We start from the raw sequence: 72089 nt of genomic DNA on the forward strand, positions 1-72089 counted from the left end.
GATATAGGAGGGACAAGAATGTGGGAAGGTAGCGCGGCTCTGGATTTGCACATCTCAGCATCCGGGTATTCCCCAGGTGGGACTGAGGAAACCCAGAGAAAGCCCTGCCGGAGAAGGGTTCGTAGTTACGCTCGATCTAGCCGAATGCCTCTTGGCAAGCAGGCTTGCTACCCGTACACCACTGGCTGCGTCACTATTGTCTGGTCCTGCACAAGATACAATGCCGTCATTCTCCTGTTGCGACCAAGAGAGCTACCATCCTCGGCAGTTTGTAAAAAAAAAAAAAAAAAAAAAAAAAAAAAAAAAAAAAAAAAGTCATATTTCACACATGACTGGTGAAAGGACTTCAAGGACCAGAAGAAAATCAAAGAGGTATATTTGAGCGGACAGTTTTTATTCAAAAATTTGAAGGAAAAAAAACATACACATACACACAATGTAATTTATACATGGTGTCAAATTATCGTACAATTAGTATTTATAACATGTTAAACAAACCTTTAAAAGCTATAGTTATGCTTTGAAGGCCATTACGCTTATTCGGATAACCAATGAAAACATTTGTTTCTTTCATTGATAACCATTTACATTTTCGTTTTAGTGATAACTATATACATTTTGCTTATTACTCAGATGTCCTAAAACTATAATGTTTTACGATAATTGTATAGGAAATAACTTTACTACAAATAACAGTGTGATATTTTGTATGTCATTTTACAATATTTGAAAAGATTATACGGATGGTCTCATTTTTATTTTTTAAATTCTCAAATGCGAGAAAGGTTTCCTGATAAGTATTGAAACAACGTGAAAACAATTCGTGCAAACAAGGAATAAAAAGAGTCTTATTTGAAAAATAATCTTATATTACACTCATAGAAACTACCTGTATAGATACATGAAACGTTCCACAATTATGCAAGAGGGCACAGAACTCTGCTATGGCATACCAAGAAAATATTAAATACTTTTCATTTCTTATTAAATACTGATACGATTTAGACAAGAATGATACATCACAAAACTGAAAAAAAAAAAAAAAAAAAAACGCATTGAAGGCATTAATACTAGGCCAACGATTTCCGAAATCTGGCTTTCAAAAAAATCCGTACTTAGATGAAACAAGCAGTCTGGGTTTCGAGATTCTGATTTTTGTTTTAAGCCGCGTGGTGCTCTTGAGCTCACTGTCACAGCCAGGAAGGGAGGGGGGGAGAGAAGCCATGTTTTAGAGGGATATTATGGCGCGGGCCATCTAGCCAATGGCATCATTGCATGCACCTTCGGCTTCTGATACGCAAGGCCATTCACATGAAACAAGTTACCTAACAATGTATTTCGGGCCGCCCGACTCATCCGTATCCGTGTATCCCATCGGTGATATATCCAACATACGGAAAGTAGAAGCAGATGCGATCCAAATACAAAATTTCCGCGTTTTGCTTAAATCAGCGACAGAGCTTTTGACAGTGTCGGGCAGCCACTTGTTTCATGCGGGTTGCCTTGAGTAGCAGAAGACGGAAGGCGACAACAATGATGTAATTGGCCAGGTGACGCGCCCCAATATTTCCTGTTCAGTAAAATGGCTTGTCCCTATCCGACTGCGGCGGTTTAAGCTAAAGAGCAACAAGCCCACAACACGCGGATTCAAGTTGGACCAAAACTTTGAGCAGTATTTACGAACTGAAAGCTTTTTTTTTTAAATATAATTTCTTATGTCTATTTATTCAATTGGTCGCGTGGGGAATTGCCATACTTTACAAAAGCTGGTTTTCCATTGCCTTAACACACACAGACCAAAAAAACTGGAGGTTGGTTAAACACATTAACTCAACGTGTTGACTCTTGACCTTGGGAGAAAAAAAAACTGGATTATTTTCTAAACATCCGTTTTTCTTTTCAAAATTAAGATTTTTCCGACATTCGAAATTTTCTATTTTATTTTCCGAAATCTAGAAAGTAAAATTTCCGAAATTTCCCATCCCTAATTAATACTGTAGTACAGGCTTGGATCAAAATATGTCTCCTGTATGCTTGATACGAAAGTGTCCCAAAATTCACGCAAAAAGTACTTGTTACATTTTGACTTGAACTGAAAATGAGCCTTATCGCCGATTACACTTTGAGGGCTTCGTTAATCAACAAAATCGTTGCATTCGTAGTTCAGAAAATCGAATTAACGCCTTGGAATGCCAACAAGCGTAGAACTACAAGGAAAATGAACGCTATATGAACGAAAGTCAGCCAGATTCATTTAAAAAGGTCATGGAAAATTTCAACAGTGTGAGTATGTGGAAGCTATTTACCCGATGTGTTGTTCCATGCATAACCGTATACTGTATAGTTTATGAATGAATAAATAAATAAATACAATCAAGTTTTAAGTATAAATATGTATTTTATGTCAAAATTAATTATTGCGTGAAGTTTGGGACACTCATTATTAGCGTCCTTTCTAAAAGAATTCAGTGGTCTTCTCTGCTCACAATTTTTTCTCTCTTGGAATACCGTTAAAACCAGATTCTGAAAAACAGACAGCAGCTGTATAGCTCCAAAACCAAACGTGTCTCATCGAAGTGAAAAGCCTTAGTCATGATTTCACAACGAAAACAAAAGCTTTTTTTTTTTTTTTTAACATACAGAAAGAGTCATTGTGCAACGTCATTAATTTTGGTGATAAGCCTAAAGTTCAGTTCAGCGCTTGTTATACAAGGACTGTAAATATTTACATTACTAGCAACACTTGTACCTGAGTGAAAGTTCACAAAATTCGTAGAACATCCTGCAACCTGTTTCCCAGATCAACGCAATGCCTCAAGAATGGTCCATTCCTCCTTCTCGATTAGTCTCCTCTTGTGTCTCTTGGAAATTAGATGACGTACGCCTTCGTTCCCTTCCTCCATTTCTATCTCTTCCCCAGAGGAACCAGTTCTGAATCTTTTCTTTTATTTCCTGGTCTGTTGCTTTCCTGGCTACTCCATTAAGACGCACAGCCCCTGAAATGAAAATAATTTGTGAAGTCAACAGAACAATACTAGATATACTACAAATAGAACCAATAGATTACATCAATTCTTTATTATCCGTACTTTAGTAACGGTTCGAAAACACTTGAAATATGAACACGCAAACTTACTACAATGTTCTATGTAACAGACTGGCGTGACTGAAAATAAAACCATTGTCTTAATGATAGTTGATTTTAAAAAATTACGATTCTACACAATGAAATAAAATCTGAGCACTCACCACACAGAAATAGTAATTTTAACAGCCTCACATCATAATATTTGGTTGTAATTAAGTAAAGAAGAGAGGTCAAAAACAAAAATGGGTAAAAATCATGAAGGAAATTTCAAACACTTTAAGTCAGAACATTGTATAAGCTATGCACGAATACAAGAGAAGTCACAGTCTACGTAAACAACTGCAAGAATCACTGCTATGCTTTCTTCTCAGATATTGGCAAACTGAAAAAAATTCGTGTCCAAAAAAAAAAAAAAAAAGTTAACTAGTTAATTTTTATTCCTAAACTCTGTATCAAGTTTTAATTCTTTACAACATAAAAATTGATGATAGGTCATCGAGTTTTCTTCTTTCTTTCAAGTAGTGGGTTTTAAGAGGGCTCTCGACGCCGAAATTAAATTGCACGCATGATTTTACAAATGATAGCGTAGTTAAAACTTCTCTGAATATTTTCCGTTGTTTGAAAGTTAGGAAATAAACTTTTTAACGCGAAAAAACAACTCATTCCTCGCTTTCTACATAACCAAAATATTCAGAGGAGTTGTAACTACGCTATCATTTGGAAAATCACATTGTTAAAAGAACAACAACTTGCAATTTTTCTCTTCTTTATAAGTTTATGAAATATTTAGGGAAACGTTTAAAATTTGCGGCAATTTAATTTCGGCGTCCAGAATGCTATTAACCTTTTTTTTTTTTAATTTGTTAAGTCGTATATATCATCTGCACGCTTCTACTTGAAAACACATTTCCTTTTACACCAGGTTTGCTTACACACAATCTTCTGTACAGTAAATATCGCATAGGGCTACGTGAATATTCCCAAACCGAATCTTCCATCTCCAAATACAATACAACTGTCAGTTCTCATTTCACAACATTGCTCTCTTCCGCATTGAAGAAAATTATTGAAAATGTACAGAACTCCCAGCAGTGAAGGCCAGTCTCGCTACTCTTGTTAACACGGGACAAGGAAGGGTGTAAGATAAAAATGACGGGCAGTTTAGTTGCAGGTCTGTTTCTGCCTACTGCACTGTTACCTTACATGAGTAGGTCTTATTACGACTTCTTCCCAATATCTAACACGCCCTTTTCTTCCCCTGTGTTCATCCACAGTTGCCTAAAATCCAAAAATAAATTTTGACTCTGGATTCTGTGAGCCCCCCTCCCAAGGAAAAACTAGAAATATCTTCCTACATAAACAATTTACGATATTCCGGAATGAATAAAGTATCTAAAATTGGCAAGATGTTCATTAAAGTAAACAGCTTGAATGATATTTAATTTGTCTCCTTAATTCAATTTTTAAATATTGATGTACGGAAACAAAATTAGCGTAAAAATGCAAATATACTATTATTTAGAACACAAGCTTACCAGCGTCGTTGCATTATCACGTACTTGAAGCCATTCTTCCAAGTTTAACACGTCAACTACTGATGTACATGGAATTGCGCGGTTTTCCGGTAAGTTCACTTTTGCAGGCGATGTAGAATTTGCCGGTTTTAATTGGTCCTTCAGTAAACAAACATCATTGCTTAAATCTATTAGCATATTTTTCATTTCTGCAAGGTGTCTTGCAACTACTGCAAAACCTAGAATGAAAACAAAATGGGAGAAAATCAATACTCAAATTTTTGTAATAATTACTCTCAAATATTATGTTCTTGTGTTTAAACATGACGTGTATGAAATTTTGGATGAAAGAAAATACTTGTTAGAAAAGATAGGCGGTGGGAAGGGACAGTAGGCCGAAGCGCCAGAATACCATAAACACACCATTTGCTGTTTAAATTGGGAATAAGTGACCTAAGTATATCTAGAGTTGTTGTATTTTAAAATAAAAAGAAAAAGAGATAGTAAATAAATAAAATAAACCTTGAGTACAAAAGAAATAAGTAATTTTTAATTTACTCTCACTCACATCTTGGTAAATACTTGATTTTTACTGAAACCCTTGACATTAAGTTACGTCCAAAATCATGTGAATATGTTGGCCCTACGTCCAACCCCAGAAAATATTTTCTTAAACAAAGGTACTGAGAAGTTAATAACATATATTTTAACATTGTAAATATTTAATGTAAAATAACATATAGTACAGTATTCATATATGTTAAAATTGTACTACGTTACTTTGTACTACACGACTATTCTCTAAAAGTCGAAAGTAGAAGAAAAAAAAATTACTACGGGAAGTTTTATTTCTCCAGATATTTAAGTGATTTTTATTATCCTCCAGTGTTTATATACTTATCAAGTGTGTCTCGTTGTTTTAATTACACTATTACATTCTTGTAATACCTACCAACTAGGTGAGCCTATATTCAGATCAAGCTGAAAAAACACGAAAATGCCTACCTAATGTAGATACGTGTTAATTTGCCTGAACTGGCATGCACCACAACTACTTTTAACAATTAAAACTTTAGAAGGGATTTTTCGAACAGAGCTATGTCTTTCATCAGGCATGAAGCAAAAGAAACTCAGGGAAAAGTAAATTAAGATTAAAGGAAACGGACTATTTACATGGAGTCACCAGCGTGTCATTGTGCCAGCCAGTATAGTTGAGTTTGTACCCAGACTTCCAGAAGAGCAAATGCATCCTTATTCTGCACATTCTTTAATATTAGACAACAAACCATAGTGGGCGGTTTCAGGGTTTCAGAATTACAAAATATCTTCTAAAGCCTTTGTAATTCTTAAACCTCATATCATTCACTCATGGTTGGTTGTCTGATGTTAGATCATGTGCAGAATAAGATGGATATGCTCTTTTGGAGGCGTGGGTACATAATTGCAATTTCATTGCCATGAATAATGGGAATGTTTTGTAATTCAGCTTCTGTTCAGGCAAAATAAAATGGTGGAGAAACGTGAGAACAAATCTGTCACTTCATTAAAGTTCTGAGGGTGGTTGGAATCCAAAGTTATTCATTCGGTCCTGTGTTGCATAGCTGCGATGGTTAAAACAAACGTATAACTCGAAATTTTAATATTATGTAAACAACACGAAAAAAATAAAATTTTGGCAAAAATGCAACATTAAAATCAATCAAAGTAACTTACTGCACGAGCATTCTGAAACTGTGGACGACTGTGGATAGGTCGAGTTCGAAATTATTCTTGATGTTCCGCCTTCTAACAGCTGATTGTCAGGTGATGTATTTCCATCTGAACTTGGTCGACCTTCTGTAACTTCTGCTGAGAAAAAAAAATAAATAATTAAAAAAAATAAACTCAAATGAAAACTTTCGCAGATTATTCAAAATATTAAGATCATATTCACCGTCATACATTAAAAAATACGCTTTTTGGAACAGGGCCGCAAAGAAGAGGTAGATTTTTTTAACATTTCAAACGAACTCTACTTTCAAAGCAGTTTGTTGAATCATGTCGATTTTCACATTCAACTCAGATATCGCAAATATCTAATTTTTTGTACGAACTCTGGTCCCAATCAGTTCCTACAAGTACACGTGGCAGCCATTTTTTTTAAAGAATTTTTCTAAGTTCACACTCAACCAACATATTGTACTGCAACTATCAATTTTGGACCAAAATTTGGTTCCGAACGTTCGTAATTGCGGCACTCATGTTTTTTTAGACAATTAAATGCCAACTATTTTGACTTTTTTTGATGGATCATTGTGATTATCTGGTCAACTCACATATTACAAACACCCCAGCCAAATTTGGTTCTGTTTGGGTAATAATCGTGGAAATTAGTATTTTTTTTGTTTGTTTGTTTGAATGCCCGCCATTTTAAAATTTGCCATCCGATCATTCTGGCTAATGAACTTATCCGGATTAAAAGTGTTGGACACAAAGTATGAGTATACTAATTATATTATCTAAAATATTTTTACAAACCGACTTTGAGCCAAGTTTGGTTTTAACCCCTTTCAAAAATTGTGGCAGCTATGTCGTTCACAAGCCAAAGTTTTTGTGTCCGGATGTGATCAAAGAAACTGTCTAGAAATTTTCCGGAATTTCAGACATGAAAGTATCTGCAATAGTATATTCCTGAAGAAATCTGCCTATTGGCATACAATGAATAATGTTTACAATTTCAGCAGCTTTAAATTTCAGTTCCACTCTGCTTTCTATAGTGTATCTACGTTAACGCAGCTTGAAATGACACGAAGATTCGTTTTCGTCAATGTATGCATATAGGGAAACAAACTCAATTTAACAATAATACAGGGTGTCTACTAAAATTCCAAAATGAAATTCCGTGACTTTTTCGTGACCTTTTCTTTACCAAATCACACAATTTCCTAACATTCTCAAAGAGCAAATTTGGTACAAATTAGGCTGAATTTTCATCCATTCGATAGAAATGTACTTTATAGCAATTTGGTAGCGTCTAAAGCCGACCATAGACATTTTTGGTGATGAATTTTGACGTTTTATAAAACAAATTTTCCAATCTGTACTTACATTTGCAGTTTAAAAAAATCGTGACCCAAAAACTAAAGTTCGTGATTTTCGTGACGGATAGACACCCTGTAATAAAGTGGTGACTCTGCACGGAACGACTCTGAGTGAACTTGTATACCACTTTGGAATATTATTCACTAAAAGCAAACATATATGACGAAAGCAATTTTATTTATTCCCAAAAATACCTTACTTGACAAGATGCAATTTGTAACAAGACCTTCCTCAGACGCACTGACTTGTCACGTAAGGGTGTGCGTTTTTTAAATAGCATTGCTTTGGGTTTTTTTTTGTGCCAATACTCTGTTATGGTGCAGATATTTATTTTAAAGAGTGAAAACTATGTGACAGGACCGGGGATAAACCCTGGTACATTTTAGATACCCTTACAATGCACTTCCAACTGCACAAATCAGTCACGCTGCACAGGTAAAAAAGGAAAGACTTATCGTCAAAATTGATATTTGATCACAAACGGCAGGAAACTGCACCCTGTCTGCAATCGTCAAAATGAATATTTGATCACAACCGGCAGGAAACTGCACCCTGTCTGCGAACCGTGCTCAAATCTAACTAGTATGAAAGGTTATTTTAACATTAGACCTCGCGATAAATCTGTAAAAATGTTATTCGGATTCATTTTTCGACTCCTTCACCCTCCCCCCACCCCCTCTTTGATTTAGCCTCCCTCCCGTCCACACAGATAGCCTGGAATCTCCAAAGTGTGTGTGCACATTTCTAAGGTTGTTCTAATAGAAGACAGTGCATTAAATTTGTGTTTAATAAAAAATTATTGTTTCTCATACATTTTTGTCTTTCAGACCAGGGTTTCACCCTGCTGTCCGATTTACTTCCCCAACGAGCCTGACTGTACTTGAACAATAAACCAATCTGTAAAAATTTCATTCGAATCAGTTTATGCATTCGGCAGAACACACAAACAACACAACGGCCGGCACTAATTAAGAGAATATAAAGAATACACACCTGCTCACATGAAGCTGGTTCTGATGGTAATGAACGAGGCGGTGAAGGTAAACTTAGTGATGAATTCCTGTAATTCGTACGACATTGCCCTCTGCCCTCTTACATAAAATTCATCCCCACTATCATCATCATCATCACTAATTAATCTACTAGGACGCTTTTTCTTCCTCTGAGGTCGCCCTGTAATTTCGTTATCAGTTTCTAGATTCGATTCATCCTGGGCTTGTACCAGCTTTCTTCTTGCCTTGAGTAGGTCATCTGAAAAATAAATCTGAGTCACTTTATGTAAAAACACCCAAAACGGTATGAAGACGGTAATGAAATTCAGAGGTGTGAAAAACGTTTGAAATACTTTGGATATTCGACGTCTTTAAAAGGTTAGATTAAGTTTGATAACAAGCTGGAGCTTCTCTGTATAACAATAAAGCAATTTTACTTGTGAATCAAAAATAAAGTAAACATTCGGCACAAATTGACACCTTGAAATGGTTTTGTTGAATGTTTGAAATCAGCCAGTAGTCCGCACACCCTCTGTGGAGCACTGGCTTTTGGTTATATTTGCTGCTTTTCCCATATGTTGGTGTCCATGACGAGTACATTAACAGTTGTCATGGGCGTAAGCTCTGAAAAACTCTCATTTGCGCTCAAGTTTACACATGACCTGCGAGCACTACAGTGCGCTTAAAGCTTAAACATGGCCGAAATGTGGCATCGGTCAATCGCTTCATTTTTACAAATGTTGTAGACAATGACGAGTACATTAAAATTCACTGGCGCAAGCTCTGAAAACTCATATGAGCGCGCTACATCGCGCTCGAGTTTACATGTGGCTGAGGTGTAAATCACTTGATTTTCACATATGTTGTAGCGATCGACACCTGGAAGCTCTGAAAACGCATATGCGCGCGCTACAGCACGCCCGTGTTCATGTAAACTTCAGTTGTAATAAGATTGTTTTCACATATGTTGTAGAGCTTGTCGAGTTTAAAAATCATTTAACAAGAAAGCCAACCTGGCCGGCGAAGGCCTATAAAAAACAAAGCGATTTGACCTAAACCATATTTCGGCCATATGTAAACTTGAGGCGCTGGAACGCGCGCATATGAATTTTCCAGAGCTTGCGCCCATGACAACTTTTGATGTAGTCGTCATGGGCTGCAACGTATGTGAAAATCAGACAATTTAAGCGGAAGCCACTGCTACATAAGGGGTGTGCCCTTTTGTGGAAGCACCAGAAAACCCAAAACACATTAGTTGTATACGAGACTAGTGCAGCCATCTAACATTGCGGCTGTTCCTTCACACACATCTTGCTTTCTTTGCTTTGTACTTTTCCTTTCTATCGACTTTCTAGTGTCCCGTTTTAAAACACGTCCACGACTTTCTTTTTGAAAATTTTCAATGATCTTTCACAATCATCGTGTATAGGGGAAGGTTCGCCGAAGGATGGTATTTCACAGACAAGTCAATACGGCGAGTGATACCATCCTTAGGCGAAACTCCCCTCCACACACACACACATACACGGTGATTGTGAATTTAAGGCTTTGTTCATGAGGAAGAACATTGACACTTTTCAAACAGAGTTTACGGCTACAGAAAGTCGTGGACGTTTTGAAACGGGAGACCAGAAACTTCGATAGAAAGGAAAAGTAAAAAAACAAAGAAAGCAACAATTCATATATATAACATAAAGAAGAAACACCACTAACGTAAGTTTCCAAGACATACAAGGAGACAACTCGATGCAACGAATTTGAACGCAAAACGATTAATTGAAACGGGTATAATTCCCTATTACACTTGACTGGAAACTAATTAAAATCGAAAAGTAGCCTATTTAATGTGACTTATAGGAATATGCTTTTACTCTAAGTATTAGCTGAGTCAATATACATTCACTTTTCCATCCACTTTCTCATTTGCGGGCACAAAAGAGGGGCATAGGGCCGACTCGACACAAGATCAGCTACGAAGATTATCGCGTTAATATTATCTCATTAAACAAACTAACAATTTTTTTTCAATAACATCTACATTTTGTTATTCCATATCGCTGACAAACAAACCTGTGTGATAAAAAAACCTCTTTATGGTGTGTAGAGGCCAATCTTCCGTAGGCGTACTATTCTCTGCTAAGAGTTTATTATATTTAAACATTAACGTGCGAGGTGGCCAATACGTCTCTCTTTTCCTGGGAGTCAGCCAAGACTCATGTACGATCCCAACACCTCCGCCACTGTCTTCTTTAAACTCAACAACATGATATGACAATTCCATTTTCCTCTTTAAAGGTGTTGATCTGGAACCTACTTAATACACTGAAACAATCAAATACGTTAATGATTGTCATTATCATTCCAGTAAATCTGAAATCACCTTCGATCAATTTATCATCAGTTCGAAGGGAAAGAGTTCAAACCGGGATCTAGCTTCAGAACCTAACCAAACTGAAAAAAATACATCTATCCCAGTGATGGCCAAACTAGTGCTATTAAACCTATCATAATATGGCACGAGCCGCATCATATATCTAATCGCCAGGTGCTACAACTTCAATTGCTCAAACGGACTGATCTAATAATGACATATTTAGACAATCACTTCAAGGTTGTGATAACTAGACCCCGGATTTGCACCAAAAATTAGAAATGTATACACTGAAAAGTACAAAAATACGTCTTTACATGCTCATATATATATATATATATATATATATATATATATATATATATATATATATATATATATATATATATATATATATATATATATTTTAATTTTAAATTCGAAACTTCGATACTTCGATATTTAATGAAAAACAGACGATAATTAAAATATCAGTGTATATAATAGTCAGCGTTCCCAGTATTTGATTTGTCGACCGCGAATGCCCCGACTTTTCCAGGTCACTATTTGCACAATTCCAGGACTTTAAAAAAAAAAAGTTCTACTTTTCCGAGCAGAAGTTGATTATACAAGTACAGTTGTATCTGCACATGTGTACTCGTCGTTAAAATGCCGTTACATCTAATTTAAAGTGGAAATATGAAACCTGTGGCTCGTCGCAAGACGAATAATTAAAAAAAAAAAATACCTGCTGTAGCAAAATAACGCTATACAAACGGTTTGAGTAATATAAATCCGTACTTCAAATTGCGCGAATTTCCCATATCAGTGGGAACGCTGATTGAACTTTTTATGGAGGACGAAACAGGGGGCGGGGATATTTTCCTGCATACCTGAACTTTATTTACACATTTAAACAAGATAGAGGCTATAATAGGGTCTAAATATGTGAGTCCATTAGTGTTATGGGTGGTTAGGAAGAAATATAATGAAAAATCATACCACCTGATTTAATTAATTTAACAAACACGAGATATGCCTTAATGCCATTTTACACTAGATACATTACCACATTAACTACAAAAAGGGGCCGACCAGTGCTATTTGTCAGGTACCATCTCACCATTTGCCTGCTAGGACAGAGAAACTCTGGAAAACCCGGTTAGGATCCCCGGCCGTAGGAATCGAACTCATGATCTCCCGAATAGGAATTCAACAGAGCTAACTAGCATGGTCTTTATTTCTGTTTTCATGAACTTAAGGTGTACGCAAAAACGGGGATTTTTCTAATATATATATATATATATATATATATATATATATATATATATATATATATATATATATTCCCCAGCAACCCTACAGTACTTTTCTTATTACTCATTAAGCTTACAGTCGTGGAGCAAATTGTGAGTTTCAGGTTACTAGTATTCTATAGGAGATATATTCAATTTGAGGACACTGAATCCCATTTCTAATGTTTTCTTTTTCGGGAAGAAGTGAGATTTTCTAAGAATGCCCAAACCCTCTTCAAAACCTGAACAAAGGTAAAATTAAATAAAGAAAAAAAAAGCATTTCTTGCACAGAAATAGGCTCAAACGTTTTTGATACAAACCAACCAAGCTTTCTCAAATGTTTAAGATGGATTAACCAAACAAATTTTTAAACCTTTTTATTTAGTGAGCTGTTGTGTAAAAGTTCATTTCTAATTCATACGTATCTCACAGTTATGTTTGTGGAGAATTTAGATAAGAAAATAATTCTATATTTTGCAGCATGTCCATTTAATTAAAAATTGTTCTTGCAAAACAATTATTTTTTAAATTCATTTATAACTGTGTGAAATACGAACATTATTATTCTCTAATGTGGAGATTGCTAATCTTACATACTTCCTATCATCCATCCCATTTCTGGCGTACTCACGTATCTCAATTTTCTAACACGCGAACCTCGTCCTTATCGACGCACATGTTCAGCTCATTTGGTATGTGGATTGTTGACAAATATCAAAGTGAACTGTAGTACTGGTGCTGTAGTGAATTTAATACATCATGTATCTCACGTGATAATACAGCACATGGTGGCGAGCGGGAGATGTTTCTGAAATTCCCTGACCAATTTAAGGTTTTGTAACCTGGAATACCCCTGTCAAAACTCCCCCCCCCTGTGTGTGACATTAAATATGGTATTTCATTTAGCGCAAGGCCCAAAACGTTACTATAACCATTCCTCATATTATCATTATACAATTTTTATGCAATATAACCTAACTTTATCTAACATGAAGTCTGTATCGAGGACCAGATAACGTAACTGCCGAATTTACGGCAATTGTGTACATTGCAATCTTCATTAGTTCTATCGTACGACACGCTTAGTAGCTACTCAATGCTGCCAATGTACTTGAAAATGGGCCGTTAACAATCAGCGGTAATTGTTACGATTAGTAACTTACACAGTGTTGCTTATGCTGCTATTATCTCTCTCTCTCTTTTGATTACTAATTATGTCTAGAATAAAAAAAATCAATAAATGCACTTGGAGTAAAAATCACCCCCGTGTTAAGAGCGCGCATTGCATGCCCAATCACTCCCTACAAGAAACTTTGTTTTTTGTCTCACAGGGTTGGTATATTATTAGAATGTAGCCGATCGGGTAATATTTGACGTGAGCCGCTTCGGAGTTCGTGCAAAAGTTGGGGGCCAAATTTAGCAAAAATAGAAAGATTTACAGGAGAAATGTGTTAATAGCACTGAATCGTAATTCAACTGTCAGTGAATTGTGAGAAAAATTTAAACGAATTTAGCGAGAAATGAGAGAAACAAATGAAAGTGAATCGCGATATAGCCGTGAATAAGTACCTAAATGGCCTAATCTTGCATATCGTACGATATTTCAATATTAAATTTCGTGCTTACGTATGTGGGAAGAGAGACTGAGCAGTTGTACAAATCATGAAGGTAAGTAGGAAATAGTAAAAGAACCAAAACCTAACCTAACCTATCCTAACATAACTTTGAAAGGAAATGACAAAATATGTAAAGAAAATAACACAATTGTCGTCGTAAAAACTGGCCCACAACTTGTGCACAATGGCTGCCACTTCTCTCATACAGTGTTACTTATGGTACAAATCAATGTTATTTTGGTTACTAATAATGTTAAGATCAGAAAACCCGAAGAACAAACCTCAATAAAGGCACCTGTGGGGGGAGGGGGGTTAAGAGCATGCCATATACGCGGTACCGATACCGGTACTTCCAACAGTGCTATTTGGTTATTACTTATGTCCATAATTCTACAAAGATCCATAATTTCACTGTGGAAGGAAAGGAATGTGTTAAAAGCGCACAAACACGTCCGTCACCTTGCCGCGTCTCCGCCCTCTAAGGACCTACCCTTATAAGACACTTAATCATCTTCTCTCGTTCACAGAGTTGGCTGTGGTAATCAAATAAAGGTAGATCATTTTAACTGGCAACTCCAATCGCTGAAAAGCCTCACGCCAACTAGCGTTGTACAAGGGTAAGAAGAGGCTAATGTAAACTAACAACAAATTGGTAGTTACTGATGCTTGCACGGTTGTGGACATAATTAATAACGAAATAGCGCTATTTGGGAGTAGCGGGACTGTGTATAGCGCGCTCGTAACACGGGGGTACCTCCCCCCAGCCTTTTTAAGGTTTGTTCTTTGGGTTTTCTGTTCTGCACATTTATTAGCAACCAAAATAACACTGATTTGTATCATAAGCTACATATATGAGAGAAATGGCTAATGTAAAATATTACCAGAATTGCTCCTTCCGTCATACAGCATTGCTATGGTACAAATCATCGTTGTTATGTTGATAGTAATGTCCACAATGCTAAAAAGGGTGATGAAGAGGGTGTGTGTTTGGGTACAAGGGCACATAAACGTTTCTGGCAATGTGACCTTGCACTCAAAACTCCACACAGTATCTCCTTTTTTAACTGTGGACGTTGCTAGCAACGAAATAACGATAATTTGCACAATAGCCAACGCTGTCTTTTGCGGGCAAGGACACATTGCCGAAATTAGGTGTGCCCTTGTACTCACATATACACACACTGCATACCACCCTTTTTAGCACTATGCACATCACTAGCAATGAAATAACGATGATTTGCACCATAGCAGACGATGTGCGACAGGAGCTAATCTGACCTATTATCGCATTTTTTTAAGATACCGTACTCAAAAAACCAAACCTGTTCCGAAATTACTTGGTACAATCGCGTTAATGGCGTATATCGTGTGCAGCTCACGGTAAAGTTTTACTGACACCATGTGTGTTTATTTTACCACTTCTGAAACAAACTCACATAAATTTAACGAACCCATGAGGAAGGAGGACCAGCTAACTCAACGCTTCCCACATTGCTCTACCCGTTTTTAAATTTACGTACACCTATTATGGGCAATCATATATCAATAGAATTACCTGCCGCTTTGTTTATAATCCTAGCGAGCACAACACGGGATTTTATGTACGCCGAAAGTTTTAATTGCGTATTGAACTATAACCACTTATTATATATAAGTTAGGCATGCTACTGAACATATCTACAATGACATGAAATAATTACAAAATTGCATGAAAACTTACCGACATCCAGCAAACGGAATCCTGCTGGGCGCAATGTTCGTACATACAATACACTATGGCGGACTTCTGGCGGTTCGCCTGATGCACTCTGGGTAGGAATCACTCCTGCCTCCTACCGTCCACAGTATGAACTAGACGTGAAAATCTGGTAATTTCAACATGAAAAATATCATATCTAAATTACGTAATTGTGTTTTCTTCTGTTTTATATTTGTTTTACTTTCCATTAATACATATTTATATATATATATATATATATATATATATATATATATATATATATATATATATATATATATATATATATATATATATATAAAAATACACCTAAAAATCAACAATGGCCCACTGTTGCAAAAAGGTTGGTTGAATTCAACTATTATTTCAACGTAAAATCATGTTGGACCAACACTGGGACTTGGTTGATTGCAAATAACGGCGTAAACAACACTGGACCAACGTTGCTTTTGTCACCAAAAATCAACGCAACCATATTTTAACGTTGGCCCAGCCATTTTGGTTACTTGGGATATTGTATTAAGCGAATGAAAAACAAAATAAATTACTTATCAGCAGTTAGTTGGAAACAAAAGAATAAACATTATCGCAAGACAGAAAAGCTGTTTAGGTGTCGCTACATCATTCAGGAAGTTGCTGGACTGTTCCCGTTCATATTTTTCTTCTCCCTGACTGAGAATACACTAGTGAATGTACTTATAACAGATGTATTTGTCTACACGTCTTTTCAGATTAGAAGCAAGACGCAGTAGCGAATGGCACGCGTGCGTCCCAATATTTAGCTTAGCGTTGTCGGACTGCGGACTTCCGTTTCCTTTTCCACTCTTTCTTCATCTAGGAATACGACAAATTAACTAAAGGGATTACTCACACCATGAAAAGTGTTTCAATAAAATTTAGAGTATACACTTTCCATGCTGGAAATATAAATATGAACTAATTATCTTTTAGTTTTATACCATTAGAATTATTAAAAGTTCGTCGTCTATTTCATCTTGCTATAACCATCGTCTCTGATAGTTCGTATTTTGTCGCTGTATTAGCCTGAATGTTAAATTTATTATAACAGGTTACAGATTTTGTTATTCTCTATTTCGTGAAATCTCTTGTAAATTTTCTATGTTGTGCAAAGGATCATCCGTAATCTTCCTTGGTTATTTTTCTCGTTGGTTTAAAGAGGTCTTCCTCCCTGAAAATTTCCTTGCTTCAGTACAGATGAATTACAGAAACGAAATGAATTCTAAAGCCTCTGATTCTATAGTTTTGGAAATTGTTTAGCTTCCTTCCTTTGATGCGAATTTCTGTCTAATCTTTTCTTTAAAAATGTGTGTTTGAACTAAAATCTTGGAACCACATTTAAAAACACAATAATTAAAAAAAAATCTATAGCTCATAAAAGCACAATACGAATTTTATTTACCAAGAAAGAATTCAAAGAAAAGTTAGACGAGTAAAAATAAAAAAGTATTGTTTCCGCCTAATTGTATCAGTTCTCGCGTCTTGAAGCAGTGAAGTTAGTTTTGGGTACAATAATTTATGGTATCATTTAGATGCCTGCACGTTTGTTCAGCAACTAAATTCATATATCGAGTAGAAGGGAAGGGAGAAAGGGGGAAATAGATGATGAAATAGTGAAACGCGAAGTAAAAATCACATTGTTTATACAGATAAAGAAATATTTGTTTTTCGAAAAAAAGAGAACCTATGAAAATATTTGTTTAAAAATACGCAGTTACATGTGCATCCAGCAAAGAAAGCCCAAATAATGTTAGTAAGTTTTGTTTACTATCCTCTGACAAATTATTTGTTCGATTTCATATAGAAGGGAAATTAAAAAAGGCTTGAATCAGAATCTACCAGCAGTTGTGCGAGACAACATATTCTAAAATTTTTCACAATTGTTTTATATGGAAACATTTGAAAGTGTATCATGACAACTAGTTGACACAGAAACATATGGTTTGCACATATGTGTCCATAATCCATTTTTGTATTTGTTGAAAGTAGCAGTTAATATAGTAATAGAATATTTCCAAATAGCGCATCTAGTACTGACAACTTTCGCAGTGGTGCGAAGAGTTCGTCTGCCACAAATTGACTCCTGCGATTGAAGCCTACTCAAAACATGTATCTTATCATTTGAAAAACACAATAATGTTTTGCGATAGTGTTTTTAACTAACTTCAGTGGTCTTTTCAGTATTCTTTTGTTTCAACTAAGTGAAATGTATGTATCCTCGTCGCCATAAGTGCCTTTACATCGCAGTGACGGGTATGTGACCGCGCAGTACTCGAAGGAAGGGATGGTTGTATAAGAATTTTTGATTAATTTTGAAGAGTTTTTATTTTGACTAGGGAATTAACATAGGTATAGGGAGTAAAGACACAGATTTGAAGCATCAGTGCACGAAAAGATTCGTATTCTCAGTTTTTCTATTTATTGTTTTATATGTTAAGTTAAACACCACAATATGTATCACTGATATCGCAGATCGTATTATTTTGTAAAATTGTGTCTGTAACCTATTGTCAAAACATTCATCTCAAGACATGATGTAGAGAAAAGAGAAAGAGATAAGACATCTGTAATATATGTATAATTACTCAATAAGTAATTATAAGTAAATTAGACTCAATAAGTAATTATAGAAATTAGTTAAAGGACACGTAAGAGAGCGAAAAGGAGGTCTAGAAGTCTGAACTTTTTAGAAACGTCCTAGATAGGTGAAAATATAGTTAAAAATTGCAAAAGGTATCATGTAATTCATCTTTCTTTTTTTATATCCTAGTATACTTTTTTCTTTCACATCCAAACATCTCTATTCAGAATTACGAGATGTTTGTGAAGAGAGGTGAAGAGAGAAACATTTCCATCTCAAGAATTATATCAGAAAAATATCTTTTGATTTAGGCTAGATTCGAACTCGTAACCCTTGAATCCATAAGTCTGCGCTCTACCAGTTGAGCTAACAATTGCTGTTGCAGAAGCCTGATTTCTACAACTACCGGTTGCTGAATGGTGTGTATTAACGAAATTGGCCGAAATAATTGCTTCATATAGCTATTGCAATAATAATAATAATAATAATAATAATAATAATAATAATAATAATAATAATAATAATAATAATAATAATAATAATAATAATAAAGAAGATGAACATAATTTAAAAAGTTGCATTGTTAAAAGTTTGGTGTGCGAAGTTAGTCCTAATATGAGATTTTATTAATTATATATAATAAATGTAAGCGTGGTTTATTCGTGCGTGCTACTCAAACTGCGCAACTCATAAGGGTTGTACGCGTATGGTACAGTAGCCTTGCGTCCTCCAACCGTGAAGAAAGATTCGGTTTTGAACCTATGCGTGTCCTAAGAGGAAGGAGAAGATTCAAAGAAAGAGAAGTGGTTTAGAAATTATACAAAAATAGAATATCTCACGAGGTGAGGTGATATAGAGTTCAGCGTGTCTTTCAGCTGTGACTCTATACAAGATATGCATCTACGACGTAACGTGGAACCCGAACCACACGACTCCCGCCGGGAATCGAAACCCATATCACCTCTAGCTCTATCATGGGAAACACAGGGACATGTAAAAATAATCGAAAATAAACGATATTAATGTTAAATCCATAGTTTTCGAGGTCCTAAAAATTCCTAATTGAAAGATATGGGTGTCTATTCAATAGTTTTCGGGGTCGCTGAAGTGAATAATGACACTCCCGATACCATAAAAGCCCAAGTTTTTATTCTTCGTTAGCGGCAAGTTAATTCATTTGCTCCTGCTGGAAATGGATTCGTACTATTTCATTCCGATTCAAATATGTATTCTACTGGGAAAACTAATCTCAAATATATCTTTGAAATATAAACCTATTCTTCCCGTGCAACGCCGGGTATTTCAATTAGTAAATAAATAATTTAAGAAACAATGAATATATTTAATGGAAACAGACAAATGTATTTTTGAATGTTGTATAAGAATTGCTAATTCATACTTTATCTAGTAGAAAATGGTGCATCCATTATATATTCTGAAGCAATAGGGAGAACTATTGGAGGTGTATTTTATTTATCTACTGTCGAATTTAGTGTGGAATAATTTCAAATAATTTATTTCGAAACTATCGAGACGAGACTGAGACCGCTATTTGTCGGTTGAAAGGAGACTAATACTGTAAATAGTCTCGTATTGTCTCGTTTTGATACCAGTCCTACTTCGGCCTACCAGTCCTAGTCGTTTTGATACCAGTTTGTTCTCTAGTAACTGGTTGCGTAGTACACTTACAGTATATAAGACGTCGTATATTTAAATGTTTGAGAACTTACCCCACCTCCACTTGACGGATCGTTCTAACTAAAACTACCAGACCATTTATGTAATTTTGCGTTTAAGTACAGGTCCTATCCTTATGTCAATTATTTTCTTGCAACAGAGAATGAAAAATGTAAGTTATAATGTTGATCGTGCATAATCCTGTATAGATAAAAGGCGCTTTATAGAGTGTCGGACTCCGTGGTGTAAATACAGTAGTTATTGGCTTGGTAAGTTCATCACTGAACGCGTGTTGTTTTCTTACTCGGTGCTGTTTATTCTCTTTGGAACCTGATGTGAAATTACTGCTTTCTCCTTACTTTCAGCTGTTTTTGCTATTTCTAATTTAGATGTCTATTATATTAGTGGAATTTTATTCCATCATGGAAATATATTTTATTTCTTTTTAAATGTAAATAAAAAGAAAAGTCTATTTGGACAAGTTTCCCCACAACTCTAGAGGTATTGTCTTGGGTGCGCTTTTCTTTTCTTTTCGTTTAGGGCCGCGGTGGCTCAGTGGCAGAGCTTTCACCTCTAGTGCTTGGGGCCTCGTGTTCGATCCCAGCCCCCGCCAATTGAACTTTGTGGCGGACGAACACCGTGTGCGTCGGTTTCCTCGGGGTTCTCCTATTTCCTCCCACTCTCTTCATTTCATTCATTACTCATCATCACCGTCTCCTTTAGCCTAACCGGAACAACCGTGGGACGTAAAACAAAGATTTCATTTCATTTCTTCAACACAAATGCAATTAAAACCTGACTCTAAGAGCGCAACAATGTTATCTTGTTCGAAAGGTCAGTGATTTTGTGTCGAAGGTAATGTTACGCGAAGAGACAGGCTGCGCGTGGACTTACCCCAATGTTACGTTTGGCAACATTGCTCTTGGTCAAGTGGCCTATTGCTTATGCCTTTAGGTATTTGCCCTAAAGCCATACAGCGAGCTGTGTGCGTTCTGTTACTCCCTCCCTGCCCCTCGCGGTGTTTGCGAAAATATTATTTGCTTTTCATGCATTGGGATAAGGGGTAAGACATACCTTGAGACCGGAAGGGAGTAACATATAAAATGATCGAAAACGACAACCGATGTTAATTTAGAGTTCATAGTTTCGAGGTCGCTGAGATGATTAGGCGTAAAGCTATCAGCTATTTTCTGTTAGTGGTTTCTTCATATACGTCTACCAAGTTAACGAACCTTGACTTATCCGCGTACAGTAGTTGGTTAGTGTGTCCTCGATGGCTATTTTTACTTTTTCCATGATCATCCCATACCATACAGTATTTTTTGTTTTGAAAAAGCTTGATTTTATCAATTCGTTAAACAACAATGTTTCTTTTTTTCTAACCATGTTTCTTAGTATTATCCTCTTCATTCTAACTAATTTATCTATTTTCAATAATTCAGAACTTGGACTAAAAAATGTTACAATGATCAAGATTTGTATAAGAAGAGGAGCCTTCATTTCTAATCATTGTCATAAACGGAAGGGAAAACTTATAAAAAATTGAAATAACTTAGTAGACGTAGAAAATCGATAGAAATAATGAACATCAACTATTAGTTGACTGTTAGAAGTATAGTAGATATAGTTCTCAACCCAAGTAGAAGATGCACTCTTTGCTTCATGAAAATAATAAACATTTTTGAAAAATAATTACAGAAAAGTAATTTGAAGACATTTACTGAGCGAACGAAGGTTACTGGTTAGTGTTGACCCTTCGTAATTGAGAGTCTCCCGGTTCAAATTTCGATACGAGGCATCCTGACTAATGATTTTGCAGTACCACTGGGCGAATACCAGGGTACCTTTAATACATAAGCTTTGGCAAATTTTCTTGAAATCTTCGTTCTTATGTTGTTAATGTTTCAGTGTGAAATGGCATTTTGCTGCATGGAAAATATTTTTAGTAAACAAAATATAGTAGATGAATGGTTAGTGCAAGGAACTGCTACTTGTATGGCTTAGGTTCAAATCCCGACTGTTCTTATTGATTTTTTCTTTTAGCTACGCTCATATGTTGCACTCCAGAAGTTCAATTTTGAATTAAATGTAGTCGCAGCTAGTTTAAACTGAAATTATTTTCAAAACTATTTGCTATTACATGTTTTTGTTTTACTTGCGATGTTTCAACTTTGATATTAGATCTTAGAACCCTAATGTAACTCATTTCCCTACGTCATATCATGATGAATGCTTTCACAACAACGATAGTCGGGCGGTAATACAGAATTTCATTGTTACTGCAGGGCCGGATCTGGAAGCGCCAGGATGCGCCAGGTGAACAGGGAGCCAAATTAGAAAAATGAATTTTGTTTTAAATGTAAATATTTATTTAAAAAAATGTTATGATGAAAAATTTTCCTCATATAGCTTCAAATAAATATTGTACAGACTGAGATACAGACAAAATACATCAAAAGGACAATAAAGTCGAATCTTTGCGTGGTTGTCTGTAAAACACCCTTTACAAATGAAATGGACTCGTACATCAATTGATGCCAATACCACACGCACAAGTGATGCTAGTTTGAGGAAAATTTCCACGGCACAGGATAGACTTTTTTAAAGAGGGAAAAGGGATATTTTATGAATATGAGATAAAATAAAGGTAAATTTAGCTTTCCAATAGATGTTGTATTAAGCACTATGACCGTAGAGCTAAAGACAGTGGTATAGTTTCCACAATCTCACCATATGCACAAAATACAAATATAACAGACTCTTCATTCCTTCCTCAACAATCCTTCCGACACCTTGCAAGAGAATTTCATTGCCAAATATGTCTTTAAAATCCGAATGGATCAACAAACGAAAGGAATTCAACCGCAAGTATTGTTTATGGATTGTGTGGCATTATCACAGTAGAAAGAAATGTCTCCAAGGGTGCTCCTCCATCTTGTCTTAAACAGTGTCTTCGCATAGTACTTTGGTTCAATGACCTCAGTTAAGAGTTGAGAAAGATCACCGTGAATGAAATTTACATTATCAAAGTTGAAGCAAGCATGGGCGCCCAAAAGGGGACGAGGGGGCCGGGCCCCACCTGGCTTACGACAAGTATACTATATACCGTATGTATAATTTCTTAAGATTTTCTTAATACAAATAAAAATACCAAACGTAATATACCAACCAGGAAGATGACCCCTCTAAAAAAATTCTTCGGGCCCCCATGGAAGCAAGTAGGCTTTTCTTGTCCATTCGCCCAGGGAGTGGAGCGAATACTAAGAAAACACGGGCGGTACAAATGGATTTTTTAAAAATCATTTCTGAGGGAAATTTTAACTTAAGTTCCTAATGGCTCAAATCGCTGTCCACTGCTTAATGCTCACTTTGTTTAATATCTATTAGTTCATTTGTCGTTCGTCAAGATTTTCATTTCTATCCTAAGTCATTTCGTTTTTGTTTTATTTTTTAAATTTATAATGATGTGTGCTTTCACTTTTTAATAGTACTTTGTTTTTCATATAATAATAATGAGCAACGATATAAAACCAAGTGAGCATTTTATCGGAAAAGAAAGCTACAAAACATGAAAGAAGATAAGAGGCAACTGAAGGCTCTAAAAGGTTTCTTTCGCGTTCTGGACAAAATCATACAAATGTTGAGGTGGGGAGTTGTCAATACCAGTCACTGTTAACGAAGCATTTGCAGGTCGACATTCTTTTGAAACTGTAAGGTTATTTTACCTGACTGCAGTAATTTAATTGTTGAATTAAAATGGGACGATACGGTCATTTCTGTTACGGGTCTGAATTAAATTTCATGTATTTCAAAATATGTTTAAATACAATTAGTTTTCACGCGGCATATAGGTATATAACTTGAAAGGATATAATCGAAAGCGATGAAAGGTCATTTGGATGACAAGTAGTTTTTTTTTTCAGTACTCTCACTTTCAATCACAGCAGCATATACAGATGCTTGTTTTATTATAACAGTATAACAATAATTATTAATCCATTCTCTGTTATTAAATTTAGATGGAGCGATATTTTAAATTAGTAATAATTCTAATGCAAAGTAGAGTTTTGATTATTAGTTACTTGTGTTCAGGGATGCACCGACATAGGTGGTAGGGATGCGCACTAGACGAATCAAGACAGGATTTTCCAGACAAAATTCGAGTCGAGACACGGTTCTTCCAATAGAGAAATATACATGTTTCGAGTCGAGACATCACTTTTACAACACATTTTCGAGACGAGACAGCTACACATCTTGTCTCGTGGGCATCCCTAATAGGTGCGGTGTTCCCTTCAGAAAAAATCTTCCGGTATAACGAGATACTTTGTATCGGCTCATATCGGCCCATAATTACATATATCTCGGGCAGAAAGTGCTTTTACATAAGCACTATACCAGTTATAATGTTAATTAAAAATAATAAAAGAAGAATGTTTTAATATATAAGAAATATACATTATTGTCAAGTTGGTTGCTATGTCGTTGTTGATAGATACTCAGTTAACATGTTGAATTGCAAGTCGGTTGTTGTGAATATACATTAAAAGGGATTCAAAGAATAAATTATTTAACATTCATCATAGACTTGTAATTTCAGTAGAAAAGGTGAGCGTATTAGTGAATATAACTTCAGAAGATATTTTAAGGTGAAAACGATTATTGCCACTGAACCAATATATAACTGAACCAGGGTTAACGACTACCTTTGGTGAGTCGTTGTAAAATTTTTGGTTTACCTCACCCGGGATTCTGGTAAATTCATATCCTGAAGTATAAGTAAGGGTGAATTTACCTTAGTAAAAAGGTTCATGACTACGAACTCAACTATCCTTAGAAGTGGTAGAGTAATTACAAGAAAAATCATGATTGGTGAGACAGTAGAGAATGAAACTGTTGATGATGCTAACAACGGGCAGAATATAGCTCCTATTGCACCAGGAATGTTGACATTAGAAGACCGAATTCTAATCGCATTACAGCGACAGGAACAAAATTTAACTCAGATGTCCAAAGAATTAAAACAATTGGTACAGCAAAAATCCGAAGAGTTGAATGGACGATTAGAAACACAGTATGAAGAATTGGGTAGACAGTTAGAACAAATAGATAAAAAGTCCGAAGAAGCGAAACAATCTGTAATACAAGCTGTGACAGACATCACGTTACAATTCGACGAGAAGTTAAAAAGATTATCTGACGATTGCAAGGATAATTACAATCATGTAATTCAAGAAGTTAATATTATAAAAAAGGATTTTGAAGTAGTAGAATCTTCTGTTCGTCAGCAAAAGATTCAGGTGACAGATAATTCTAACCAGATACGTGCAAATGCACAATTGATATCTACCTTACAGGAAGAAATTAGGACGTTACAGATTAAAGACAATGCATATGACAACAACATGGTTAATGATCGTTTGGGGTTCCCTCATTCACAAGAGATGACTTCGCAATCACCCGAAGCAGATCGACAAGGACCTTGCGCTATCTCTTTTTCAAGTAATTCATCCGATGAGGATATTATTTTGGAAAAAATTCAACCAAGGAATACAGATGGGCGGAAAAGAGATGGTGGAACCACACATAACGCAGTAGGTAGAAATTTTCACTCAACACGAACACGAAACGGTGAAAGAAATGTAAAGTTAAGTGTAAAAATGAGTGAAATACGTGCTATGAGTAAGTTTAGTGGTAGATGTAATGAAAATGCTACTTCTTTCCTAGAAAAATTTCAGGACGAATGCAGTATAATGTGTATAGATAAATCTCAATATATGAAACTAATCCCTCATTTATTACTTCCACCGTGTTCTTTATGGTTTAAGGCTGTACGTGAACACGTCAACACATATGAGGAATTCAAGGCAGCGCTGATTGCAAATTATGAGAATGACTTTCTACTTGCAAACAGAGACGCTACGATTAGAAATCAACCTTTTAATCCTCGCTTGCACAAATCTGTTGTTGATTTTGTTGTGAATACGTATAATGAATTAAAAACCGTAAATCCACTACAATCTGAATCTAGAGTGATCGCATCTATTCGAAATTTACTACCGTTTAAATTACAACAAATCCTGTTTTCTACGCAATGCATGAGTTTTAATCATCTATTGATGCTTGTTCAATGTTATGAAACTCAATACCAGGCACAGAGTCATCAAGCGGGAATAGGCAAAATTAAAAACAATTCAGATAACTTTAGATCAGTACCAGTCCGGAATCTAAATATCCGTAATGTAGACGATACGGAACATAACCTAAATCGAGTAAATTTAAACAATCAGAACAATCAGAGTAGGCAAAGATATGCTGGGAACACACCTAACCTAACTAGTCGTGACCATAATTATGTCAGACCATTTAACCAAAGTAGATTCAAAAACAGACGAAATACATGGCGAAATTCTAGAAATACTGTAAACTACATTGATAGACGCAACCGTAGTTCAAGAGATGGCACTTCGTACCAAAATCAAAATAATGACACAATTCCTGTACAGAATAATAATGCGGGACATAATCTTGATTGTGCGGTACAATGTACTTTATTAGAACCATATACAAGTACGAATCTAAACTGATTGCAGTTGATGTGCTAGGGGTTAGACCTGTGTCAGCTATCGATTCTTATGAATATTTATGTGTGAAAATAAATTTAATTTCTTCTTTTCGTTCACTTGAACATAGATTATTATATCTACCATACGGGAAGATGTTAATGTTGTTATTGATTAAAAACAAAGGTTATTTATATTATATTGATTTATGTTAAAACTTTATTGTCAAAGATTATATTCAGTAGAAGGTTCATTCTGTTAAGCTAATTATCCGACGACTGTACTCATGTGTAACCTTATATGATATTTGGATAAGATTCTTTTGTATCATGACGCCTTGTTGATATGATGTATACTTTAAAATACCATCTTACGTAATTGCTATATAATGCGCCCTGGAAGGAGCAAACATCTTTTTCCCATGACCGTTTTTAATGATGAATGAAATCGTTGATCATTATAATTTGTGTTTTAAAATGTAATTATCTCTTACACTTTTGATTTCGCATCCTTCGTTGATCGTATTAGTAAGCGACGACATTTTTAATGATAAAAATAATAATAATGGAATAAAAGTTTTATTGTAAATGTATTTATATGTAGGAAACTTAATGAAGTTATATATGAAGGGCGATCAAAATGTAAAGAATAGCACTATTCTTATGTCATTATTATAAACGGACCAGTGGTTCTTAAATATAAAAGTCAAGCTCCATTGTAACTTTTATATGTAGTCCCTTTATCGGGCGACATTTTATATAACGAGATACTTTGTATCGGCTCATATCGGCCCATAATTACATATATCTCGGGCAGAAAGTGCTTTTACATAAGCACTATACCAGTTATAATGTTAATTAAAAATAATAAAAGAAGAATGTTTTAATATATAAGAAATATACATTATTGTCAAGTTGGTTGCTATGTCGTTGTTGATAGATACTCAGTTAACATGTTGAATTGCAAGTCGGTTGTTGTGAATATACATTAAAAGGGATTCAAAGAATAAATTATTTAACATTCATCATAGACTTGTAATTTCAGTAGAAAAGGTGAGCGTATTAGTGAATATAACTTCAGAAGATATTTTAAGGTGAAAACGATTATTGCCACTGAACCAATATATAACTGAACCAGGGTTAACGACTACCTTTGGTGAGTCGTTGTACCGGGGGGTACACTTAGTATTCAGAGGGCCAGTGCTGCTACTCTTTTATTTATTATTATATTACAGACGTATTATTTTGATCTCCTCCCGGGGAAAGTGGCCCCCTAAAAATATGTGTGGACGAAACACTGCACAGGTAGTCTGAGAGTCTGGATCCTTCAATTAGCACAATTTCAGGGGCAGATACACAAAATTATTTGCATTTGTATGCTATTCCGAAAAATCTTCGAACCCGAAATAAAAATCTTGGGTGCATCTTTGCTTGTGTTTACATTGTGTTACTGCCTGATTTCGTACGTTTATGTTGGAAAGAAACATGAAAGATTTGAATTGTTCTATAGGCCTAAAGGGCCCTGAAAAGAATTTTTGCGAAGGAACCTGATTTTAAAGTGCTGCCACTGGTTCGAGGACAAATTAAATATCAATTAAGACACACACTTTGTATTGAACTAGTTTAACTAAAATTAATAAAGAATTATTTGAAATCAAGTATATCTCAAGAACGATTAAATGGACTAGCTTTGATGGCCATTGAAAATTACATTCTGAATGAATGTGATATTGATGCAATAATAAGAGATTTTGCCAAATTGAAACCCATAAAAGTGTCTTTATAACATGAACTTTTTAGTAACAAAGAAAACGAGAAATTAAGCTAACTACCATATTTATATCACTGGAAACACTATTTAAATATGCTTTTAATGAAGTGTAAGAGCATATCTCTTTGTCAAAATCAAACCTGTGATAATGTTAAACTTAAAACTCATTAGCTTTATTCTATTTCGAATTTTATGTGTCAACTGTATTTGTCAAAATACATCTTAGGTATACATTTTAGTTGTTTCCTGTGCTTATTTAAAAAAAAAGAATATATAAATTATTAAAACTGGAACTTTGGTCATGATTCATCCACAGTTAATTAGGTTTAATTTCGCCATTTTTTAATACTCACAGGAAGACTGAATTATTATATCTTGAAGAAATTTGTAACTGTAACAATTATCTGAAGAATTTTTGTCCATTACAGCATTCTATTCTTTTATTATCATTTAGGCGGGGGCGACTAAATATTGTTTATTTACACTTACAAAATGTCTACAACCGATTCTGTTACTGTTTTATATATATATATATATATATATATATATATATATATATATATATATATATATATAGAGAGAGAGAGAGAGAGAGAGAGAGAGAAAGTTTTGATTCAGAAAAAAGTACAGTTGAACGTACGATGCAACATGTACTCCTGGAGGGATTTCAAACGAATTTAGTATACGTATACATTACCATCTGAACAATTTAACCCTAAAAATGCTTTCGATCTCTGAAATAAATTCCTGCCTACGCTCCTGTAAAGCAGTAAGAATTTTAGGGACTGATCATGGGGTAATGCCTCCCTGGAGCAACGACAGTTCCCCAGAAATCATACCTCTGATAGGTCCGGATGTGACACCAGTATTTGTGTATTACCACTCCTCACTCTAAGTGTATTGAAACTTAAGTCAAAGGAACTGTTCTGAAATCTTCACCGGTTCTCTCCTCTGAAACCGCATTCGAATGGGGCCAACCTTGGTCATATACCACATCTGGAATATTACCGTTTATGTCAGAGATCCCGAAAAATATATATTCGACAAAAATAAAGGATGTTTTCGATTTTATTTTATTTTATTTATTTATTTATTTATTTGCCTGTCACCCTCCCACTCTGACCTCCATGCCAACCAAGGCTTAACTTGAACTTAAGCAACATCGACAGCGTCACTATTCATTTGCGATCACGAAAACTAATACCATAACGATTTCGATATAAATATTGTTCATATTGAGTACTTTTACATGCCACTTGCCTCCTTATTACGGATGGCTTCAGTGTCTCGCCCCCACAATTATGGAGCAATTTCAACAAACTTACGTATAGCTATAAACCACCATCTGTAAAATAAATGTGCGGGTGACCTTTTTCGGGGAGGAATTCATTAGCTACTTTTCCAATATCAATGTGGTGGCTTTTTTCTCTTTCCATGCTAAAGATTACCGAAGAGCTCAACTGCATTTGCACCACTGTCCTATGAATATAGATTTTAATGGCATTTACTTTACTAAGTGCTTGCTTAGGTGTTACAGGAAAAGTGAGATTCTGTTATAAATGAGTAGGGGTCTAAACAAATACGGAAAACTATTAGCAATGACACTACTCGAAATGAGTTTTCGCAATATAATGGAACAGTATTTTATTCGAATGTGAAGGAAATCATTGCATAAATTGGCCCTTCCCCTCCTTAGAAGTCTAAGCTAAAATACGTATCTAATAATTTTGAATTAGAAAAATATGCATCGAGTTTCATATCCTTAACTTTAAGGTCTCCTGAGTTAAGTAAATGAATAACCTTCCTGCTAACGAAAGAGTAAAGCTTTGGGCTTTAATGGTATCTGGAGTGTATTATTAATTTCAGCAACCCCGAAAACTATTGAATAGACACTCATATCTTTCAATTAAGAATTGTTAAATTTTCACCCCTCCCATTAAACCTCCATGCCAATAATGCTAAACTTTGATGTGAAAGATATAGAAGGTTTCATAATTCATGTACTCAAAAGCTATGGATTTAACATTAATATCGTTTTTTTCGATTATTTTTGCATGTCCCTGTGTCTCCAGGGGCGGCCATTAAGGGAGTAAGAGGGGGCGATTGCCCCTCTAGAGGAAATTATACTTTGCAAGATCGAAAACCCAAAAATTGTTTGAATATTTACCCCAAAATTTGGAACTATATTTGAAATGTCGCTTATACTTGCCCACTTTGAAAACCACAATATGGGCGCCCTTGTGTGTCTCTCATGATAGAGCTAGAGATGATACGGGTTTCGATTCCCGGCAGGAGTCGTGTGGTTCGGGTTCCACGTTAAGTCGTAGATGCACATCTTGTATAGAGTCACAGCTGAAAGACACGCTGAACTCTATATCACCTCACCTCGTGAGATATTCTATTTTTGCATAATTTCTAAACCACTTCTCTTTCTTTGAATCTTCTCCTTCCTCTTAGGACACGCATAGGTTCAAAACCGAATCTTTCTTCACGGTTGGAGGACGCAAGGCTACTGTACCATACGCGTACAACCCTTATGAGTTGCGCAGTTTGAGTAGCACGCACGAATAAACCACGCTTACATTTATTATATATAATTAATAAAATCTCATATTAGGACTAACTTCGCACACCAAACTTTTAACAATGCGACTTTTTAAATCCTGTTCATCATCTTCTTTATTATTATTATTATTATTATTATTATTATTATTATTATTATTATTATTATTATTATTATTATTATTATTATTATTATTATTATTATTATTATTATTATTATTATTATTATTATTATTGCAATAGCTATATGAAGCAATTATCTCGGCCAATTTCGTTAATACACACCATTCAGCAACCGGTAGTTGTAGAAATCAGGCTTGTGCAACAGCAATTGTTAGCTCAATTGGTAGAGCGCAGACTTATGGATTCAAGGGTTACGAGTTCGAATCTAGCCTAAGTCAAAAGATTTTTTTCTGATATAATTCTTGAGATGGAAATGTTTCTCTCTTCACCTCTCTTCACAAACATCTCGTATTTCTGAATAGAGATGTTTGGATGTGAAATAAAAAGTATACTAGGATATAAGAAAAGAAAGATAAATTACATGATACCTTTTGCAATTTTTAACTATATTTTCACCTATCTAGGACGTTTCTAAAATGTTCAGACTTCTAGACCTCCTTTTCGCTCTCTTACGTGTCCTTTAACTAATTTCTATAATTACTTATTGAGTCTAATTTACTTATAATTACTTATTGAGTAATTATACATATATTACAGATGTCTTATCTCTTTCTCTTTTCTCTACATCATGTCTTGAGATGAATGTTTTGACAATAGGTTACAGACACGATTTTACAAAATAATACGATCTGCGATATCAGTGATACATATTGTGGTGTTTAACTTAACATATAAAACAATAAATAGAAAAACTGAGAATACGAATCTTTTCGTGCACTGATGCTTCAAATCTGTGTCTTTACTCCCTATACCTATGTTAATTCCCTAGTCAAAATAAAAACTCTTCAAAATTAATCAAAAATTCTTATACAACCATCCCTTCCTTGGAGTACTGCGCGGTCACATACCCGTCACTGCGATGTAAAGGCACTTATGGCGACGAGGAGACATACAGGGTGTTAAGAAGCGATAAGACAACAAGACAACTCTGCTAGTTCCTTGTTATAAGTAATAAAAGTGTTAACTGAAAATGAGTAAATATGTATTCGTTTAGAAGTTTGAGCTTGAAGAGTTATTAGAAATTCCAGCAAGGTTAAGTCTTTTCTCCGTATAAAGGAGCTCAAGTTTTGTAATTATTGGAATACGGCGTGAGTAGAAACTACGGGATGCCTTTATTTAATTAACCTGCCATAGTGTTCGCTTGAAGCGTCTTCAAAAATTTCGTTGATAAAGTGCGCAGTCTTAAACTGCTACAAGAAGCATTATTCGACTTTCCTTAAAACTTATTTCTATCATTTTGTGAAACTGGTGTGGTTAAATACAAGAACGTAAGTTCTCATCATTTGGTAAAATCAGATAAATAAATCAGTGCTTCTTGACACAAATCCGTCTAGTATTTAAATGAGCCTGTTAATATTCATCATAGATACTAGTAAACGGTGTAAGTTGTTTTCCTAGCTTAACGTGTAAATTGCTCACATCGCTTACAGAACAACTTAAGTTGCCGAAACCGTCTAGTAAAAATCTTAAAGATGCAATTAACGGAATTAGTTTTTCCATTTATCATTTTAATAAAAACTTGTATCGAACTTTGTATCGAAACTTTCATCATTTAAACGTTTTTAAATGTGGAACTTTTGAAATGTTAACTTTAGAAACCTTTATTAATTGTAGTACACTCAGGGTGTTTTAGGTAGCTTGTAATTCCAAGCAGTCTCAAAAGTGGCTCTGTGTAAATGTGTATACTGTTGTTTTGCATATCATATTTGATGTATTTTATTAATAAAGAAAAATTAATAATTCCGAAAGTAATCATTAAAATATTAGATACTAATAAAATGGATTGCATCAGCAACGTTGCAAATATTTTCGTCAGCTTACATGATATACCAGGTAAACAAAAGAAAGTTCTTGCCGTTTTTGACGTCCCTTTAATCATGCGCTCACAGAGAAGAAACGAAATGTGCACGTGCCTGCCAAGCGATCGGGAGTTAGTCTGACAGTCGACTATTGAATACAAGCACGTTGGATATTCCACATTGTCTGCAACTAACAAGGAACAATGAGTGACAACCTGTTTGTCCTTGGTCGTTAAGCACCTGAACACACCCATCTTTGATCACTGGTGACGAAAAGTGGTCCTTTATAGAACTTCCAATCGTACTACACATTGGCTTTCGCCAAGTGACCCTGTTCAACACCTCAAGACCACCTCTACACCCACGAAAGGTTATGTTCTCTGTATGGTGGAATTGTCGGCTAGTGGTGCATTACGAGTTCCTTCCCCCTGGTGGTCAGACCACTGCTGACCTCTACTTTCAGAAGTTGCAAAGGGTGCACCATACATTGCGGCAGAAATAGCCGGCATTGGAAAATCGCAAGGGTGTTCTGGTCCTACACGACAATGCCAAGCCACACGTGGCAAAGAGGACCCGGGAGATCGTTCAGCAACTTGGCTGGGAAACTGTACCATGCACTATATTCACCGGACCTTGCGCTAACATTACCACTTGTTTCATTCCCTCGAGAATTACCTCCGTGAGAGATCCCTCACAAATGAGGGAGATCTGTGGAACGTACTTCTTTGCATCCACATTGTCGAGTTTTATCACCACAGCTGCAGAAACGTTGGCAAAAGGTGTTGGATACTGATGGAGATTATTTCGAAATCTAAAGGTATGTACCGTCTACTATATTGTTCTTTATCAGTGCTCTAGAACGGCAAGAACATTTTTGGTTACCTTGTATATTTGAATACTTGAATAATTTCGTAGAATAAAATGTTTCAAGTATACATACTTGCTGTGTTTGTAGAATCCGTACTTCTATAGGGAGTGCTCTCAAACTGATCATAATGAACAAATAGCCACATAAACAAAATTGATTGACAATTCTGTCAATTTAATAGTAACTAAAACAATCATCTGACGTTGTTCTCTGCAGAAATCTTACTTTTACGGAGTAAATGTAAGTTACTCCGAGTAATCGGTGAGTGGTCACTTTGGGAAACTGGGAAGAAATGGCTTAATTTCTTATCTTTCTTCTGAGTATCTGAAAGACTTCAAGTTTGGCACAGTCTATTTCAGTCTTCCTCATTAATTTTCAATTCGTCTGAGAGAATGGATTCTCATTATTGGTAGTATATTTGTTTACTTTTTTACTAGTATTGGATTCTCGTCTAGTCATTTTAGAGCTGTAATCTTTTCTTCAATAAAAAGTAAATGAATATATTCTAACTAATGACAGGGTCGTCATTTTGGCATACATATGGAATTATCAGTGTTTTTCATAAATATCACTAACTACAAGAAAATAAATTGAATAGATTAATTCACATTTGTGCTAGGGGTGGGTAGAAATAGTTTTCGATTTGTTATACATATTTTGTAGTTAAGGATAACTAGCCTGTGGTGAATTTGTTGTACTTAAAATGGAATAAACAAGGAACAAATTAAATATAAAAGTTATATACAAGGATATGTCGTAATTGATGTAAATTGAATTTATTATGTATGAAAGTAACGTAGCATTTTGAATATAAGAGAACAAGTTCATTTTATAAATGACACCTGCATAGTATAATAATAATAATAATAATAATAATAATAATAATAATAATAATAATAATAATAATAATAATAATAATAATAATAATAATAATAATAATAATAAAATCAAAATACCAAGCCACCTCCAATGCAATAAGACAATTCCATGGAATACACTACAACAGGGTTTCTATAGACCTGGGAAATCAGAGAACAATAAAAAGTAGTCAGTGAAATTTCCCAAATATATAGCATTTTAAGAGTTATAAAAACGAAAATAGACAATAGCAGGCTGCTAGTAACTAGAAAATGCATATTTAAAATAATTTTTCAGTTACTAGCTAAATTGAGATGGGCTGGCCGCTAGCTCGGTAGAGGGCCTGACTGCCAATTCAGCGATTCTAATTTAACCTCACATGTGTGTAGGAGTTTTTCATCTATGCCATATATCCCACAAAAAGGGTAACGGGGACACGCCTCAGGCCAAACTAATAATAATAAAATCCTAAGGCGATACCATCGCTAGGGAGGTCCAGGCCCATGTAGGGCTGTTGTGCTGAGAGAGATTTTTAGATAAATTGAGTTTTATTTATGTCTTACTTTTTAACTAAACATTAGATAATATTAAAAATCACTTGAAAGATAGAACATAAAGGAGAGGTATGGTCAGCTATAAAGAAGGAAGAAACCGACAAAAAGTCAGAGAAATTAAAACAATTACCTGTGGAAACCCTGTACAACTGCTGTTACCCATTCCTACTACTATCTACTAAATAATGCACATAATCCAACTTCCATTTATACTATTATTTCATTCAATTGTATTTGAACCTTCCATAGCTCTTTCAATATTTTGTTATGACATATCTTGCATACGACTTTACGCGAAATCCCTGTTCCCAGTTGATTTCATTTCAATTACGAAATGTACTCATCACACACTACTTCTGCTTAACTAAAACGAGTATATAACATATCCCAAACCATTTCTACCAACTTAAAACGATTTGGTATTCAACACAAGAAAAAACTGAATAAATAACATAATCCATTTTCTGTAGCGGAAATCATCTTTGGGCAGGTTTAGAGCGTCATGTCATAACTAGCACATTACTTATTGTAGTAGTGTTTATTCTCCGACTCAAGGAAGGCTTCTCGTTGTAAAATGGGTTTAGAACATCTGGAAAGTAGATTTAGTATATCTCAATGAAGATATGACCCAAGTTGTACGTGCTAATGGCCATAAATCAATAATGACACGATAAAAAAAAATATTTTCGTCAATTCAAACAGTACAGTGGCCAGATAAATAAATAAAATCTTTGTAGTAAGAAAGTAGTCTTTGAGTAACATCATTAGCATAGGACATACTACTAATGGTATTGATAATCATTATCATCATTATCATTGTGTGGATTGAAAACGTGTGTTTTTTGTGCTCCGAAGCGTATTTCAAGAAAGTGGGGAAAAAGTGTGTTTTCCGGGTCGTGAAAGGTACCGATCAATTCGGGAAAATCTCACGAATAAGACAAAGAAAACCGCACCAAAATCGAACAAACGGTTGCGAAGAAAATAAAAAAAAAATACCTAAAAATTCTCCCGTTTATTAACATTGTGGCTGAGAATGGAGGAAGAACAATTCTAAAAAGTAATAAATGCAAGATCAGCATCCGGTGTGAGTGAATGAACAAGAAAATCGAGTGATACAAGAAGCAAAGAAAACTGTAAGTACAGTATTTTCTGCTTGGGAAATAATATTACCTTTAAACTTTTCTTTTCACTATCCTGGACTTAACTTTTCTCTCGAGCATGAAGTGGTATAATATGGGCTTCTAAGCTAATTTTGGGACACTATGGCACCCGGACCGAAAGGACCAGGGACCTGAACCCCTCATTCCCTCCCATGTCCTCCCTCTCCCCCTCCCCTTTCTGAACTATATTCGACCGAAAATGGGATAGGTCTTGACTTTTGACCCCATTTTCGGAAGAATATCGGGGAACCCCCCTCCCCAGGAACCTTACCCCTCTCGGATCCCACCGATCGGGAAGGGTGTCCAAAAGTGTCCCTACAGGGTTTTGTGCAAATCGGCCCATAAACTAAAAACTTTTGCCTATCGGAATAAACTCTAAGTGTAATAGCATTTATAATTTTAGTGATTTAAACTTAAACATAAACGCGTAATACGGAAAAAAATGGCGATGTATCGTTCCCCTCCAGGGACGCCAGCTAGAGACCAGTCACCAATAAATCCTACAGTACGTCAATCTAGGGCGGAAGAAACAGAACAAAGAAAAATAGCGAGAGAAGAATCCTCAACATTCGAACAATCAACTAAGAAAAACACCTTGGAAGATACAGGATTCGACACAATGGGGCAATTAGAGCAAGAAATGAATTACATAGAAAATCTCTTAGATTGGAAAAAGATAGGAAGATCCCACCTTGAGAAACTAAAAAAGAGGGCCATAGTATGGGTTAAGGACAGGGCACAGCTTTTAGGGCAACTAGGCCAAATGGAGAAAATTAACAGTACACTTCAGGAGAAATATGACAACCTCCAGAAAGAAAAACTAATAACAGAAATGGAAATGATGTCAGGCCAGAAAGGCAGCCGCATTGAAGAGAAAAAACAAATGGAAGAGTTACGGCAAATAAACGTGAAATTAGAAAAGGAAATAGAGGAGCTAAAACAGGAAAAAGCAGAAATTAAGAATGACAGAGACAGGCAGTATAAAAGACTGGAAACAGAAATTCAAGAACTCACAGAAAACAGAAATGAACTAAGAAAGCAACTACAAGAAAAAACAAGGAAGTTAAATAAATTAGAAGATGAACATAAATACCTAACAAAAAAGCTTGAAGAAAAAAAGAAGAACTAATAAATACACAACAAGCTTTCGGACGAGCAGAGATATCATGGGAACAACAAAGAAACATATATAGGGATAAAATCGAAGAATTAACAGAAAAGCAGAAGACCGACACAGACATAGTTATACATGAAATACAAACGCTAACCCAAAAGATTGAAGAAAGGCATGAAAGAACAGAAAAAACGGAAACCGATGACAAAGAACAACTACGGACAGACGTAATTAAAAAAAGAAAACCTACTGAAAAAGAACTGAAGATACAGGAAATGCAAGCAAAAACAAAACCGGCATTGATAATAAAACCGAATCAAGGAGAGACATCAAAGCAGACAGCGGAAAGATTAACAGGGGCTATTGATCCACGAAAAGAGAAATTAAAGATAACTTGTTTAAGAACTACCAGAGATATGGTAGTACTTGAAACCGCAACGAAAGAAGACATTAGGAAAATAATGGCTAAAGAAGAAATAAGGAAAAACTTCAAGTGCGAAGAAACTAAGAAGAAAAACCCGCTGATGATCATATATGGGGTACCGTCTGAATTAAAGGATGAAGAACTACTCCAAGCTTTTATCGAACAGAATTTCGATGAAAACGAGATGGAAGAGGCCAAAAAGAGTAAAGCAAGGTTTCGAGCAGGAAAGAAACAAGAAAAACGATGCCACTTGGTGATAGAAGTTGAACCGAAGATAAGGAAACTGTTAGTGGAAAAAGAAAAAGTCTACATCGATTATGAGGCACATAGAATAAAAGATTTCCTGGTCGTTCCTCAATGTTTTATTTGCCAAGAATTCGGTCACGTTACGAAATATTGCGACAATAAGGAAAAAGTGAGATGCAGATATTGTGGCTCATTGCAACATAAAAGCGATGAATGTGAAGACAAAGGAAAAAAGATATGTATACCATGTAAACTAAGACACAAAGTATGTCAAAACCCACAAACGGAAGAATGTGTCTCATACAAAGTAGCCAGAGAAAGGATAATTTCTAAAATAAACTATGGAGAGTAAAAAGAAAGAATTAGTAAATACAAAGAGAAAAAGCCCAAGTAAGAAACGTAGGGACAAACAAAGATTGGAAAATTTTCTAGAAAGAAAAAGACAACTACTTAAAGAAAAGAGAGATAAAGAAACACAAACATGTGATACAAAAGAAAATGAAAAATCGAAAATAAAAACTGAATAAAACGAAATGGGGAAGTTAACAAAAAACGACAAGGAAAAAGGAGAACTAGAAACACTTCTAGAAAATAGAAAAAAGAATAGGAAAAAGAAATTTAACGAAGAGAATTATAAATGTATGCAACAAACTCCTAACATTAATGAATCATTTGTCCACGGTGAAGAAAAATATCTTTTCCCAATTCAAGAAGAACACATACAACAAATCCAAGATCCGGAAGTTTCAAGTACAGAAAATACTCCAGTAAAACCAACAAATGAAGAAATTTTAATAAATAATGTACAATTATACGAAAATATAAACCATATGTATAGGCTAGCAAAATTGGAAGAAAAACAAATCCTAATGACTGCACTAAGACAGATAGTAAGAGATATTCATATAAATGGAAGAACTATAACATTTCCAACCTTGGAGGAAGCCGATAGAATTGAACTGCGAATTTATGATCTCCCAGCAAACGGATGGGAATTACTTGATCTAGTGGATGAGGTTTTTGAGAGACGAGGGATATACTGGACGCTAGAAAATGTTTACAAACAACTGGTGCGTGCGCATGGTAGAGTATACTTCGACCCAACGAAATCAGGAACGGATGCCTACATATATACGAGATATGGATAAAAATCAGAAGTATTTGAAAATTATGCAGAATAACGCACAAGGAAGTAAAATAGCCACAATGGAACTTAGAAGACTAATAGAAATCCAAAAGATTGATATCGTAACAATACAAGAACCATATTTACTAAAAGGGAAATTAACAACCTTTCCAGCAAACTCAAAAATAATGTACGGAGGACAGGAATCTAAAACAGCTATAGTTTTCATGAATAGAGAAATTGAAGTACTTAAACTAACCCAATATAGTAACAATTGGATAACAACAGCTGAAGTTAAGTGTGGAAACATGAAATTCTGGCTAATAAATGCGTATTTCCAATACAGCTTAGAAACACGTGACTTCATAGACAAAATTCAAGAGATAATATGGCAGAGGAATAATAAGGAAATATTAATCCTTGCCGATACAAATGCAAAATCAATCTTATGGGGTGCCCCGGAAACAGATGATAGAGGAGAAATAGTTGAAGATTTAGGTGCATTTCGCCAGCCCCCCCACCTTGGAATTTCGAAACGAAACCTATGGCAATCGTTTGTGCTACGTTTGTGCCGGAAGGTACCGCAAAAATTTTCGTTTGTACCACTTCCGGTACGAAGTTATAAGGGTTTTAAAGTGGGGGGGGGCTGGGGAAACGGCAGCCCCCCCACCTAGGAATTTCAAAACAAAACCTATGCCAATCGTTTGTGCTACGTTTGTGCCGGAATGTACCGCAAAAATTTTCGTTTGTACCACTTCCGGTAAGAAGTTATAAGGGTTTTAAAGTGGGGGGGCTGGGGAAACGGCAGCCCCCCCACCTAGGAATTTCAAAACAAAACCTATGGCAATCGTTTGTGCTACGTTTGTGCCGGAATGTACCGCAAAAATTTTCGTTTGTACCACTTCCGGTACGAAGTTATAAGGGTTTTAAAGTGGGGGGCTGGAGAAACGGCAGCCTCCAAACTTGGAATTTCGAAACAAAACCTATGGCAATCGTTTGTGCTACGTTTGTGCCGGAATGTACCGCAAAAATTTTCGTTTGTACCACTTCCGGTACGAAGTTATAAGGGTTTCAAAGTGGGGGGACTGGAGAAACGGAAGCCTCCAACCTTGGAATTTCGAAACAAAAGGTATGCCAATCGTTTGTGCTACGTTTGTGCCGGAATGTACCGCAAAAATTTTCGTTTGTACCACTTCCGGTACGAAGTTAAAAGGATTTTAAAGTGGGGGGCTGGAGAAACGGCAGCCTCAAAACTTGGAATTTCGAAACAAAACCTATGCCAATCGTTTGTGCTACGTTTGTGCCGGAATATACCGTAAACATTTTCGTTTGTACCACTTCCGGTACGAAGTTATAAGGGTTTTAAAGTGGGGGGGGACTGGAGAAACGGCAGCCTCAAAACTTGGAATTTCGAAACAAAAATTATGGCATTCGTTTGTGCTACGTTTGTGCCGAAATGTACCGCAAAAATTTTCGTTTGTACCACTTCTGGTACGAAGTTATAATCGTTTTGAAGTGGAGGGGCTGCAGAAACGGAAGCCTGCAACCTTGGAATTTCGAAACAAAAACTATGCTAATCGTTTGTGCTACGTTTGTGCCGGAATGTACCGCAAAAATTTTCGGTTGTACCACTTCCGGTACGAAGTTATAATAGTTTTAAAGTGGGGGGTGGGGAAACGGCAGCCTCCAACCTAGGAATTTCAAAACAAAATCTATGCCAATCGTTTGTGCTACGTTTGTGCCAAAATGTACCGCAAAAATTTTCGTTTGTACCACTTCCGGTACGAAGTTATAATCGTTTTGAAGTGGAGGGGCTGCAAAAACGGCAGCCTCCAAACTTGGAATTTCGAAACAAAACCTATGCCAATCGTTTGTGCTGGAATGTACCGCAAAAATTTTCGTTTGTAGCACTTCCGGTACGAAGTTATAAGGGTTTTAAAGTGGGGGACTGGAGAAACGGCAACCCCCTACCTTGGAATTTCGAAACAAAACCTATGCCAATCGTTTGTGCTAAGTTTGGGCCGGAATGTACCGCAAAAATTTTCGTTTGTACCACTTCCGGTACGAAGTTATAATAGTTTTAAAGTGGGGGGTAAACTTCAGAAACATCAAATTCAATACAAATAGAGATAGAAACATTGAGTTAACGGAAATCGTTAGTGCACTTATAAGCACTAAGCACTAATGTTAGTGCTATCATATTTTGGGATTTATTCAAGATTTTTGGTGGGGGGGCCAACTTCAGAAATATCAAATTGTATACAAATAAAGGTAGAAACATAGTGTTAACAGCAATCATTAGTGCATCATTAGTGCACTTAAACGCACTAAGCACTAACGTTAGCGCTACTATATTTTGAGATTTATTCAAGAAATTTGGTGGGGTGGTCAACTTCAGAAATATCAAATTCTATACAAATAGGGATAGAAACATGGGGTTAATGGCAAACGTTAGTGCATCGTTAGTGCACTTAAACGTACTAAGCACTATCGTTGGTGCTACCATATTTTGGAATTCATTCAAGATTTTCGGTGGGATGGGCAACTTCAGTAATTTTAAATTCTATACAAATAGAGATAGGAACATAGAGTTAACGGCAATCGTTAGTGCATCGTTAGTGCACTTAAAATACTAAACACTAACGTTAGTGCTACAATATTTTGGGATTTATTCAAGATTTTAGATGGGGGCCAACTTCAGAAATATCAAATTCTATACAAATAGAGGTAGAAACATGCAGTTAAAGACAATCGTTATTGCATCGTTAGTGCACTTAAATGCACTAAGCATTAAGGTTAGCATTACCATATTTTGGGATTTATTCAAGATTTCTGGTGGGACCAAGTTAAGAAATATCAAATTTCATACAAACATTTAGTGCTTTCTAGAAGCACTAACGATACACTAATGAATGGCATTAATTTTTTGTTAGTGCTTGAAGTTGACGCAAGTTCACCGTGCCCTCCAAAGATATTGTACCTGTAGCACCTACACTAATGAAGTACTAACGTTAGGGGTTGATGCACTAAGAACCACTAACAATTGCACTAGAAGATATCATTAGTGCTTTTGAATATGGCGTAAATTTGATGCAATTAAAAATTTCCAATAAATGTCTTATAGGAGTTTAGTGACATGTAATTGTCCATAACTACACTAATATTTAAGGACAAACGAAACTGTTAGTGTTTTCTAGAAGCACTAACGATGCACTAACGATTGCACTAGAATAGATCATTAGTACTCTTGAATTTGACGGAAATATGACGCAATGAAAATTTCCCATAAATTTATTATGTGTTTCGTTATATGTAATTGGCCATAAGTAAACTAATATTGAAGTTCTAACTAAATTGTTAGTGTTTTCCAGAAGCACTACCAATGCACTAACGAATGGCACTAAGTTTTAGTTAGTGCTTGAAGTGGGGGCGCTAAGTTCACTCTGGCCTAAAAGGTATTTTAATTGTAGCACATTTACTAATGAAGCACTAACCTTAGGTGTAGATGCGCTAAGAAGCATTAACAATGCACTAACGATCGCTCTAGAAGAGATCATTAGTGATTTTGAATTTGGCGGAAATTTGATTCAATGAAAAATTTGCCTAAATTTCTTGTGAGTCTCGTGATATGTAATTGGCCATAACTACACTAATAAAGAAGCACTAACGAAATTGTTAGTGCTTTATAGAAGCACTAACGAATTGGACTATTTTTTCCGTTAGTGCTTAAAGTGTCGGTGCGAAATTCACGCTGACTTCTTCATAGGTTTTTTTTACTTGTAACACCTACACTAATGAAGCACTAACCGTTAGGTGTTTGTGCTCTAAGAAGCAATTACGATGCACTAACAATTGCACTAACAGAGGTAATTAGTGCTTTTGAATGAGATGGGAATTTGATACAATGAATAATTCCCCATGTGTTTCTTATGGGAGTTTTGAGACTTATAATTGGCCATTTCTACACTAATGGTGAAACACTAACGAAACTACTTGTATCTTCTAGAAGTACTAACAATGCACTAACGTATAAAACTAATTTTTTCGTTAGTGCTTGTAGTGGGGGCTAAGTTGACGATAAATTCGAAAGTTTTCTTTCCTTGTAATATTAGTGCTTCCTAGTGCACCAACACGTAAGTTTCGTGCTTCATTAGTGTAGGTGCTACAAGTAAGAAACCTTTGCGGGCCAGCGTGAACTTGGTTCCCACTTCAAGCAGTAACGAAAAATAAGTCCATTCGTTAATGTATCGTTAGCGCTTCTGCAAAACACTCATAGTTCCGTTAATGCTTAACTATTGATGTAGATATGGCCAATTATATGCCACAAAAATCCCATAAGAGATTCATGTGGAATTTTTCATTGCGTCAAATTTCCGCCAAAATCAAAAGCACTAATGACCTCTTCTACTGAAATCGTTAGTGTTTCTTAGTGCATTAACACCTAACGTTAGTTCTTCATTAATGTAGGTCCTACAAGTAAAAAAACCTTTGGAAGCTTTCATGAACTTGGCGCCCCACTTTACCAATAACGAAAAAATTAGAGCTGATTTCGTTAGTGCTTCACTATTAGTGTAGTTATGGCCAGTTACATCTCAGGAAACTCACATAAGAAATTTAAGGGGAGTTTTTCACTGTGTCAAATTTCTGCCAAATTAAAAAGCACTAATGATCATTTCCAGTACAATCCTTAGTGCATCGTTAGTGCTTCTTCGTGCACCAACCCCTAACGCTAGTGCTTAATTAGTGTAGGTGCTACAAGTAAAATATCTTTGGTGGCCAGCGTGAATTTGCGCCCTCTTCAAGCACTAACAAAGTAATTAGTGCATTCGTTACTGATTCCTGAAAATACTGACACTTTGTATGGAATTTGATATTTCTGAAGTTGCCCCCCACCAAAAATTTTGAATAAATTTCAAAATGTGGTAACACTAACGTTAGTGCTTAGTGCATTTAAGTGCACTAATCACGCTCTAACGATTGCCGTTAACTCCATGTTTCTACCTCTATTTGTATAAAATTTGATATTTTTGAAGTTGGCTCCCCACCAAAGATCTTGAATAAATCCCAAAATATGATAGCACTAATGTTAGTGCTTATTGCGTTTAAGTGCACTAACAATGCACTAACGATTACCGTCAACTCCATGTTTCTACCTCTATTTGTATAGAATTTGATATTTCTGAAGTTGCCCCCCCCCCACCGAAAATCTTGAATAATCCCAAAATATGGTAGCACTTACGGTCGTGCTTAGTGTCTTTAAGTGCACTAACGATGCACTAACGATGTGCTAAGTTTAGTGAAAATCTGTCTGCATAAAGATGGGTGGGGGGCTAACTTCATATGAAGTAGGTCCCAAACCAAAATCTTCAATATCTCCTAAACTCTGATAGCACTAAGGTTAGTTCTAAATGCACTAACGTGCACTAACGATGCATTAACGATGTGCAACGTTTGGTGTGATTTGGGAGAGGTGGGGGGCCAACTTCAGGCACGTAATTTTTTTTTGCGGTACATTCCGGTAAAAACGTACCACAAACGATTGACATAGTCTTATCTCGAAATTCCAAGATGGGGGGTTCTGGAAACGGCAGCCCCTAGTTAAAACTGTCATACTTCTGTACTGGAAGTGATACATACAAAAATGTTTGCGATACATTCCGACACAAATGTTATTAAACGATTTGCATAGGTCTCGTTTCGAAATTCCGAGGGGGCATCAAAACGCCAGCCCCGTAGCTTGAAACTCTCGTATCTTTGTACCGGAAGTGGTACAGAAAAGAGTTTAGCGAAACGTTCCTGTTCAAAAGTAGTGCAAAGAGTGGGCATAGGTTTCATTTCGAAATTACTGGGTGCGGGGCTGCCGTTACCACAGCCCCTCTTGAAAACTCATATAACTTCGTACCGGAAGTGGAACAAACGAAAATTTTTGCGGTACATTCCGGCACAAACGTAGCACACACGATTGGCATAGGTTTTGTTTCGAAATTCCAAGGTTGGAGGCTGCCCTTTCTCCAGCCCCCCTCCACTTTAAAACCCTTATAACTACGTACCGGAAGTGGTACAAACGAAAATGTTTGCGGTACATTCCGACACAAACGTAGCACACACGATTGGCATAGGTTTTGTTTCGGAATTCCAAGGTTGGAGGCTGCCGTTTCTCCAGTCCCCCTCCACTTTAAAACCCTTATAACTACGTACCGGAAGTGGTACAAACGAAAATGTTTGCGGTACATTCCGACACAAACGTAGCACACACGATTGGCATAGGTTTTGTTTCGGAATTCCAAGGTTGGAGGCTGCCGTTTCTCCAGCCCCCCCACTTTGAAACCCTTATAACTTCGTACCGGAAGTGGTACAACCGAAACTTTTTGCGGTACATTCCGGCACAAACGTAGCACAAACGATTGGCATAGTTTTTGTTTCGAAATTCCAAGTTTGGAGGCTGACGTTTCTCCAGCCCCCCATTTTAAAACCTTATAACTTAATACCGGAAGTGGTACAAACGAAAATTTTTGCGGTACATTCCGGCACAAACGTAGCACAAACGATTGGCATAGGTTTCGTTTCGAAATTCCAAGGTGGGGGGGCTGCCGTTTCCCCAGCCCCCTACTTTAAATCTATTATAACTTCGTACCGGAAGTGGTACAAACGAAAATTTTTGCGGTACATTCCGGCACAAACGTAGCACAAACGATTGGCATAGGTTTTGTTTCGAAATTCCAAGTTTGGAGGCTGCCGTTTCTCCACCCCCCCACTTTAAAGCCCTTATAACTTCGTACCGGAAGTGGTACAAACGAAAATTTTTGCGGTACATTCCGGCACAAGCGTAGCACAAACAATTGGCATAGGTTTTGCTTCGAAATTCCAAGGTAGGAGTTTCCGTTTCTCCAGCCCCCCCACTTTTAAACCCTTATAACTTCCTACCGGAAGTGGTACAAACGAAAATTTTTGCGGTACATTCCGGCACAAACGTAGCACAAACGATTGGCATAGGTTTCGTTTCGAAATTCCAAGGTGGGGGGGCTGCCGTTTCCCCAGCCCCCTACTTTAAATCTATTATAACTTCGTACCGGAAGTGGTACAAACGAAAATTTTTGCGGTACATTCCGGCACAAACGTAGCACAAACGATTGGCATAGTTTTTGTTTCGAAATTCCAAGGTTGGAGGCTTCCGTTTCTCCAGCCCCCCCACTTTTAAACCCTTATAACTTCGTACCGGAAGTGGTACAAACGAAATTTTTTGCGGTACATTCCGGCACAAACGTAGCACAAACGATTGCCATAGGTTTTGTTTCGAAATTCCAAGTTTGGAGGCTGCCGTTTCTCCAGCCCCCCCACTTTAAAACCCTTACAACTTCGTACCGGAAGTGGTACAAACGAAAATTTTTGCGGTACCTTCCGGCACAAACGTAGCACAAACGATTGGCATAGGTTTTGTTTTGAAATCCCTAGGTGGGGGGGCTGCCGTTTCCCCAGCCCCCCCACTTTAAAACCCTTATAACTTCGTACCGGAAGTGGTACAAACGAAAATTTTTGCGGTACATTCCGGCACAAACGTAGCACAAACGATTGGCATAGGTTTCGTTTCGAAATTCCAAGGTTGGGGGGCTGCCGTTTCCCCAGCCCCCCCACTTTGAAACCCTTATAACTTCGTACCGGAAGTGGTACAAACGAAAATTTTTGCGGTACATTCCGGCACAAACGTAGCACAAACGATTGGCATAGGTTTTTTTTCGAAACTCCAAGGTGGGGGGGCTGGCGAAATGCACCTTGAAGATTTTGTAATGCAAAACGGACTTGTAATCTCAAACATAGGAAACAGACCAACTTTTGTAGGGAATAGAGGCAGCTCTCATATTGATATGACATGCGGAACATTTGAAATAACAAGTAGGATTGAAAATTGGCAGATTGGAGATAAACTCACTCTCAGCGACCACGAAATAATACTATTTGATATGAAAATTGAGAAAAATGGAAAAGAGCAAAAAAAATTTAATATAGCTAAGACTAATTGGATTACTTTCAAGAACAAATTAAATCTACCCCAAATAAATGAAGATGAAAACTTGACCGAAATAATCAACGAAATTGAACAAGCAACAAAAAAAGCTTTCAAAGAGGCTACTCCGGAAAGTCAAGAAAGAAGAGTATATGAAGACTTTTGGACACCTAAACTGCAAAGATTAAAAAGACTTGCAACGTCAGCCCGGAAAAGTTATCAAGCAACTTATAACCCAATACTAAAGGAAAGAAGATTAGAAAAATATAGAAATGCAAAGAATAAATATAAGGAAGCGATATTAGAGGCTAAGAAAAGAAGTTGGGATCTTTACCTCAAGAAAAATATTGAAATAGATCCATGGGGTGTTCCATACAAACTCATAACACAAAAAATAAACCCATTAGTATTAAATACAGTCAAGAAATTAGATGGATCATACACCTCAAACAGAGAAGAAACTCTAAAAGTTTTAGCGAACAAATTTTTTCCCAGAGATGAAAACAATAACGACACAGAAAGAAACACAGTACTAAGAAACAAAATGGGTGAACAACATACAGGAACTGTACCAGAATCGGACAAAGTCACTAACGAGGAAATAGAAAAGATCTTTAGAAAACTTAAAAACAAGAAATCTCCGGGTATAGATGGCATCAAAAACGAAATATACAAGAAGACTAAAGATTTATGGGTCCCCTACCTAACGAAGCTTTTCAATTTACTAATAAAGAAACAAGAAATTCCAGAGCCGTGGAAAGCATCAAAATTAATTATTCTCTCAAAAGGACCAGAAAGGGATCCATCAGAAGTAAACTCATATAGACCTATATGCTTATTAAAAAATATATCAAAAATTTTTGAGAGAGTAATATTAAACAGAATTCAAAAATACAGAAACGTAACTGAAGACAGACTACAATTTGGATTCAGAGTAGGAAAATCAACAGAAGACGCCATAAATACTCTTCTAGATGACATCAAAGAAAAGATATACGAAAAGAAATATGTATTAGCGCTCTTCATTGACATCGAAGGAGCATTTGATAATTTATGGTTTCCATCCTTAATTGAAAATGTAAAAAAACTGGAAATGCCAGCATACTTACTGAATTTGATAAGAAACTATCTAGAAAACAGAAAAATAATAATACCCAATGAAGAGGGCGACATAATAATTAAAACAGAGAAAGGATGCCCGCAAGGATCAATATTAGGACCCCTACTATGGGACATAGAATTACAACCTTGCTTGGAAAAAATAAACAAAAAGCAAGAAGTCGATAAAATAGTGGCATTCGCCGATGACGTCGTAATAACAACATCAGGAAACAGCCGAAGGGAATTAGAAGAAAAAGTTAAAAAGATAACAGAAACACTTGAAGAATGGAGTATGGAGAGTAAATTAAGGATATCATCAAAGAAAACCAAATATCTAATTTTCGGCACAAAACTACAAAGAAACCCGACTATAAAATTAAATGGAGTAGGAGTAGAACGAGCGCAAAGCATAAAATACCTTGGCATAATTCTAGACGATAGACTAAAATTTGATGAACATTTGAAATATATAGTAAAAAGGGGAAACAGTGTAGCGAATAAATTGACTACTATTGCAAGAAACAGATACAGGCTACCATTAAAAATACTAAGACTATACCAAGAAACTATTTTGTCAGCTACCATGGCGTACGCATCCAGCGTTTGGATTGATAGACTATTAAGAAATAAGACTTACAGAAATCAGATCAATAGACCACAAAGAAACCTATTAATCAGAATGTCTGGAGCTTTTAACACTACTTCGCATAGCGCACTCTGTATAATCCTTGGTATCCAACCAATGAACTATGTGTTATTGCAAAGGGCAATTAATTACTGGTTAAGGAAAGAAGAGAAAAGGAAAATTAGAGAAATTTTTAACAGGGATCTAAAAGATGAGAAAGAAATTAACAACAACATAATACAACTTGGCAGGAATACAGTGGAGCGCAACGATTACATAGAATTTTTCCTAGCATCGTCGATAGACTAAAAATAAACCACTTAAATCCAACATATGGATTGGTTCATTATCTATCAGGCCACGGACCATACGAACAACACCTCCACAGAATCAAGTTAAGACCCAGCCCAACGTGTGAATGCGGAGAAGAAGGAACTCCTGAGCACCATGTCATGTGGTGTCCATTATTAGAAGAAATTTTAGAACTAAGAACTCAAATAAGAGAAAAATCACTGAAAGAAATAATAGAAGTAGAGGAAGACTGCAAGAAATTGGAAAATTTGACAAATGAATTCTCCGAACTAAGACGAAAAGCTTACAGAAGAAGAATAGAAGGATGAGTGCAAGTGGAAGAATGTGTGAAGAAGTCCTCGGACCGGAGAAAAGACTCCTGGAATCCAAGCACTGGATCACCGTGCTTTCGCCGAGGACCAGAATGCGTGCTGCACCTCCAGCCTCTCGGTTTGGAAAGGAACTCCGGTGCAAGAGTGAATGTTGCGTGAGCGCATGAGTAGAGGTGAAGCGAGGATAGTGTCTCAGAGATAAATAATAGAGCAACTCTCGCCAATAGGACGGCCCATCCCGGGCGTGCCGGCCGAAGGATAAAACGGACCAGGGCCTGCACTAAGTGCTCTGAGTGGGCCCTGGACCTCAAGCCAGCACAAATGGGTGGAAACTGGCATTGATACGCAACTGAGAACACTAAAGCATCAAAGCAAAAGTAACAGGAAACGCTCATATAGAAGCATCAGAAAATTAAAAGTTTTGAAAATGTGAAAATTTAGATAAAAGTAAGTGTAGCGTGTGTGTTTCATAGTGTAAGTACTAGTTGGTGAAGGTTAGTGATTTCATCAAAAGCAGTCAGTGTCAATAGTGAGTGTAGTGTAGTGTTGATGCAGGATAGTGAAAAGAGGTAAAATATAAAGGTGAAAAGCCAGTGTAAATAGTGCAAATGTGAAATAGAACACACAGGAGAGAAATGCAGGCAGAAACCAGAGAAACCAAACATACAGAGTGAAAACCTGAAGAAAAGAAGAAAGAAGAAGATGACCAATAGGGAAACACGAAAACACAAAACATACGACATTCAAAACAACACACACGTAACAAACTTAAACTCAAACTTAAACTCAATAAAACAAAAAAAAAAAAAAAAACACACACAAAATCTCACAAGACTAGAAATGAGAGTAGAGTTAAGCAAATATTAAGTTTAGTTATTTTTTTTGTTTTTTGTTTTTTGTTCATCTTTTTTTTTTTGTCCAATCCCTTGTTTAGGTTTCACGTCCTTTTCCCCTTCCCTTTCCTTCTTCAAAATTATGAAATAAATAAACCCAAAAGAGAAATCATTCGCAATGATGATACTTCGCCGGTTTTGAATGCTCAAGGCACCGGCTGACAGTAACGCGGCTGAGCGAATGAAAAAAAAAAAAAAAACATTATCATCAATCTAAGTAATGGAGTACTGCCAATTTGGTACATTTTATTTATTTATTTATTTATTTATTTATTCAATTAGCACTACAAGTTACCACATATTCAGGATGCCTGCATAGTTACGACCGGGTCATCCGATAAGTAACAATTTCTGTCAGCATGAAACAAACACTGGGAAAATGTTATGAAAGCAATTGCCAAGTATCATGTCTTCCCTTATTTCTACAATCCCCTGCCACTTGTCAAGCAGGAGTTGAGTTCACCGCCAATAGAAATCAGGGGATTTTGATGTGGAAGAACTCTGGCACTGTGCAGAACCTTCAGTATCATGCAGCCTCCTCGCATCAAGATTGTTTTGAAGATGGTGAAATAGACAAATCTCTTGGTGCTAGGTTCATTGAATATGGAACGTTGAAAAGTTTCTTCCATTTAAATTTTTCAAAGCTGGCACAAGTCATTACAAAATATGGTTGGCGTTATCCTCGCGAATGAGCTCATGTCTTCAAGTGACCAATGCTGTCCATAGCAGTTCCAGCCTGCCGTGTTTGCTTCGGTTGCAAAAGTTCAAAATGAACAATACGACACACATTCCACCAAACACACATTATTTTGCGGAGGTGGAAGTCCCGTTTCGCCATTGTTCCTGTCACAATCTTTTTTGTACCAAGTTATGTAGCTTGTGTTGTACTAAATGGCCCATTTTTTATCTCCCGTCACCATCCTGTTCAGAACTGCTCCTTTTCTGCCGGTAAAGCAGCGAAATGGAAATGTCCATACATGGTGTTGCTGTGGTGCCATCTTCCAATTTGCGGCATGAAACCAAGATCCTACTGATGCCGATGTACGGTAGTATGGAGTTACATAACCAGTTCTACTGGTTGATGTGAATTGGCTTCAACAGTGCTCGTAGAGCATCATTGTCCAGCTCAACATATCTCCCTTGTCGTGGCATTTCGGTGAGGCTGATGTCTCCCGTCCGGAATTTCTGGAACCGTCTGGAAGGTTATATATGGCGTTGGTTTTCGCTCAGTCAGCGAACCCGATGAAACTCATACAACATTATATGCCGTGCATGATCTTACACGTATATCACTAGCATGTTCTAACGCACGCTCTGTCACAACTTCAACTTGCTGTGGAACGATTTTACTCCACATACTGCTGCAACAAGAACTGTTCTGTCCTGCGATATCAAGGCAATCTCCGTGGAGTCTCCCAATATAGAGGAACTGTTCATTTAGTTACCGCACTTACGCTGAAAAAAAAGTTTTCTTGTAAGGTGGATATCAGTGTAGGGAACAGGAAAGTCACGAAGCTAGATCCGGCAAGTAGGGTAATGTGTATGACGAGGAGGATGCTTTTGGCCGAGAGACGAGGATGGTGTTTTTGGCCAAGAATTCTGACACCATTTTTAAAACGTGACCTGGATCATTGCTATGGTTCAAACGCCACTGTTCAGTTCCCAACTGCCTTGCCGTTACAAGGAACGAAATCATATAACCGTTGTAACACAGGTCTGTAGACTTAATTATTGAATGTTTGACCACAAGTCACTTTTATTCCAGGATCAGATTTGTGTGATCTTTCGAGTCTCAGGTATCCAGGCCATTTTCATTGAGACGACATTATCTTAGTATCGGTGTCGTACCCACATATCTAGGTTCGTCCTCTGATATGATACTGGCCAGAAATGTAAGATCGTTAGCGGCTGTTTCCTCCAGCTCCCTGCTAAAGGTGACACGAGTAAGAATCTTCGACACAGATTTCATTTATATCACCGCATTTGTAAGTCTTCGTATATCATTTTGAGATATGACCCACTGGAAATGTTCAATTTCCCGAGCAATCGACAACAATCGGATGTCACAAGTGCACTGATTTGGGCAAGTTTCTTATTCCAATTTATGGGCGGTTGACCAAGACTGGGATCATCGCTCACTCAGTTCATCCAGTTCGAACATAGATCACACAAAACATTGAACGGAATTAAGTCTCTTTTTAGGACTGACTGGGTTTAGATAAGCTACAACGCTGTGACATCATGACATGCTGCCTATTTATCCGAGTCAAAACAATGAGTAAATCCTCTACCCTCCCAATATTGTTATGCTTTGCGTTGTCCTACAGATTGACTTAATGTCTAATGCTTGCCTGGTCACTCTTCTCTGCAAAGTGTGATACCAGGTCATACCATCCTCGACCTTTTGGTAAGGCAAGAAATTGGTTTATATAAAAACAACTGCCCCTAAACTTTTTTCTGATTGCAATTCTACACGCTCGTAAGGATCTGTTCGTAGTTTATTTCGACAATCAGTAATTTTGATAGACTTTCTCATTATGATGAACTTAGATATACATTTGAAATGTGTTCGCTTTAAGAATACAACTTTACTTAGAAGGATAAATACATATTGTTAAACAATTCTCCATATCGTGTACTTAGAACAGCTAAGAACTCTTTTCCATTCAAACATTATTATGTTTAATTTTTTCTGTTAGACAATAAAATTCAATTATGAGTCTTTGTTTCCTTAAGTATCATTTGAGCAATATCTTTGTACTATAGAACTTTCCACTAGATAGAGGGCTCTGACCACAAATATTCACAAACTTTTTAAGTTGGTCTATGCAATTAATAAAGTTTTGACAGTTATTAGAATTATTCTTTATTTATTCGTGTATTCGAATTTTAACAACACTTAATAATTTAACAAACTAATAGTAATTGTAACATACAATTGAGTACGTTTCTTCTATGGCTAACTACTGGAAGAGATGGTCAGGAACTTGATTTTGATGGTCAACTATTAAAGAAAATGGTAGGCTTTTCTTCTAGGATTTTTAGCACGAGGTACAGTTTGTTTTGTGTGAAACAAGTTTCTAATACGAAAAGAAGATAATAAAAAGTAAATGTATCATGAAACAGTAAGTCTTATTTAAAAGCAAATAGCACTGTTACTTGTACACCACGTGAAGGAATTTGGTCTGTATGGCTTAGTATTTTCTGAATTAATATTGAAACCGGAAGTGATAGTATATTTATCAACCACTTGCAGTTTTAAAAGAGAGATTAGAATAAAAGTAAAATATTTTTGGGACGCTCAATTGGTTACAGAAAACCGCTTCTTACTATCTATTACAGTTTTTATTTTATAAGAACTAACGTTAAACCTGAAGTGCTTGATTTCTGCCATGGTTTGAATAGGAAGTTGAGAGAAATGATATTCATTCTTAGAACACTAAATCGACTCCAAAAAAACTGCAGATCGTGTTTGCTCTGTAGATCAATATTTAAACCAGAAGTTGTAGTGGGTGTCTATCACTTGCGATTGTAGTAAAGAGTTAAAAATGTAGAGTTGTAGATAGAAGCGGTTTTCTGCAATCTATTAAGCATTTCAAGAACACCTTGAATACCTTGGTACGCTTAATAGATTGCAGAAAACCGCTTCTATCAATTACAATTTTTGCTCTACAATGATGAAGTAAAAGCTGGATATTGTTCATTTCTACCACTTACAGTTTGAAAATTGCCTCCAAAATGAACTTGGCCCCTTTACATCCTGATGAAACTTGATAGTGATCCATTAAATAGTTCCTGGGATTTTTTTGTTTCCCGAATGGACATACGGACAGGGTAAATGTATAAAGGGAGTAACCGCCCCCCTTTATACAGCATTTCCATTCCCGATTATTACTTATTCCGCAGAGATTAGTAAATTTACACTATTTCAACATATAGGGTTAGAATTAACGAAGAAGAAAGTAGGTGAGTAAACCTGCTCTTACGTAAATTTATACTTGACCCGTATGATAATTTCGCTATCAGTGAAATTTATTTTCAGATGGTTAAATTTCATAGAATTTTAAATGATACTCCATAGGAAATAGTACTTGGTTACGAGCCTCAAACACTCCAAATGCATGCTAATGAACAATAAAAATCTTAATTATTTGTTAATGGGTATAGTTCTACGAATTTAAGCATCTCCGATTTGAATTTGTAAAAATAAGAGAGTAATAATGCCAGTTTTAACACATAAACTATTAGAAATGTACAATTTTGAATTTCCTATTGGTTTTATTTCAACATGAAACTGAGACGAAAGTCTGCAGTTTCATGGGGCATTCGAAGAATATTTGTATCCAGATGAATGAATCAAGATAGAAAAATACTGTATTATAATTATATAATTGAGGTCACGAAGTTTTATTTATTTCATAAACTGCAGGGCCAATTCACATTCAAACCATTAAGTTAGGTATAATGGGAAAGGTAGTGGAGGTAAGTCAACGAAAGCCAATTTCAAGGTATCATTCCGAAATTCGCTTCGTAGAAATGAGGGGAAACGAATAAAAAATTAGAATGATTCTCTTCGGGGCTTTAACTCACAACCTACCGACTGGACCAGGAATGCCAAGTGCTAGTTTACGTCTGCTGTGTATTGGACGTAGACTAGTATTCTCAGAACTCTAATTTCACAATCATATCATGAATTTGGATTCGAGGATCACTATTACATAATGGCATCAGCAAAAGTGTGTATAAAGACGTGCGGGACAGAAGTGAAGCATGTGATTTGCATAGTCATTCCAGCTTTAATATTATTTTACACAGTTCACAACGTATATCAAGCTAGTATGATGATTGCATTGAATCATACACGTACTTGGCTGAAAGTATTTTGCATTATATGCACACACATACAGTTTTCAAAATACTGGAATCATCTTAAATTGCAATTTACCTCATCAGTAGAGTAACTGGACCACTTTTAGCCTGTAATACATCTTGTATTCGTCGAGAACTCTTTAAATCTTTTTCAGAGAAATATTGGACTATTATTCACGCAGTGCAATACTGAAGTTGCGTCAGCGATGATGGACGAGGAAATTTGAGCCGCACTTCCTCTAAAATCGACCATGATTTTCAATAATAATGTTGAGTGGCCAGGGGAGGTTTTGAAATTCATCCTGATTATCTCTAACCTCGTCTGAATAGGGATGGCTGTGTCTGTTGACGCACTTTCATCTTCCAAAGAAATCTTAAAATCTAAAATTTGAACATAGAGCTTCCTCGTTGTTAAGCGGTGAGCGTGCGCGCTTTTGACGAGGGAGACCCGGGTTCGATTACCAGCGGGAACTCATGTGGTTTGGATTCCACGTTAAACTGTAGGTCCACGTCTCGTATAGCCTCGCTGCTGTAAGGTACACTAAACCCAAAATCTAATCTAATCTATAATGTTCACAAAGGTAATAAAAGTTATTTGAAAGTAATAAGTCAACATTAATACTATGAAATTGCTGCTCACCAGCAGGAACTGGGCAACCCAAAGCATACAGTCGTTTGGGAGTTTGCCATAGACCCATTGGAAACAAAGAGAAAGATATGTCATGTTATATTACTCTCTCCCAATTATCGGCAGCCCATATTTCAGGTTTTCGGTATCTTTAACGCGCTAATACGTTGACGGTGATCAGAGGTTTTGAAATCGCAACCCTACCCTTGATACAGAGGTTATGCAGCTCTCGTTGGATTCTGTAGAAACAGGTTGTTACAAATACTTAGGTTGGACGCACACTGATCAGACAACAAGACAGTAGAGGTACAGTATTGTGAGCAATGCAATAAAACTTCGTACCACATATGCACTCAAGCACGTGCTAGCCAAAGGTCTCTCTGACGCTATGATTGAGACACATGGCCAGTGCACTCAGGGCTCTCTTCTGCCTCGGCTTGGCTCTCCTACCTCTAGTTGAGGTGCGACCATGATACAGTACAACCCCTCAAATCCGAACCCCGGAAATCCGAAAACCCGGCAAATCCGAACACGTTCTCAGGAGAAAAAAAATAACTACAGCTGGAAAATGAAAAAAAAAAAAATGATTTAATCACACAAATTTAGTTTTTTTTAAGGTTTTAACATTTTTAGACTTAATGCTTATTCAAAATCATTATTTAATTATATTCTTACAAGAAGACAGTTGTAGATATGCGACAATCATTTTGGACATGAGTGTACACCCGCCAGTCAAGGTCACTGCCCTTTCGATCACTGGGCCACCCTGTCTAACCTCAGTCGTTGTTTTACCGCCAATTCAGTGACGAAATAAGTACGTAATATTATTTCCCGGGTAATCCGAACCCCCCGAAATCCGAACAGGCTTCAGCCCCAATTAGTTCGGATTTCAGGGGTTGTACTGTAGCTCAATAGTAGGGCGCTCACCTCTGTGCGTGGGATCACTGTTTCGATCCCAGCGCCCACCAAGTGAGCTTTGTGGTGGACAAATTGTATGTGTGTGTGTCTCTTTTCGGGACTCTTCCCTTTCCTTTCCCCTTCCCTGGGATGTTAAAAAAAAAAGAGTTCTGAAGTGAGTTGTTTCACATTAATTCTACGGTTCTTTTTCACAATCTCCTCTAATACCTTTCTCACTAGGTTGGTTTCTGTTCACTATTAATCATCTCTGATGCTATCTTCCCATGAGTGCTATCTCTGATGCTATCTTTTTGGTACATCTAACATACGTTCTCCAACTACTTTGAAAATAATTTTAGTAAAATATTCAGATACTCTTAGTATAGACGTTCACGCACAACCAAATCTGCAAGTTACTTTGAATTACATAAAAAAATGATATGGTGAAATTATTTGCATGAAGACATTATCTCTAGAAGTAGCTTCTTTTAGCAAGAATATTTATGAAGTGATCACAGTTTATCCACCAGAAGCTCCACTTGGCGCGAGTTGGGATCAAATCAAGGATTTCAAACAGATGAACGTTCTGCTACTGAGCCCCAGGATTTTTTTTTTTTGAGTGGATTGTATTTATTTATGTACATTTCATAATAGATAAAACAAATCACTGAGGTTAAGGAAGAGAGATTGATGTGGCTTGCCATATTTCTCAAACTACTTATATATATATAATATAAAGAATTTACCATGGTTAAAAAGATAGCAGTAAAGCTGAAAGTGCTTTTCTCTTGTAAGAGAACAGAAAAGACCTTAATATTTATTTATATTGGGAGGCAGATTTAACATAAAACGTTATACTTTCTAGGCCCTATGTGAATTCACTGCTTAATTCTATAAAATAGTCAATGTCACAATTCTACAATCCTACTTTATAATAGAAACAGGAAATTTAAAATAAAGGACACCCCTCAGGAAAGCCCGCGTCCTGGATAGTGAGTAAGGCTTCAACCAACATTCTGCATGCCTCTCTACATTTTCCATGCTGTTAGAGCCTAAAGCTGATGTTGGTGGTGTATGTTGCATTTCTATCTATTCGGTAGACATTTACACACGTATCTGTATTTGAAAAGTGTAAGATAGAAACAACGAAGGGTAAACAAGAAGGTAGGAAAGCGCGAGAGGAGTTATTTTGTTTGATAGAGGGATTAAAAAAAAAGAAACTTGAAACCAGGGACAGAACTGTATTGGTCATGCCGCATGCCTAGTATAGTGAAACCTGTGTTCAGCGGAATCGAGCGGGACTCACCAAAATTTCCGTTAAAGCCAGGTTTCCGCTTAATAGAGGTAGAACTTTCCTTTTAAAAAAATACATGCTTATAGGGGACAAAGCATGCAAAATATATTGCAGTACGTACCGTGTTCAATTACAGTACTTCTTTGTTCTACGAGATAATACACAGAAGAAATAAAATAAAATAAATACAATATATGATATGCACATGTTTTCTTTATTTTTTTCCCAGTATTCAAGCAGGATTTTCTGTATATATTACTGCTTGCCTGCTCGACTTTCCGCACATCCTTTAACCTGAGAAACTATACTAAGTAAATTAAAATATTTTTTTTCGTAAGGCAAATTGCTGCAGTTCCTTTAAACTTCTGACGTTCGGAGAGCATCTTGATACGTCTTTATTCTACACTGTTCTTCGAACTGTATTCCACCACCTCGTCTTCCCCTTTCCGACTTTCCGTATGATTCTTGATTAAGTTGCGGGGATAAAGGACAGATTGTGCAGGGGTGAATATGAATAGTGGTTGGGGAAGGTCAACACTGTCCAGAAAGACTGAAGAGAACGAACACTTCATTGCAGACAGTGTAATGTATATGTTTACCCTCTCACAGAATGTCTAAACATTTTCTGAACGCTGTAGTCCAGAACTCAGAATTTTCCGTTAAAGGTTTATTTTGCTTTCCGTTGTCCGCATAACACAGTTTCCGCTTAATGAAGGGACTTTTACATGTTTTGTAATTCAAAATTCAAGAGACCGTGAAATATTTCCGTTTAAGACAGTTTTCCGTTTAATAAAGGGTGCGTTAAAGACAGGTTTCACTGTATTTACATGGTAAAACCACAATGTGGCAGAAATCCATGTAAACTTGTCTATAGTAATAAATTATGTTAAACTAGCATATATTACCCGCTTCGTTGGGTTGGAATGAAAATTTAAATGCACAACTCCGTATCTCATGTGTGTAGTTACCTTTGAAATATGCTGTTTTCGTTTTAAATGGCATCGATTTAAACAGCATTGGAAAGATAATTGATCATCTCGGCGACCCCAAAAACCATGAATTCGACACTAATATTGGTCATATTCGGTTATATATATACAGGGTGACCCCGTGACTGTTACAAAATTTAAGGGATGATTCCTGACACGGAAACAAGAAAAAAAGTTCAAATAAACTTTTGTCCAACGTACATAATTTCGGAGCTACAAGGTGCCGAAAGCGTGGGAAAATGACATTCAAAGCTCTATAGCTCGACTATGGTGAATGATAGAGCTAATGCGGCATGGTCACGTCAAAGACACCGAAGCTGCTGTATTCAAAAATGGTTAGGTCGAGATCGTGCAATTCGTGCCAAGGGATTCCCCAAAGAAGCGTAGGGATTCCCGGATAATCTGTCAAGAAAGATGGGTCGAAAAGGATACGGATGAATAGCTGTCCCAACTGCTAGCAATAATGCGTCTGTACTAAGTCGATATCCCGCACAAGCACAAAATGGCGAACAGTTTTATACGTGCCATGTGTTGTTGCATAACGCGCACTAAATAATAGTGGGAAACATGAAAGGAAAATGTTAATAATTTGGTATAAATTGTAAATACATGATATTACGCTGTCCTATCATTGAACAGACGCTTTTAAAAAAAGGTAATAGTCATGAAACGTACTAATATGTTGTGAAAGGATCACACTGTTAAAGTCTTTCTTCCATGTATTGTCGTCATTGAAAAGAAATAAACAAAACTGAGCAAAACAACCATAATGCAAAAGAGGTTGTTTCCTAAAAACAAAAGTCACAAGAATGGGAATAATGTCTTCAATCAACATTTTACAGCAGGATTGAATGCAGCCAAGAACATCATCAATTACCTGTATACGAGACAAATCTCCCAATTATCCTACAATAGGTGATGGACATGGCGTCCCTCTACTTCAACACAGGCGTTACAGCGTCGCAGTAAGTTCTGACGCATCCGCTGTAACAACCCAGGAGCTGTTCTTATAGTATCACAGGCAGCGAGTATTCGTGCTAATAGTTCTGCGTTGTCTATATATATAGACGTTTCATAGACAAGTGTTTTGACATGGCCCCACAAGAAAAAAAATCAAGTGGAGGCAAATGTGGGGAACTTGCAGGCCAATTACAAGGACCGCCTCTTCCAATCCTTCTGTTACGAAACGTTTGATTCAAATACTCTCGAGCACTAGCTGAAAAGTGGGCTGGGGCGCCATGATGTTGAAACCACATCCGTTGACGAACACCGAGAGGGACATCCTCTAATAACTCTGGAAGTATGTCTCGCAGGAATCTCGTATACACTTGTGCAGTTAATCGTGGTGGTAGTAAATATGGACCTATTATCTGATCACTGATAATACCCGGCCACATATTTATGGCGGATCGGTCTTGGTGACCCCTTTCCACGATTGCATAAGGATTTTAGTCTGCCCTTACATGACTATTGTGACTATTAAATATCCCGTCTTTCGTAAAACAAGCTTCGTCGGTGAAAAGCACGTAGGAAGCAAACTGCGGATCAATTACAGAGCGTTGGAGAAACCACTCACAAAACGGAACGCGAGGTTGAAAGTCAGTTGGATGTAAGGCCTGAACCCTCTGCGGATGATAGGGGTGTAACTGTTGCTCGTGTACTACTTTCCAAACAGTATCTTGTGCTACTCCCCTTTCACGTGCTACTTTCCGGTACTTACTGTTGGGTCTTGGGCGAAACGATCAAGCACTTGTTCTTCAAAGTCCGAAATCCTTCTGGTTCTTTGTCTTCCTTGGTCGTAGTATTGATCTTGTAAATTCCCCATGTCTCGTAAGCTTTGAAAAAGTCTGGCAAACATAGTATGGGCTGGATGTCTTCTTTGTGGATACTTCAGTCGATATAACCTATCAGCTTCTCGACTGTTGCCATTTGCTTGACTGTGTACAAATATCATGTCCGCAAGTTCTGCTATCGAATACAGTACAACCCCTCAAATCCGAACTAATTGGGGCTGAAGCCTGTTCGGATTTCGGGAGGTTCGGATTACCCGGGAAATAATATTACGTACTTATTTCGTCACTGAATTTGCGGTAAAACAACGACTGAGGTTAGACAGGGTGGCCCAGTGATCGAAAGGACAGTGACCTTGACTGGCGGGTGTACATTCATGTCCAAAATGATTGTCGCATATCTATAACTGTCTTCTTGTAAGAATATAATTAGATAATGATTTTGAATAAGCATTAAGTCTAAAAATGTTAAAACCTTAAAAAAAACTAAATTTGTGTGATTAAATCTATTTCTTTTTCATTTTCCAGCTGTAGTTTTTTTTTTTCTCCTGAGAACGTGTTCGGATTTGCCGGGTTTTCGGATTTCCGGGGTTCGGATTTGAGGAGTTGTATTGTACTCCATTTGATCTCACATTCGAACAAGCAAAGCACAAACTACACTAAGGAACTCGTACGCTACGAACAAACCACATGAAGAATGACCTTTCATCTTCTACAACGCCTTCTAGTAGGGTTGTCTTATGCTTTCCTTACCTTCGATTGTTTTCTACGACAGAAGGAAGAACAAATGCTTATGATCCAACCTGCAAACTGTGGCGTACTTCAGGTTATAACACCGTCTGTGAAAACAAAATATCTTCTAAACGATAACAATACGACGACATGTTAAGCATTCTAGACAAAATCTCGGAATCAGTCCTGCAAAACATCGGAAGCAGCGACTAAAACAAACGTCCTGATAAATTGTGTTTCCTTGTGCTTTTTCAATGTTCGGGTAACGCACATTACGGCTAATGATAAGAAACGGATATTTTACTGTTGTTCTCTGGCAGTGGTCACATTAACGTGGGATGGCGGAAAAATCCCCCTCTCGTAAAAACTATCCTCGGCTCGTATCATCAAATAAAATAAGATTTCTGCCTGGAAGAAAGCACCCATATCCCCCGGTTTTTCCCCTTAGTTTTACTTGCTTTCAATGACAAAACTACGTGGAAGAAAACAATGTTAGTGGGACGTTTGTACAACATTTTAGTACGTTTCATGATTATTCCCTTTATTAAATGCATCTATACGTACAATGAACAGGACAGTGTACTATCATGTATTTACCATTTGTACCAATTTATTCACATTTTCCTTTCATATTTTCCCACTATTATTTAGTGCGCGTTATGCAACCATACATGGCACGTATAAAACTGTTCGCCATTTTGTGCTTGTGCGGGATATCGACTTAGCACAGACGCATTATTGCTAGCAGTTGAGACAGCTATTCATCCGTATCCTTTTCGACCCATCTTTCTTGACAGATTATCCGGGAATCCCTACGCTTCTTTGGGGAATACCTTGTGCACGAATTGCACGATCTCGACCTAACCATTTTTGAATACAGCAGCTTCGGTGTCTTTGATGTGACCATGCCGCATTAGCTCTATCATTCACCATAGTCGAGCTATAGAGCTTTAAATGTCATTTTCCCACGCTTTCGGCACCTTGTAGCTCCGAAATTATGTACGTTGGACAAAAATTTATTTGAACTTTTTTTCTTGTTTCCGTGTCAGGAATCATCCCTTAAATTTTGTAACAGTCACGCGGTCACCCTATATATATATATATATATATATATATATATATATATATATATATATATATATATATATATATATATATATATATATATATATATATATATATATATATATATATCTTTATATATATATATATATCTATCTATCTATATCTATCTATATCTATATCTATCTATCTATCTATATATATATATATATATATATATATATATATATATATATATATATATATATATATATATATAATATACTGTATTTCCCCTTCCCCTATGTTGCGGGCCATGGCGTCGAAAGTGTCACCGTTCATATCAACGACTCCAAAAAATGTGGATTCAGCACTAATATCGGTCATTTTCGATCATTTTTAAATCTCTCTTCCTCTCCTCCCCCAAGTTGCGGGGTGGAATTTGAATTTAAACGTTATCGAAAGTATCACTGTTTATCTAAGCAATCCAGAAAACTATAAATTCGACACTAATAGTGGCCATTTTCGATCATTTTTATATATCTCTTTCTCCCCCTCCCCCAAGTGGTGGAACTGATTTTGGATTTAAACCGGATCGGAAATGTCACTGTTCATCTGAATGATCCCGAAAACTATGGATTACACACTAATTTTGGTCATTTTCGATTATATTATATATAACTCCTCCGTGCTACGGCACACGGGATCAGAATTGTCACTGTTAATCTCAGCTACTCCTAAAACTATGGATTCGACACTAAAATTAGTCATTTTCGAACATTTAAAAATGTTTATCCCCCCTCCTACGTTTTACCCTCCCCAACTATCAAGGCTGAACTTGGATTGAAACAGCATCAGAAGTGTCACTGTTTCTCTCATCGACCCCGAAAACTATAGATTCAATACTAATATCAGTCATTTTTGATCATTTTAAAATTTCTCTCCCCTCCCCTTCTGTATGTATAGCTCCCCACCCCCCTTCGTGCTGCGGCACACGGCATCAGAATTGTCACTGTTAATCGCAGTTACTCCTAAAACTATGTATTGGACACTAATATTAAAGTTTGTTCCAGGCAACCTGATAGGAAACTCCCCTACCTCCCACCACTTGCCACTGCAGAAGGGGAAAGCTAGTCGTTGACCTTCACAGGGAGGGAAGTTTTTCTAATAAACAGAATCGTGTGAACTCTAAATTCGTACGTCAATTTGCTCGCATCTAATGTTGAGACTGCTGTTCCTTTTAGCTATCAACCCCGAGTAACAAACAATTACTGATTTTAATTTTTGTCTTGTAGAAAAGTATTGCATATTATTTATGTACTAAAGTTTACCCCACTGTGAAACATTTTATTGTCTTAACAAATATCGAAAACATTAGAGTTAATAAGAGCTCAATCTGCCCAATTTTGTATGAATGTGGAAGTTGATCCCTAACACGAATACAACAACGGGAACTGCTGGGTTTCCAAAATAAAATGCTGATAAAAATATTTGGAGCAAAAGAGGTATTCATTCAGGTGAATTAAAACGCTATACAGGTTTTTATTTCACAACAACTACAGGTCACCGAGTATTATAGAAATAGTAAAGTTAATACATATAAGATAAGCATGACACGTTGCTTGTATGGATAATACACACCAAGTCCTATTCAAAAAGCCTAGGAGAAGGAGACTATTAGCTGGGCGAAAGAGAAGGCTTCCGGACAATATAAAGCAGGATCTTTGAAGGATGATACATTGACTTTTCGCAGGTTAAAATCTAAAGGAAAATTTGTTTCTGCTACGATGAACCTTTGAGCTTTTTAAGCCAAAGCGTTCGTTATTTTTGTATAATTGAACGAACTTGTATTTATCGTTACTCTTTCTTTCTTACACAACAATCAACTCTTGTTACAACATTATATTATCTTGCACGCTTGGAGCCACGGTGGCTCAGTGGTAGAGTTTTCACCTGTAGTGTCTGGGGTTCCTGGGTCGATCCCAGCTAGTGTCAAATGAATTTTGTGGTGGACAAACACCGTGTGTGGGGGTTTCCTCGGGATCTCCCGTTTCCTCCCCCTTTCTTCATTCCACCATTTAATTCATTCTCATCATGACAGTCTCCTTTAGCCTAGCCGGCATAATCGAGTGATGTAAAATTCAAAGATTTCATTTCATTTTATATTCTGCACGCCATAACAATCTCTTTCTTGCAAGTTAATTACTCCAAATGATTATTCCTGTTAATGAGACCGATAATCTTTCTAAGACAATAAAAAGTCATTTCCCCCTCTTCTCCAAAAGGGGCTCAGCGAATAAAATTATTATTGGAACACTATTATCAGTGTGTATATATATAGTTTTTTTCCTCTTGTTCTTTTTAATGTAAGAACATCTGTTAATAAGAGAGGAAGCGAGAAGTTTTTTTTTTTTTTTTTTAAATTATAGCATTTCGGGTTCTATTGTTATTATCTTAACGCTGTGATAATTTACACATACATATTGTATTTGGTTTTCGATTTTACACCGTGTGCTTGGGTTTTCTCGTGGTTCTCCCATTTCCTCCCCCACCATTTCATTCATTTCTCACCACTACTGTCTCCTTTAACCTAGCCGGTATAATCGTGGGACCAGGGGCGTCATTTAGGGGGCAGGAGGGGGCAATTGCCCCCTCCAAGAGTTTGCGGAATACATATACTTTAATCAATTGTCTACTAATATACTAGTACAAAAAGTCAAAGTGTTATGTCAGTGGTGCTCTTGCCCCCCTCAAGCGAAGTCTGAAATGACGCCCCTGTTGGTAGATAGTAGGAAATACAACGTACATACATATTTTCAAGTGGTAGAGGAAGGGGGAACAAGTGTCAAATAACACAATGAAATAAACTTTCAAAAAGATTGTAAATCTTTTATCACACACGTCTAAAAACGTTATAATGTGAAGTTGCATTTCGATGGCTGCAGTGGAAGAAGCTCGTAAATTTAAAAGAAATAAATTCTACCTGCCTATTTTAAAGGATTATTTTATAAGAGATACATTTTATTTTTGTTGTTACAATGGTTGTAAATATACCCTTGTGATTATAAGTCTAAATAATACAATGACTTCAGTTGCTTCATTATTGCTCACATACGCTTTCAGCTTCACGTTGCAGGAGCTCCCTCGTGACGTGCGGTATTCATATGCGCTTTTGGAGAACCGAGCAATTAGAGCAGGTTCCTATTTTGAACATGAGAGAATTCTGGTATATCGCGAGTGTGGATGATTCTTTCGCGATGTTGGTGTACGTGTTAGAAAGAATACAGTCTCAGTGATGCGAATATGGAATCGGTGGCACAACGACGTGCAAATCTCAATGGATTTAGAGGACACTTCATATGCGCATTACCATAGCGTATCAGCCGGCTACATCTTAAAAACTGGAGCATAATTTCAGAGCTCCACGAACAGTTCGATGTCGCCTGGCGAGGTTGGTCATATTTGCAGTGGTTTCTTTTAATTGCACAGCATAGGTGTGTGTTACTGCCAAGATGTCGGAAAAGTCTTAGATGGAGCACCGAAGGTCACGAATTGCTCTTCTTGAACGAATCCGCTTTTGTCTGTAGTATTATCATGGCCGCAGTCTGCAGTAACGTGGCCACAGGCTGTTCTGAGTTTGAATTTTGCACCGCACATGTTACACCAGGCATTAATATGTTGTGTGCATTGTATTTTGTATCCGCTCATTTCTAATACGCATTGCAGGGTCTGAGACCCATTTGTCGTCTCTTTACTTTAAATTCTGTATAGAGTCACTTTCCGACAGAATAACACACGACAGGGGCGTCATTTAGGAGGAGCAATTGCCCCCCAAGAGTTTGAGGAATACATATACTTTAATCGATTGTCTACTAGCCTAATATAATAGTACAAAACGTGAAAGTCTTATGTCGGTAGTGCTCTTGCCCCCCTCAAGCGAAGTCTGAAATGACGCCCCTGCGTGGGACGTAAAACTTATAAAGATTTCATTTTCGGTTTTCGATTTTATATTTTGAAATTATTGTATCAATAAGTAAATACTCATTCAATTACCAACCCTGCAGTCCCTTGCCATTCCAACATTATGTCACAAGCCCAGCTGCGAAAAACAAGAAAAATAAATAATACAACTGTTCAATAAAATTTCCATTATAATAACACGTTTTACTTACCTCACTAATACAGACAAATGTAATTAAGTGTTTTAAAATACATAATGTTATTACGAAAGTTGTAATTTATTATTTAGACATATTTAGATACACTCTATACCTCCGTACGAAGGGGCTGCTGGTGGAAGACGGAACACCAACATTCACCTGTAGTTGAGTGTGGTGGTGGAAAAAACTTCCTTTTTCCTATCAGGTTGCGTGAAACAGATTATAGTGATTTTCGATCATTTTTAAATGTTTATACCCCTCCCCTACGTTGTACCCTCCCTCTCCCCAAATATCAGGCTGAACTTAGATTGAAACAGCATCAGAAGTGTCACTGTTTCTCTTATCGACCCCGAAAACTATGTATTCAACACTAATATCGGTCATTCTTTTTATCTTTTTTAAATTTCTCTCTCTACGTTGCATCGTCAAAGTGAATAGTCTAAAGTAATCCGTCCCTAAACTCATGTATGTTGATAATTTGATTGAGATCTGTTGGGTGATTCAAGAGTGATGAAGTCACAAAGGCAGTCATTTTAATTTTAATTTTTTAACACATATCTACCCCTCCCCTAAGTTGGCTCGTCAAAGTGAAACGATAAAAAACACCCAGGGCCCGACCCTCATACATGTTGAAAATTTGATCGAGATTGGTTGGATGGTGCAAAAGTTATTAGGTTTTATTAGTTTTTATTTATACGTCCCCCTCCCCTAGGATCTACCGTTAAAGTGAAATAACAAAAATGTTTCCAGATCCGAACCTCGTGTATCTTGAAAATTTGATTGAAATTGGTGGGATAGTTCAAGAGTTATTAAGTTACAAAAAAGTCACTTTCAGTCTTATATAAATTGATATCTCCCCCTCCTTCTCCACCCCTACGTTGCTCCGCAAACTTAAATCACGAAAACGATCCCAGGCCTGACATGAAATATTGGGGGTTATTACACCAGGGGCTACTTTCTGTTCCAAACAGGAAGTTAAAGGAGCAGTAGAAAACTGTTTCTGAAATAATATGTTTGATACTGCAGAGAAGCGATGATGAAAAATTATGATAAAAAATGTGCACACTATTACAGAACTGGCACTATATTTTCGAAAGCTTGAAATTTCTTTGACTAGTTGCAATTTTTTTTTTTTTTTTTTTAGAATTCGGTAACTTTTCTAGAAATTTCAAATTTCCTGAATTTTCCAGGGAATATCCCGCTCATTTGCCCACCTGTATTGCAAATAATTCGGCTTATGCGTTCGTCGTAAGGCTGGAGTTGAAAGGAAAAAAATGAGAAGGGCACACGGCGACAACGCTGTGCTCAAGTTTGCGTATCATTGGCTACTGCTTATTCAACTTGTCGTATGGAATAGACAGTAAAACACACGTCAATAAGTTTCTCATTCTGTCTCTAAGGCCTACCGCTCACTGGTAACATCTTGTCGGGCAACTATCTTGTTGCTCTGGCTAAATGCATTGAGTCTTACGAGGGAACCTATCCAAGTGCAACTCTGACTTCGAGTCGAGACTATGGTCGTTGGATACCTTGTCCCAAAAGAACATAACACGAAAAGTGATACATCCTCGATCGCAACCGTTGCAGCGATATAAGCGTGAAAAGTTCGAAATTGAGCTCCATACTATACATTACAAAGTCAGCGGGTCAGATTTTTCGGAAACGGTCAGGTAAGGAAACTCAGCGAATACATATCAAAGTAGTGTTGGGAGCCCACCACCTTTTGAATGAAAAAATGTTGCCCCCGGGGCACTCGCAGGGTCCCAGGCGGGGTCCAACTCAAAATTGGCAAATGGAACCGGGGGTCAAGTAGCATATTGTATGAAAACTATTGCTAAATAAAAGAATAAATCTCAACTCTCTATGATGACCCTGTGCAAACGGGCAACTGGTCAAAATGTCAAAACAACCTACATCAGAAAATATATGGCCACTCTTCTACATCCGTTAAGTTGTGACAATAACAAAACAGAAAAACACGTTTAAAAGTGCAAGGTATTGAAGTTAAACAAATTGTTGCAGAGTATCTCACAGTGGCCATATATTTTCTGATGAAGGTTGTATTGACATTTTGACCAGTTGCCCGTTTGCACAGGGTCATCATAGAGAGTTGAGATTTGTTCTATCTTATTTAACAATTGCTTTCATACAATATGCTACTTGACCCCCGGTTCCATTTGCCAATTTTGAGTTGGACCCCGCCTGGGACCCTGCGAGTGCCCCGGGGGCAACATTTTTTTCATTCAAAAGGTGGTGGACTCCCAACACTACTTTGATATGTATTCGCTGAGTTCCCTTACCTGACCGTTTCCGAAAAATCTGACCCGGAAGCTGACTTTGTAATGTATAGTATGGAGCTCAATTTCGAACTTTTCACGCTTATATCTCTGCAACGGTTGCGATCGAGGATGTATCACTTTTCGTGTTATGTTCTTTTGGGACAAGGTATCCAACGACCATAGTCTCGACTCGAAGTCAGAGTTGCACTTGGATAGGTTCCCTCGTTAATGGGAGTCCGCTCACTGCGGAGACGGCAACAGAAAAGTTGCCGAGGTACCTCCAAGCAGAGAGATACAAAATAAACATTTTCTACAAGTTTTTTTCACATAACAGTTCGTTCCGTGTGTAGCGTATGAAAAGAAGTGTTGGCAATAGAAGCTAATATATGTATGGCTTTAATTAGTGATGAAGACAATGAAAAATTGAAGAAATACAGTTAGATATACATTGAAAGAAGAAATTATGGGAGGAAGTGTGTGTTTCGCTATTTCTAAGAAACTGGAATGAGCTTTCCAGCCAAGAAAAAAAATAACACAGGTATTTACACAGGAGTCTATTACATTTTGAATTGAAAATGAAATGAAACCTTGGAGTTTTATGTTCCACGGTTATGCTGGGTAGGCTAAAGGAGACGGTGATGATGAGAATTAATGAAGTGGCAGGATGAAGAAAGTGGGAGGAAATGGGTCAACCCATCCACATGGTGTTTGTCCACCACAAACTCCACTTAGCGCGGGCTGTGATCGAACCAGCACCCCTATGCACCAGAGGTGACTGCTTTACCACCGAACCCTATTAGATTTTGAATATGATATCGCAGTACAACTAAATGGACCAATGTCATTAGGCAGTCTGATTATTATTAACGATTATTTTACAGGTAAATCAATCTAATACACACATAGTACATGCTTACCTTAATGTCACTATTAGCCTTTCTTCAGGTGGTACAGCTAGTTTGAAGTTTGTGTTTATCTTTGTTATTTCTGGTGCTACTAGAGACAACAGTTAATCAAAGGTAATCACATTCATTCTACAATAGCTAAACAAAAAACTTCGAGTGATAATTGCGTAAATCACTATATAGCGTGTAAACGTTTACCTTCAGCAATCTCTTACTGTATATATAGGATGTACCCAGTATTTCTTTTCTTCTTCTTTTCTTCCTTCTTAAATTCAGCATTAGCACACAAACAATGGCACATTCTTCGAAGTCCATCGTATTGTGTCCAATTCCGCCAAATTGTAATATTAAATGCCCGGCAACTTTTCTGTTGCCGTCGCCAGTGAGCGAGAGTGTGGCAACAAAAATGTTTTGTCACCGTGAATTTGCTGACTGTGGGCGACAGCGAAGAGATAGTTACGCAACTGTTTTGTCGCCAGCGAGCGGTAGGCCAAACAAATACGTACAAAAGTAACCGTCTTTTCCTCTTCGTGAGTGGTGAAAGGCACATGGTAGTGTGCAGACATCAGAGCCAAGTCAGTTTCTTTCTCCATTCGGTATCGCAGGTAAGTCTTTATTGTTTTCAAGGTTGAGAACGATCTCTTCTTCACATGTCGACACTGGTAACGGCGATTCTTCTTTTTCTCATTTCTTTTTGCTTCATCCTTCCTTATTTTTTAATTTCTGGTTTCGAAGGAGGGTTTCGAAAACGTGCCTGCCTCCTCATGTTTTAGACGAGTGAAATTGAGATTGAACCTAGAAGTAATTGTAATAAAAGGTAATTTCATTGTTTCTGGTCTTATTGAGTGGCTGAATAACATATCGAAAGTCTACCAAAATCTGACTACGGGAAAGTCGCTATTTTGGGCCGCTATCTTGGATGTTTTCATAAACCATTCTGATAAACTTTCCTTGTAATATCTTCGCAATGAGTCAAGCTAGAGACATAGTTGTTGTCCCAAATCGAAGCAAATAAACAATACAATCACCAAAATGTACAATCGTTATAATTGTGTGCAGAATTATTTAAATAGCTTACTGTTAGGCTGAAAGCTAAAGGGGCTACGTTTTTTTTTATGCAGGGTATTGTATTTTGAGTCACTCACATACGCAATTCAGGTACTGCGGTTAGACATCAGAACAGGGAGGAAGTTGGTAGAAACAACAAATGATATTTTGATCGCTGGGTAAAAAAAAAAAAAAAAGACATACTGTGGAACATTTTACGTCTTCTAAAGCCAAGCGTACCTGACTGCCAGGGCGTAAGTCAACTGCTTCACAAGGGTGAACATTATACTGTTATCCGTGGTTTTCCTCCCTATTATCGTCATGGATCCAACCAATGAGTCTTGCATTCTGTCAACGCTGTTATTTGCAGCAAAGCATGCAGCACGTTACAACCAAGTTCCCATAGTAACCTTTGATCAGCCGTTGTACTGGAAAGCAGTTGGAATCGTAAGCAACAAATCACAAAGTAGTCCATTAAAGAAATGTATCCTCAGACTAGGAGGTCTGCACACGATTATGAGTTTCCTAGGGTGCATTGATTTTGTCATTACATGACCCGTTTTGGCTGAAATTTTGGAGGTTGTGTATGTAGGAAACAGTGAAGCATATGTTATCAGGCAAAGCAATTACCAGAGCTACTCGTGACCACATACTGACTGGTGTTATCAGTCATTAATACTATTCTAGCTAAGTAAGGAGTAAGTACAGAACCTGAAAACACTGATATACCATAGCACGATTAACATTTAAACGAGTACTGAAAGAAGAAATGTTTGCTTCCGAAATTCCTAATGACATTTCTAATCAGCACGCTTTACAAAGAAAAGTACAGGATAAAAAATGGAACTGATAACCAGCACAACTGCTGCACTGTGCATGGTGTACATTGAAATGGTGGATATCTTGAATTCATTTATTAAAGCTGAAAAACAAGCAATTGGGAAATGCATTTGCATATGGTAAATGAAATGCTTCCTTTTTTCGCAGCATGTGGCCATATTCGTATGCATGTTCAGCACGAACATACGTACTTACA

The 72089-nt window shown here is 36.7% G+C and overlaps 2 protein-coding genes across 2 annotated transcripts; both read right to left on the minus strand.

Moving 5' to 3' along the window:
* Positions 1-403: 403 nt before the first annotated feature.
* Positions 404-8613, minus strand: LOC145681776 (uncharacterized). Its single transcript, XM_081753388.1, has 4 exons — positions 8541-8613; positions 6316-6450; positions 4624-4841; positions 404-2996 (listed from the first exon to the last, which is right to left on the minus strand). Exons 1-4 carry the CDS (start codon positions 8611-8613, stop codon positions 2973-2975), a joined length of 450 nt encoding a protein of 149 aa, XP_081609514.1. The 3' UTR covers positions 404-2972.
* Positions 8614-8680: 67 nt separating this feature from the next.
* On the minus strand, positions 8681-24764 carry LOC145681777 (uncharacterized). The gene is made up of 3 exons (XM_081753389.1): positions 24747-24764; positions 15658-15769; positions 8681-8934 (listed from the first exon to the last, which is right to left on the minus strand). The coding sequence occupies exons 1-3, from the start codon at positions 24762-24764 to the stop codon at positions 8681-8683; spliced, it is 384 nt and encodes a 127-aa protein (XP_081609515.1).
* Between the last annotated feature and the right edge of the window lie 47325 nt (positions 24765-72089).

This window comes from Thermobia domestica, chromosome 3 (assembly GCF_964235325.1).
Source record: "Thermobia domestica chromosome 3, izTheDome1.hap1.1, whole genome shotgun sequence".
NCBI lineage: Eukaryota > Metazoa > Arthropoda > Insecta > Zygentoma > Lepismatidae > Thermobia > Thermobia domestica.

Excerpts from the sequence above, each read along its gene's own strand:
- LOC145681777 (XM_081753389.1), bottom strand. Across the intron at positions 8,935-15,657 it reads ATTCCGTTTGCTGGATGTCG|ATGACCTACTCAAGGCAAGA; the intron begins GTAAGTTTTCAT and ends TTTATTTTTCAG.
- LOC145681776 (XM_081753388.1), bottom strand. The coding sequence starts at position 8,613 with ATGCATAAACTGATTCGAATGAAATTTTTACAGATTGGTTTATTGTTC. Across the intron at positions 6,451-8,540 it reads CAGTCAGGCTCGTTGGGGAA|CAGAAGTTACAGAAGGTCGA; the intron begins GTAAATCGGACA and ends TTTTTTTCTCAG. Across the intron at positions 4,842-6,315 it reads AGTTTCAGAATGCTCGTGCA|GTTTTGCAGTAGTTGCAAGA; the intron begins GTAAGTTACTTT and ends TTTTCATTCTAG.